Source organism: Phocoena phocoena, chromosome 20 (genome assembly GCF_963924675.1).
Source record: "Phocoena phocoena chromosome 20, mPhoPho1.1, whole genome shotgun sequence".
Lineage (NCBI taxonomy): Eukaryota > Metazoa > Chordata > Mammalia > Artiodactyla > Phocoenidae > Phocoena > Phocoena phocoena.
In genome coordinates, this window is record NC_089238.1 from 58,206,756 (window position 1) to 58,277,317 (window position 70,562).

The window sequence follows — 70,562 nt, forward strand, 5'->3', positions numbered from 1 at the left end:
AGGTGTGGGTGACGGTGAACCTGGAACAGGTACTGACTCGCCCCAGGTGTCGCTGGGAGAGGGCTGCTGGTGAGGATCCCGCTGCCCTGGAAATCCATCCCCTCCCCCCCTCCCCCCACCATCCACAGGCCTGTGTCTTCCTCTGGTTGTTGCCCCTCAGTCCCCTTTGGATCTTCGGGCATGGAGGTCCGTGGCTCCGCGTCCATGGCCTCTGGCTGCCTTGGGCGCGTGCTGCAGAAGGCTGAGCTGTGGGGAGGTTACGGTGCCCCTCTTGCTTGGGACCTGTGAGTCAGGGTGGGGAGGGGTGGCCCCGGGGGAAGCGAGGGAGGAGGTGCCGCGGTGCTGCTGGCCGGGACCCGTCCGTGGCTGGGACTCCAGAGCCAGGCAGTGACCCAGTGGGAGTGGCAGGTCAGTGGGCAGGTCCCTGGGAGGGAAGGATCTGGTCCTCTGACGGCCCGCAGGAGAAAGGGGGGGCAGACATCTGCGCAGAGCCTCCCGCTTTTGTTCCTGCTGGCTGGGTGGGTCCCGTGGTGTGGGTGGGACCCCTGCACGTCCACCAGGGCTGTCAAGGGAGCAGACTCCAAGCCCAGGGGGTGGCGTTTCTCCCAAATCCTAAATCCCAGGTGACTGGGTGCAGGGGGGTAGCCGCGAGGCAGAGCAGGGGAGGGAGGCAGGCATCGGTGAGGGCGCTCAGGTGTGTCCCCTCCCTGCCCCTCCTGACCACATCTCTGAGCCACCTTCCTGAGGACAGATGCATCCTGTCATCGGGACAGACAGCCTCGGAACACGGCTGATGCTCAAAGCCTAGGACGCTGCCCACGGCCCTGAAGCAGGCACAGCCCTGCGCAAACGTGCGCTGGTGCCTTGGTGATGGCCGCCAGGAGAGCCACCTCCCAGGGAGCCCGACCGTGAGCGTCCTCTGCCTGGAGCGTGAACAGAAAGTGGGAACGGCCGAGGGCGCGGGCCGGGCGTGCCGGCAGCTTTTGCCGGGCCTGTGCATCGCGACAGCCCCTCCGCGGCCTCACGCTCCCGGGGGCTCCAGATGGCCGTTATCCCATCCGCCTGCAGCAAGTGAAACAAAACACTTATCACGACCTGATGTTCCTGCAACTGCACCCAGATTCCAGACGTCCAAAGCAATCACGCTCACTTCAGGGAAAATGTCCGGGCTGTTTTTCTCTGCTTGTTATTTTCCCCTTGGCTTGTACCTTTTCTTCTTGTTCCTTTACAGGAAGGAAAGTCTGGTTCCCAGGCGGCCCGTGTCGACGGGCAGGCCCCCATTTAGTGGCTGACTGCTCCGTCCTCTGGCTTTGAGGTCGCGCTCTTTGCTTGAGGCCTCACCCCTTAGTTCATTCATTTCTTCTGGTTTTCAGCTCGGGAGCGTAGAGACCGTTCAGGTGTGGTCCCCTGTGCAGGGCTGGCCGCCGCTCTTGGATCGTAGAATCTGTTTCGTCACTTACTGGATTTGTGGTTTAGGGAGAGTGACTCTACCTGTCTGGGCCGCAGGGTCATCATCTGTAGGATGGGGTAACTCGAGAACCCGCTTCGTGGGTTGTTGGGAGGAGTCATGGAAGGTTCTAGTCCAGGGCTGGCTTCCAGCAGGGCTCAGCCGCTATCATCTTTGTTAATAACAGACTCTGCAGCAGCCTTGACAGAGCACGTGGGAACTGGAGGACAGGCACGGCTCCTCGGCACCAGGGTGGGACGGGCAAGGGGCTCAGATAGCTTCACAGGCTGTGGAAGGTGAGTTCACGGGGACGCAGGTCCAGCGGGACCAGCACAGGCAGAGGGGCAGGGCGTGGGTGCTCCCAGCACCTGGAGAGGGGTGCGCGTTCATGGCGAGGGGGGCTTGTGCAGCAGGTGGAAGGGAGGCCCCCGGTGCAGCAGTTAGCGATGCTTGGTTGGGCAGGGAATGGGGGACGGCAGTGTCAGGATCTAGACAGGCCAGGGGCTGCTGATCGTGTGGATGGATGATGGATGGACGGACAGATGGATGGATCGGCGTGATGACGTGCTGGGGAGGGAATGACCTTCAGAGGGAGAGCTGTGGCTCCTTTTTTTTTTTTTTTTTTAACAGAATTTCTCAGGACATACTCAGTAAAGGACTTTTATGCAGACTCTACTTTCACAAACCTCCTACCAACCGACAAGGAAAAGACAAACAACCCAACAGAAAAATGGGCAAAAGCCTTAAAAAGTCCTTTCTCCACCCACAGCCATCTCCTCCACTCCCGGGGGCTGGAGGGGTGGGGGCACTCATGTATGTTCACAAAGGACGTGCCCTGGCACATTGTCAGAGCACTGTTCATCCTAGCCCGGGCTGGAAACTACCTCCATGCCGATCGGAATGGAGTGGGTAGATAAATTGTACTCACACAGTAGAATTTACACAAAAATGTGGACCAATCTTGCACATGAAAAGATGCTCACCATCACTAATCATTCGGAAAATGCAAATGAAAACCAGGAGATTAGCACCTCACACCCATCGGGATGGCTCCCCTAAAAAACAGAAAATAAGTGTTGGCGAGTATGTGGAGAAATGGGAAGCCTGGGGCTCTGCTGGTAGGAATGCAAAGTGGTGCAGCCACTGTGGAAAGCAGCATGGCAGCTCCTCAAAAAATTAAAAACGTAATTGCCACATGATCCAGCAATTCTATTTCAGGTATATGTACCCAAAAGAATTGAAAGCAGGGTCTCAGAGATATTTGTACACCGGTGTTCACAGCGTCATTATTTACAGCAGCCAAGAGGTGGAAGCAACACAGATGCCCACTGGTGGATGATGGGTAAACAACACGTGAGCCATCCACACAGTGGAATAGTTTCCAGCCTTAAAAAGGAAGGAAACCCTGACACCTGCTACCACGTGGATGAACCTCGAGGACCCTGTGCTCAGTGAAATGAGCCAGTCACAAAGGATAAATACCGTAGGATTGCACTGCTGTGAGCTCCCTGGAGGAGTCACCGTCGTAGAGACAGAAAGTAGGATGGTGGGTGCCAGGGCTGGAGGAGGGGGCTGGGGAGTGAGTATCTGATGGGGACAGTTTCGGTTTTACAAGATGAAAAGCGCTATGGGGACAGATGACGGTGACGGTGGCCCAGCGCTGTGAGTGTGCCTAATACCACTGACCAGTGCACTTAACCACGGTTGGGACAGTAAAACTTATGCCACGTGTATTTTACTGCAATTATAAATAAAAATGTGATGAATCTCATAGCGTCGAATGAAAGAAGCCACACACCGTGACTCAACGAAGTGGCCCAGCTGACCGACCCCCTCGGCCACGGGAGGAAGCCCCATGGCCGGGCTGGGCTGGGCCCCAGGGCCGGGGGGCCACGTTCTGCTTCCCGATGGGGCGCTGGTGTGTGCAGGGTGTGGCAGTGCCGTGAGCTCTATGCCTACGTGTGTCTCCTATACCTGGGCAAAGTTTTAATAAGAAGAAGGGCTGTCTTGGAATAAAGGGCTGCGGCTTCTGGGAGGCTCGCCGTGTTGTCTTTAGTCTTCCCTCGTCTCCTTGGGTCTCGAGAACACCCTCGTGGCCCCGCGTGGTCCACAGACCTGTGCTGGAGAAAGCAGGCCTGAGGGGTCCCACCAGCCCCCTTGCAAAGGGCAGGGCTATTTTACAAACACACACACACACACACACGCGCGCGCTCCAGCCTTCTCCAATTTAAAGATTAAAAGGAACAAACACGCCTTAAACAGTGAGTGGGGGGGGGGTTCTCTGGAAGCCCGTCGTTCCCGCCTCGACATCTGTGGGCTGGAGAGATGAGACCCAGATGTTCCCACGGGCCACGGCGACCTGGAAACTATTAATTAACCCTTGAAGGAGATGGGTGCCTGTGGTGTATTTGGCCTCTGAAGGCAGTTATTTTTCATGTTTGCTGACAGTCCAAACGATTCTAGATAAACCGGATAGTGTAGGGAACCGGCGAGCCCCTGGAGAGGGGAACCCCGCCGGCCCTGCAAGAGCACAGCTGTGACGGGCAGGCCCAGACCACCGAGTGCAGGGTAGGAGAACTCCGCCTTTCAGGGAGCACTTCGGATTCATGAGAGTTAGTTTGGATGGTGGGTGCCGGTGAAGGCGCAGAGGATCACACCCGTCCCCTGGAACACCCATGGAGCCTCATTTCTGCCACAGGCGTTCCCGGTGTGGCTGGTAGCTGGGGCGGGGGGGGGGGGGCACCTCCAAAGCCTCTCACGCTAAGAGCATCTCACGTCCTCACAGTTTCTCTCCGTCTCTGTGACAGTCCTGAGGGAGCACAAGTCTTTATGTTCGTGTCCTAAATGGACCCACTGAGGCACCAAAAGGCAGGGCACGTGGCTGGCTGGGCGCCCTCAGAAGTCAGCCCAGAGGCTGGGACGGAACCCCATTTTTTGTCTCCGAATTCAGTGCAGTTTCTTTTTTTTTTTTTGCGGTACACGGGCCTCTCACTGTTGTGGCCTCTCCCGTCGCGGAGCACAGGCTCCGGACGCACAGGCTCAGCGGCCATGGCTCACGGGCCCAGCCGCTCCGCGGCATGTGGGATCCTCCCGGACCGGGGCACGAACCCGTGTCCCCTGCATCGGCAGGCGGACTCTCAACCACTGCGCCACCAGGGAAGCCCAGTGCAGTTTCTAAAGAGGTGTTTGTTACACGTTTCGATTCCTTCCTTCCCCCAAACCTCCTGGGACTGTGGTTGGGAACAGAAGGGTCCTGGCTGGTGTCCAGGGCCTTGCCACCCTCACCGTCCAGTGGAGAAGAGGACGAATGCGTTAGCAGTCAGAAGGGCAGCTGAGAGGCGGGGAGGGGGACAGTGGGGGGAGGGCCCCCCCGGGGAGGGCCCCCCCCAGACCACGAGCTGCTGGCTGAAAGGGCCACAGGGAGACACCGAGTCCTGGAGGATGAGGGCCAGAGGGGCTGGAGGAAGCAGAAACCGAGACCACGGAGGAGGGTCCGTTCCCGGAGCCCTTGGGAAGGTCCCACCAGGACAGTGGCACCACACCCCCTCCACTCCCCCCGGACAAGGTGCATCGCGGCAGCCTTGGCTGGCCCCGCACAGAGCAGCAAGGGCACATCCATGGGGACGGATAGGACAGGGGAAGCCCCCCCGACCCTGAGCGACACCCTCCTTCCCAGGGGCGCTGCAGTGACCCACGAGAACACACTAGAGTCCGCCGTTGACTTACAGGAATTTCCAACGGGTGTGCGGGGTTGCAAAATAAGGAAGGTGCCAAGGAAATGATGCCGTAAGGACCTCATGCCCACTGACGACAGTTTGTGCCCGTGGACGTGGGCGTGTGACCGTGAGGGCATGGGGAAAGCGTGCACACACACCCGCACTGGGTGGCTGGCAGCACCTGGAGTGGGCACCCGAGGGCGACCGTGAGGACAGCGTGGGAGGGGGCCGTCTGGTGGGTGCCCAGGGGTCTGGACGCGGCGGTTCCTGAGCTGGGTGCCGTCCGGGGCTGCTGCTTGAGTGTCCCGTTTACACACTCGTGTGTCATTCACAGAGTCGGCCGGTGGCCCAGAGAGGAGCCGTGAGGAGGGGCAGCAGCGGGCAGACCAGCCCGTCCCTCGAGCGGAAGTGTCGGCCTGTGCCCGGGTGTCACGAGGTAGGAGAAGCTTCCTCTTCTCTTCAGTTTGGTTCGGTGCCACTTCCTGTCTATCTCACTTATTCTTTATCGTCACCAGTTATGCGGTGCACGGTCAGTGCTGAGCCGGTGTCAGCGTGCAGGCCGGTTGTGTCCGTGCAGGTCGGTTGTGTCCGTGCTGGTAGGTGGTCAGTGCTGAGCCAGTGTCTGTACACGGGTCAGCATGTCACAGATCTTGGTACACGGCCGGCGTTGAGCTGATGTCGGTGCACGGTTTGGGGTGGTTGTGGACAAAGAGATGTGATCCAGGCACTTGGGTGGCTCTCACAGTGGACCAGGGGTAGGAGGCTTGTCTGCAGCTGGTCCGAGGTGTTTGCCGGGAGTGGCTCAGGGCAGTGCTAGCTCCGTCCACAGGAGGGCGGGCGGTTGCGCTGGGTGAGCTCTGTGTGCTGTGCCTCTGGGTCTGCCCTTCACCCTGTGCTCCAGGAGGAAAAGCGGGGGCCATAGCTGGAGCTGGGCTGGGCGCTGTGCTGAGAAGCCCCCCGGGCCACCCCTGGCGGCCATGGAGAGGAGGGCGCAGGTGGAGTATGCTTCCATCAGTGCTGTACCCTGGCCCTTGGGCCCGCCTTCCAGTGCCCCTTGGGAAGGAACGACCTTCTGACGTCCACGCTGCTGAGGCTGCCGCGGGGCCATCTGGAGCCCACGTGGGCGGGGTGTGGGTAAGAGGCACGGAATGTGGCTGGGTGGGCAGAGCCCGCAGCCTGCCCTCCCCGACGTGGCGACGCTCCAGCCGAGGCGCTAGTCTGTGTGCTGGCCTCCGTGACCGCCCGCAGGCCGCGCAGAGTGTGAGCAAGGACCTGACCGTAAATGTGTAAGGTCGCCCTGCCCACGGCGGTTGTCCCTGTTCCGGGAAGCGGCCCATCTCACCCTCCCGGTGGGATGCGTGCAGCTGTTCACTGTCTATAAAACCTGCCCTTGGAAAGCGGCTTCCTGGGCTTGTTCCAGATAAGGTTTGCAGGGAGGGGAGGGGTCCTCCCTGCGAGCACGCCCTCCTGGCAGCCTCGAGCAGGGCTGCTCCCTGAACAGGCAGAACGCAAAGCGTCTTGACATTTAGCTTCAAGGGAATGTCAGGGCCTGTGTGAGTCCGTCAGGAATGTGGCCAACTCATTATGTCATGAAATCTGCCAACTCGTTTTCCCGTTCCTGATGATGAGGACACGGCTACACACATTGGTTATTCCAGCTTTGATGTTTATCGAGCCCAGCGCTGGGTGAGCGGCTGCGGGCATGAGGGGGAGGGGCCGTGAGGGAAACTTCAGGGTGGCGGACCGACCCCGTCTGTCTCGACTGGTGCACTTATGAGGTGTGGCTTGCGCTGCCTGTAAACTCCCCCTAAAAACATAAGCAAAAGTTGAAGGCTAGTTAATGCAGTGCAGGCTGAAGTGTTCAGGGGTGGTGCACACGGATGTCTGCCATTTCCTCGAAATGCCTCAAAAAATAAGCCGGGTTGGCGCGCAGGTGGAAGGATGGGAGGTGAACTGTCCTGTAAAGAGGCGAACAGAGCAAGATGCGAGCGGCTGTGACCTGAGGTTTAAGTCTGGGGACGCTCCCTGCCACGTCTGTCAGCTGTCCATTCCTGTGAACGTTGGAGAAGAATTCTGGGCGGGGCTTATGGGGGCCTGGTGTGTCCATTTTCTAGGCCTTTCTGTATTTGTGAACTACTGTAGGACCCGCTGGGGTTCGTGGGGTCTGTGTGGCTTCTCAAGGTGCCTTTCCTGCTGGTCTGTCTGGGAGCCTCTGCCGCAGGTGCACCCAGCTGTGCTGGTGAGTGGGGCTCTGGGGATTTTGATGGGGGCGGCGGCCTCGGCCTGTGGTCCAGGCACGTGGACTCACCACCTTGAAATGCGCCGTCCCTCCCCCACGAGGTAGCGCTCGGGGCAGGCCCCCTGCCCTGGCTCCCCACAGGAAGGAGTTAGCGCTCCTTGCTGACCAGTAGAGGCTTCATCTTCCGTCTCGTGACCGTCTGCAGCCTACAGGGGCTCTGCCCCGCCGGCCGGCTCTGAGAGGAAGACCGAGGGTTACCCGTACCAGTTCGGGTCCCACACTAGGATGAGGCCTGGTGCGGGCGCCCAGTCTAACGGGCAGCGTCACAGCCCGCTCTGGCTCGAGCAGATGCCCCCTCCTGGCTAAGTTCTGTGACTGTGGCGTCAGGTGGCTGCCGCCTGGGGCCAGAGGCCACACCTGTAGGAATAGTTCTATTTCCTGACCGTTTTTATTTTCTTTTGTTGTCCTTTTCCAAGTTCAGAGAAGTTATTTCCATCAAACCCAGATAACAGTCTCCGTTCACAGACTCTTAGCATCAGGAGAGCTGGTGGCTACACCCGTGGGGCAGTCCAGAGGCTGGGTGGGGCAGAACTGGGCTGGATCCCGACCTTCTGGCGTCAAGGCCAAGTGTCTCAGCCAGGTCACCTTTGGTGACGAGTGACGGAAAGCCCACCTGAGGTGGCTCAGGCAGCAAGGGAGCTTACTGACCCACATGACTGACCCGCCCAGGTTCAGGTACTGCTGGATTCTGAGGCCAAGCAATGCCTTCGGGGTTTGGTTCTTCTCCCTCATCTGCCACTGCCCTTTGCTTGGGCCACGCATCACCACAACCCCAGGGCCAGTGGCGAGGCCAGGCACCTGGCCCTGTACCAGCCTGGTGGCCGGGGCTGGAAGGGCTGCCTGAGCACAGGCCGCTGCCCACTCCTGCATCTGGGTGGGGTCCTTTTCACCCACCAGAGGGACTGAGCGTCTTGTGGCGGCAGCCACAGGAAGGACCATGGCTGCAGGTGTCTGTTGCAAAGGCTCTTAATCCCACAGACACAGAGCTTCCTGCTGCCTCGAAGGGAGGCCCTGTGTCCTGTCCTCACCCTCTGGAAACCCGCAGTGTGGAACACCAGCACTTCATTTCCGTTTCTGACCATCTACACTTGCTAATGTATGGCGGTCCTGGTCAGCCTGCCGTTGGCATTCTTTTCCCGGGAAGCCCAGGATCCTGGGGTGAATGGGCTTCTCCACGTCACAGCCCCCTCTAGCTGCTCCCTGAGCAGCCCTCTCCTTCCCCACAGCCCTGCACAGGGTAAGACTCAGGATTCAGCCGTGCCCCCGACCCTCCCGCCCGGCAGGACTGACGTGCGCCTCGGAGTCCCGCGGCAGCGGCCGTGGGTGCTGACACCTGCCGTCATCGAGGACTCAGTCCCCAGGTGGTGGTCGGGGCTCTCTGAACCTGCCTGTTTGCCGTGGGCTCACTCAGCGCGTCCCCCTCTTCCCTGTCCTCTGTCCGTCACACTTGTCTGTCCGCAAGAGCCCGTGCCCACATGCCATCCTCTGGCTGCTGGGCACGTGGGAGCTGATCTGGACTGCAGACGACAGCTGCCCCCTCCCTGGCCCCTGCCCGCACTCACCTGGCCTGGGCCCCAGCCAGGGCTTTGTCTCCAGCAGCTGTGAGGGATGCAGTGTCAGTGAGAGGCCATCTCTCAGCTGGGCTGGAAGGAAGCACCCGGGGCACAGGTGAACCGCTGAGCTGGGGAGGAATGAAACATGCCTTCCTGCTGCCAGGGTGGCTCAAGACCCGCAGCTCAGGCCTCTTGAGGCCCCGTGGACTGGGCTGTGGCCGCCCCTTCCCGTGAGGGTGTATTTGATGCAGCTGAGTGGACCCGTGCGGAGCCTCGGGGAGCAATGAGCACAGGTGCCCACCGCCCAGCCGAGACTCGGGCGTCCCAGCCCCGTCGCGCTCCTTGGGACTTTTCCACCCTCCCCCCGGGCTGTGTCCCGGAAATAGGCACGTCCTCGTGCCTTTCTCATTTTCTGCCTTTTCTTTGCGAGAAATTTTATTTATTTTAGTTTATATTAATTTTATTAATTTAATTTATAAATTTAAATTTATTTTAGGGACGTAGCATCCCTAAATCCTACAGTTCGTCTTGCTTGTTTTTATTAACATGGTGTTAACCTGGGGTATATTTTATTCTGTGACTTTGCTTTATTCCACTGAACATTCTGTTTCCAAGGTGCATCTGGAGTGATGTCCGTAGCCGGGGGGCTTCTGTTTTCACTGCTGTGTAATACTCCCTCGTGTGAGGGCACCACTGTTTGTTTACCCCGTTCTCCTGTTCACGGACACGGGAGCTTCCAGGGCTTCACCGTCACTAGCAAAGCCACCGCGGACACCCCGAGCCCCCAGCGTGCGAGGGTTTCTCAGTGCAGGCGCGCACGTGGGCGCCGCGTGGGGATGGAGGTTGTCCGCGCCAGCGGAGCCGGGTGCTGCCGAGGGTGGCACCACTGACCACGCCCCCAGAGGGCAGCCCTGCCCCAGGCGTCCCCACGCTGGCTGGTCCTCCTCAGCCGAGCGGTGGCAAGACCGTCCCTCACTTTTCCTTTAGTTCATCCAGTTATCGCAATTATAAATGCGCACGTCTGGAATGTGGAAGAGTTCTGTAAGGCGGGTGCAAGAAACCACACCCCTGCCACGTCCCCCCTCCCTGCAGCCCCGCTGTCCTTGTGTGATGGCGCTCAGTCCGTGGAGCCGACTCAGGACCCTCGTCTCCACGTCACCAGGGATATTCAGGCACCTCTCGCTCTGGATGTCCCGTTTTAGGCACAGGTGTGCCGTGTCCACGCTGTACCTCCTGCCTCGTGATCAGCCCCAGCCACGGTCGGCGCTGACTTCGTGGGGGCCGCCGGCCCTGAAGCGTAGTTGGGTTTGTTGTACATCGTAATAGCCTTTCTTTACTGTACGTTTTGCTGGAAGCGTCTTGGGGGTTTTGTTGGTTGCTTGTGGTTGGCTGGCTTGCTCTTGTGTGGGCTGGTCACCAGTTTGACCCCACGCTCTCTCCCAGGTGTGTGAATCTCCTGTCAGCACTTTCAAACCCGCCCGGTCATCTTTCCACCTCATTTCTTTTTTGGATCCTTCTGCTGCCCCAGTCTGCACTGGACGCTCCCTGTGCCTCGTGCCCAAGCAAGGCTCCAGGAATCCCCTTTCTCTGCCTCCCTGGGGAGTGTCTGCCTCCCTCCTGTGTTGGATCCCTTGCCTCCAAGATCTGTAGCTCACTTTCTTGTTTTACTCCCTTGTTTTCCTGGAGCACATTCCCCCAGCAGCTTCCCGAGAGAGGGTGCCGGGGAGGTACATTTGCTGAGAATTTGAATGTGTTTCAGTGTGTTCGTTCTACTCTGTCACTCAGGCTCCTTGGTGGCAGGACTTGCTTTTTTTTTTTTGGTACGCGGGCCTCTCGCTGTTGTGGCCTCTCCCGTTGCGGAGCACAGGCTCCGGACGCGCAGGCTCAGCGGCCATGGCTCACGGGCCCAGCCGCTCCGCGGCATGCGGGATCCTCCCGGACCGGGGCACGAACCCGTGTCCCCTGCGTCGGCAGGCGGACTCTCAACCACTGCGCCACCAGGGAAGCCCAGGACTTGCTTTTGATTCACCTTTGTTCCCTCCATTTTTCTTGCCTGGAACATTAACCCCTCCCCTTCCACCCATCTACATCGCTCTTTAATGCCAAGTTCAATGGCCACCTCCTCCAGGTGGCCTGACCTCCTCGGTCCTGAGTGATGATTAATCCTTGCTTGTAACCCTGTGATACTTATTCTCTGCATCACACCTTTGGCATCTACACTCATCATATCTGCTCATTAAATCAGCACCTGTTCCTCGAGCACCTCCTGTGTAACATGTTGGAGGATTCACGATGAATATAAAAGAAGCTCTGCCATCCAGGAGCGTCTTGGAATATTGGAACAAGAAGGGACCCCCTGGTACCACCCGTGAAAACCCCTGTCGTGTAGGTGGGGAGACGGAGACCCCCAGGATTACAGGACTTCTCGTCCAGTGAGGACCCAGCCCAGGTCCCCTGACCTCCAGGCCCCTGGTCTGCCTGTGACGACAGCTGTCTACAGAGAGACGACAGATGCTCGTAAAAACCCCACCCCCATGTCACGAGAGATGAGTATTGTTTTACAAGTGAGGAAACTGAGGCAGAGAGAGATGAGTGTCTCGTGAGTGGTGGAGCTAGTGTTCCGGGTAGTTTGAGTCCAAATATAGGTGCCTGCGGGCGAGTGTGTGCCCGGGCCCGCGGTCCCCGTGCCTCGGTCCTGACAGCAGATGTTGGCACACACAGCCAGCAGATGTTCACTGAGGATGCGTGGACCAAACACGGGGCCTTCCAAGGCACATGCCCTGCTGCGTGTTTCGTGTGCAGGGGAGGGGGCCTGTGCGGCTCTGCCTCGCCCGGAAGAGCCCTCCGGGGACGAGAAAACTCATTCTGGTGTTCCCAGGGGTGGACGGTCCTGAGTGTCCAGAGCCTGGGGCTGTGTCAGCGTGCAGGGAGACGGGCTCTGTCTGGGAGCTGCTTGGGAAAACAGCTTGTTCCCAGTCCCAGCCGCGCTGCCCCCCGCAGAGCTGGGGCAGCAGCAGTGGATGCGGGGGCACTGCCTGTGGGGCAGCTCCTCCCAGAGGGACGAGGCCTTGACCGCAGACGGGAGCCGTCACCACGGGCTTATTCACACCAGCAGGAGCCCACATGTGCGCTGAGCCACTGCCCGGGCATCCGCCCGGATCTGAATTTCCTCTGCAGCTGATGGATACTCAGATGAAAGGCGAAATCTCCTGTGTCCTTGATCTCCAGGTCGCACCCCTCTTCCTCTTCAACTGTGCCCGTAGAGGGGAGACAAAGGTGCGTTTTTGGCAGGACAGGGGTGGGCGTCGACAGCCTGCCTCTGCCGTGGTAGGCGATGGCCTTCCTCACAGACCCTCCACGTGTGGCTGTGTTGGGACTTCACTGCGTGAGTGGGTGGCGTTCCCTCAAAGAGCCCGCGGCAGCATCACCCTGGGCTTGTGAGTCACTGCCTTCCCGGGAGATTCCCAAGAACCATAAAAAGAAACAAAACTGAGTTATTTGTAGTGAGATGGATGGACCTAGAGTCTGTCCTACAGAGTGAAGTAAGTCAGAAAGAGAAAAACAAATACCGTATGCTAACACATATGTATGGAATGTAAAAAAAAAAATGTTCATGAAGAACCCAGGGGCCAGACGGGAATAAAGACGCAGACCTACTAGAGGATGGACTTGAGGACATGGGGAGGGGGAAGGGGAAGCTGGGACGAAGTGAGAGAGTGGCATGGACATATATATACACTACCAAATGTAAAATAGCTAGCTAGTGGGAAGCAGCCGCATAGCACAGGGAGATCAGCTCAGTGCTTTGTGACCGCCTGGAGGGGTGGGATAGGGAGGGTGGGAGGGAGGGAGACGCAAGAGGGAGGAGATATGGGAACATATGTATATGTATAGATGATTCACTTTGTTATAAAGCAGAAACTAACACACCATTGTAAAGCAATTATACTCCAATAAAGGTGTTTAACAAAATTTAAAAAAGAATTCTAGGGCTCTGTTCTCTTACATACGCACTTACGTAAGTAAACGTGGGACTCTAAACAGCCCTGGCTCTGAGCAGTGGGACTGTTGGTAGCGGCGCTTCTCCAGCCTCCCCGCGCCGCCAACCAGACTCAGCGGTCACGGAATTGCCTCCAGGTGTGCTGCTGCCCACTCTGCAGCCGTCTCAGGACTCCGGCACCCACAGGGTGTTTGGACGGATGGACGAGTGAACGAATGGAGTCACATGTGGCCAGTGCCCGGCCGATCACGGCCCTGACCAGATGTGACCTAGTGGACGTCGGGCCAGCCTCGTTTTCCGGACTCAGCACTTGCCTGGGACCCCGTCCCGTCCTGCTGTTCCCGGCGTGGGTGTGGGCATGGGTCGGGCACTAAGCTGCTCGGCCGGGTGCCCCTCACCCACCAGCCCCTCTCGCCGCCTGGACCCAGGCGGAGGTGGGCAGAGCCGAGGCCTCCCGTTCAGCGCTCGGCCGGGAGCCCGGCATCCTGGGCTGTCGCTGAGTGGGGACAGCTCTCGGGAGCTTTGCCACCCGGCACGGCCACAGGTCGACCCACAGAAGGGCCTTACCTGGGCCATGAGCTCCGGGGTCAGCTTTCAACGCCACCAATTCTCCGCCCAGCCAGACGCTTCGAGGAAGCCCAGCCCCGTTCGCCGAGCCGCTGCCGCCTGCCGACGTGCTGGTCTCCTCACGTGACCGAGTCTGCTAATCCCACGGCAGCCTTTCGGGGTGGCTCCTGTTTCCTCACTTTAGAGATTAGGAAACTGAGGCTCAGACTGTAACTCGCCTGCGTCTCCAGGACAGAAAGGGAGTCAGGGATGAGCTGTGTCCCACCAGCTACAGCTCCCGCGCCCTCATCCGTGCCCCCTACACCCAGAGCCCGAGCCTGGACGCAGAGGAGGCCTGTGTGGGAAGCTTCCCACCCCGACTGCTCCAAATGGCGGCGAGAACCACAGAAAGGAAGGGAAGACTTTCCATCCCCAGTCCGCCCTGAGTCTGAATCACTGACACAAGCCCGAAACCGCCCTGGTTTCTGTTTCCCTCCCAAGAAGAGCCTCCTTGGCCCTTTCCCCTCTGGGGGCCGCGGGGCTTAGTTACTGTCTGTCTGTCCTGCTTCCTGCCCTGCAGCAGGCGATGGTCTGGGGCTGGGCCTCAGTGGGTGTTGATGTGCCCGTGTTGGGGACATCAAGTCCACATCCTGGGTCAGGGAGGTTTGGGAACCATGGCTTTGGCCTCAGGTCCCAGAAGGAGTTTGGAGAATGTGAACTGGGTCTGGGTACTGGGTCGCAGCCAAGGCGAGGGAGACGCAGTGAGTGTGGGTCGGGCGGGGTGTGGGGCTGAGGTTAGGGTATGAGCCTAGGGGGCGTCCCTGAGGCGGCGGGGGAGCCAGAGGAGGGGAGCTTCAAAAGGCCCCCGGATGAGCCTGCGGTGGGCATGGAGCCGGCGGGTCGGTGTGGTACCGGCGGGGCTTTGCCCAGACAGTCATCCGGGGACCCTCTACTTCCAGCGAGGGAGGGGGGGTCCAGGGCACAGGAGGTCGAGCGCTGAGGCCTGAGCGTGATCCCAGAACTAGTAACTGAGCCTCCCTAGGCCTCAGCTGGCCCGTCCGTGAAAGGGGCTCATGGAGCCCCCCCACCCCGGGCTGCAGTGGGAGACCAGCGGGCTTGTGCGTGTGACGTGCTCAACTGGAGAGCACCGGGCAGAGCGAGACGTGGTGAAGGTCACAGCCGCATCCCGTCACAGTGAAGGCTTGGAAAAGGAAGGAACAGGCTTGCTGGACGGGGGTGGACGTGGGGGTGATGGGGAGATGAGAGCCCTGCCGCGTTCCTTCCCGCTGCCGGCTGGGAAAAGGAAGGAACAGGCTCGCTGGACGGGGGTGGACGTGGGGGTGATGGGGAGATGAGAGCCCTGCCGCGTTCCTTCCCGCTGCCGGCTGGGAAAAGGAAGGAACAGGCTCGCTGGACGGGGGTGGACGTGGGGGTGATGGGGAGATGAGAGCCCTGCCGCGTTCCTTCCCGCTGCCGGCTGGGAAAAGGAAGGAACAGGCTCGCTGGATGGGGGTGGACGTGGGGGTGATGGGGAGATGAGAGCCCTGCCGCGTTCCTTCCCGCTGCCGGCTGGCGGTTGTGTTTGCTGCTCGGGGAAACGTCCAGTGTCTCCAGGCACTGCCTAAGTCATTTTTTCCATATATTAGCTGCTTCCAGCCTGTGTTGTACAATACAATTTTTTTCTAGCTGATGTTGATTTGCATCCAGCCTCCTCTGAACTTTAGTTCCCTGTTCCTGGATCCTTTATCTGACGCTGGTACACTAGACATAGTCTTTCTGAGAGCAGGGCTGACACTTTCAACCCAAACATCCGTGAGGGGAGACCCTGGAGTCTTCCTCACCCTTCACACAGAATGATGGAAGTCGACGGCAGGGACCGGCTAGCAGCCAGAAATACAAACCCACTTCCGTTCTCACGCATCGACTGAGGCCTGTGGGTGGATGGGCAGATGGATGGATTAATTGAGGGATTGGTCAATCGATTGATAAATTAACCGATGGATTGCTGGGTGAACCAATGGGTGGATGAATGGATGGATGGGTGGATAGATGAAAGGGTGGCCGGATAGATGAAATGGTTGGATGGGTGGATAGATGAATGGGTGAATGGTGGATGCATAGATGAATGGGTGGATGAAAGAGTAGACGGGTGGATAAATGGGGTCCCGCCAGCTTGCACCGTGCCTCCCCTGGACGAGACCGAGGGACGGGCCGGGGGCCTGCGTCTTTGCCTCGGCCGGGGACTCGTACCAGCAGGACGCCCTGTGCGCTGTGCAGACTCTCCCACCAGGGGCCTGAGCGCCCTGCCTGGAGCGACCCGCCCCTGGTCTGTGAGGCTGGCACCGCCCAGGGTGGAGTGGAGTGTCACAGCGTATCAGTCCCTCCGCCGGATCTCTCGCAGCCTGGCCCAAGGCTGTGATGGAGAAGATGTGGCTGGGCCGAACGGGCAGGCAGCAGACCTGGGAGGAGCGGGGCGGGTCCCGGATGCCTCGGAGCCTGGCCAGGAGGGCGCAGCTCCAGGAGGTCTGCTTACATCATCTGACCTTGATTGTTTGACCTGGAAAAAGAAATCGGAATTTCTGCGCTCTCCGAGGTCAGATCGCCTCCCCATGGCCTGAGGTCACTGTGATTTCAGCAGGGCCGATTCTACTCCAACAGCTGATGGGTCTCCTGGAGGCACTTCCCCCTCTGTGCAGACATGTGCTGCCTTCAGGGCTGCGTGAAAGGTGTCCGTGCATGGACGCTGGGTTCATGGCTGGGAGACCCAGGTTCGGAGCCAGGCCGGTCGCCTCGGCCCGCCATGTCTCCATCTTCATCCCCGGCCCTTGGAGATGGGGCTGCTGTGCTCCTTTGGCCGATCCAGAAGCTGCAGAGTGAGGGGGTGAAATTTGGCAACCCCGGCTCTGCGCTGGACGGCGCCCTGGGCCCTGCCACCCCCAGTAGGGCAGTGGGAGCTTCCCAGGGCCACGCGCCGGCGCTCCCAGGGAGCATTGGCGCTTGGCCTCCATCAGGCGGAGCGCCGACAGGGAGGACTTGCGTCCCGTGGAAGAGTTAACAGGTGACGCTGCAGCAGCCCTCTGGGGGCCTCTGTGATGACCCCACAAAAGCCTGGAGCTTGCCTCCCACGTGAGAGGCTGGGTGATGCTCGCAGGGGTGGCCTCACTTTTCTAATGATAATCTTTCCGACGGGAGCCTCCCCGCGTGCCTGGCCCCACCGTGTGCGCGGCAGAACGTGGGAGGTGAGAGGAGGGCGATCCCGGGGCAGCTTCTGTAGGGGCCTTTGGGACCAGAGGGCGGGGCGGGGGACAGACATGGCCCACAGACACGGGCGGGTGGTCATTTGTGAACAGGGCCTGCGTGGGGCACGTGGAGAGTTCCGCCACCGGGAGGAGCCTGTTGGGGTGTGGGCTGTGTCGGTGGGGGACCCCTGCAGATGTGCCCAGGGTGAGGCTGACTCAGCCACTGCCCTTCCCGTCGCTCACTGTGTCTCTGCACGTGTTTCTGGCGGGTTGGTGGGAGACGGGTCTCGCCCTCTGCCCCCAGCCCCTCCAGGTCCTGGGCAGGGCTGGGCATCCCAGGCCTGGGGTCAGTGGGGCGGGGGTAACGGTCGGGATGACAGTCTGACGGCGATGCTTCTTCCTCAGTCACCAGCAACTTCCAGGCCCTCGTCCTCACAATAGCACCTTTGACGTGGGTATAATTGTGCCCACTTTAAAGACAAGGAAACTGAGGCTCAGAGAAGCCCCAGGCTCCACCCCAGCAGGGCCGTGCCCGCAGAGAGCAGTGTCTCTGCAGACCCCGGTCGAGAGGGGCCCGGGCTTCCTGGCTGGTGGTCATTGCTTCCGGGAAGTCGCGGACACCGGAGGAGGTAAGAAAAGGTGGGGATGAGGGTTTGGCCACCTGTGTTCTGACCCGCCGTCCTTGCCGCTGCTGGGGCCCCAAGCTCTTATGAAACAGTTACATAGGAGCCAAGATAGTATTAATGGTAAAAATATTTCATCTCTGAGTCCGGCTGATGGCATCTCTCAAGATAAAGGTCGTTCCTTTTTTAAGAGCAAATATGTTTAAATGTGGTGCTCCTTAAAATCTGTTTCAGTGGTTGCTTCCTTTGGCCAAGCCAGCGGGGCCGCCCTGCCTGGTTCCCAGCACTCTGCCTCAGCTTCTTGCTCTGAAAGGAAACTGCGTTCCTACCCCCTCCCTCCCTTCACATGGGTCTGCAGTTGGGGAAGGTGGGCCGGCCGGCCTTCTGGCGGAGGAGACGCTGGGCCAGGGCTGTGCATACAGAGGGCGCTCCATAGATGCTCGCTGGGCGAGGGAGCAGATGTCGGGACGTGAGGAGGAGGGCCCGCATCTCCGCTTCCCCGACGCGGACTGACTACCCGCTGCTCGTCAGTCTCCCCCTCTGTCCACTTTCCAGAGCCTGCGCTACAGGGGCTGGGGCGGCCGGGCGTGCGGGGGCTCCACGACAGGACCCTCTGCCCCCGGCTGCTCCAAGGGGAGGCTTAGCAGCGACCCCAGAACACTGCAGGAAGCACAGGCGGTGCGGGAACGGTCTGGAACCCAGCGCTTCTGTGCCAGCGCTGGCGTGGAAGCCCGGCCTCAAACCCTTGTCCTTGCAGTTAAGCTCAGACCTGAAGGTCAGAAGGCGGATTTCCGTATTCTCTTGATCCCCATCGGTCAAGCCAAACCCTCAGTCCCCCGGGGGCTCTGAGCCCAATTATAAAGCATGAAAGTGTGTCTGTAACAGGCGTCGTTATCAGTAGCCAGAGCTGCCCTCTGGATGGGGCAGCCACTAGCCACGTGTGGGTACTTAACGTTTAAGTGAATTACAGTGAAATAAAGTTTAAAATCTCTATCCTCAGCCACTCCGGCCGCCTTCCAGAGCCTCTTCATGGCAGGTCTGTTGGGCGGTAGGGCCGCAGGCCTGGCGACAGGTGCTTTCCTGCCCTGCACCTCTTCGGGTGCGCCTGCCCCGGTGAGGCCCTCCCCGACCCCAGATCTCTGCCTGCCCCCGGCGCCCCGCTTTCCGGAGCCCTCAGCTCCCACCTCCTCCGAGCCCACCAGCCGCCTGCACCTGCTCCCCTTGCCCCAAGGCACAGGACGCCACTGCCACTACCCGTGCTCTGTGAGGTATCTCAGGAGAAAACCCCAGGACCACGGAGCCGGGAGGGGCCGCCCGCGGGGCATCGGCCCAGCTGCATCTTCCTGGATGATGTCTCCCTGCGGGATCGAGGCCCACTTTGCCTTGTTTCTTTCTCACTTATCTTCCCGGCCAGATGGCCACCTCTCACGGGCAGGCGTGGGGTCCCTGTCGTTTAGAGCTTAGACTCTGGTCACATCCTGAACCTCGCGGGAGACTGTTCCTCGTCTGGAGAAGGAACGAGGACGGTCTCCATCTCACGGGGATGCCGTGCGGGTTAGAGAGGGTGGTGGCCCACACGGGGTGTCGTCCATTCTTGTCAAAGTTGCAGGTAATACCTGGGAGCAGCCCCCGAGCCTTTACAAGGAGCTGCTGGCCACTGGGCAGCTCTGCAGGGTGGACAGGGTAACTGTGGCTCCGGACCTGGTCCACAGCCCGGAGTGAACCCAGTAGAGGCTTGTTGCAGGAGGAGTCTTTGTGGGCTTTTGAGGGCAGGTGGGGATCCTACACAGGACGCTCTCAGAAAGCCCATCCCGATGGTGTAGGGAGAGGCCAGAGAAGGGGTGAGACGACATATCTTTGGCCTGTTTGTCTGGAGGTCGCCGATGCCCGATGCCCAGCGCCATGGAGCAGACCCCACACCAGGGAGTCCCCACACCCGCGCCGCTGCGGGCGAATTTGTACGGCAGCCTGGAACCATCTGAAGGTGGGAAGCTGAGGAGCGCCAACAGAGGAGGCAGGGACCTGGCCTCCGCCCAGAGCTCCCTTTCCAAAAGGGCGGACGAGAGCGGCGGGGAGGGCATTTGACTGACAGTGACAGAGTCACCCCTGGTCACCAGATGCACCTGGGAATCTGCGTGTCTGGTCTGGGCCCAGCGGCTGAGCCCCGAGAGTTTGACGCCACGGGGCATCTAAAGACAGCATCCCACCGCCAGCCCGGTGCCTTCTCTCCCAACGCCTTTGCCTTTGATTCCTGCTCGAGAGCCTCTGCCCCTGCAGGTCACGGCTTGGCAGTGATCCTTTGAGGATCACTTCCTTGCCTCCCCCGGCTAAGGAGGAGATTGGGATACAGGCTGTCCACGAGGGCGGACGCTGGTGCCGTGCCCCGGAGGCCTGCGACTCGCTCCCCCTGCAGGGGTTGGGGGTTGGTTCCCCAGGTGAGTCCTGAATCCTGGACTCTCTAAGTCACACCCATATATTCCATCAAGGATTCCCCTCAACCCCAGCTACCATGCAGGGGCCTCCTCCTGGGTGCCAGGGCAGCACCGGCCACGCTGGGGACAGACCGCGCTCGACACCCACACCGGGGAGCTCAGAGCAGCGAACGTCAAAGGGCGTGATGTCCTGCGAAAACCTCAGAGTCCTTCCGGAGGCCGCTGACGTCCACGCCTGGCAGGGGGCAGGGCAGGCCAAGCCGGGGGAATTCTGCAAGTCCAAGAACCATGAGCACATGTGCTCACACACGGGCACACAGGTGCACACATATACACATGCGCCCTCAGACATGCACTCACACGTGTGTACACGTATACGTAAGCACATATACCCTGATACACACACGCACTCATGCATTCGTGCACGTAGGCACGCACAGTTAACACACGTATTCATAAACGTGCCTGACGAGTGGTGTGACACGTGTGCCCACACACACTCACACCCCAGGCACTCACACACGTGGGTAGGAGTGTCACACCCCTTGACTTGTACGTTGTGCGGCGTGAGCACCTGGAGGTGCTAGAGTCAGACGCGCCTCCGGGGCTTCCTGGGCTTGAGGAGGACGTGCGGGAGCCTCGTGCCCGCGGCGCTGCTTTACCAGCTGCTGGCAGCACCGGGGCTGCTGGGCGCTCCACGGGCACGTGTCCCGGGGCGTCCATACACCCAGGGGGAGGACCCATGTTCTGTCCCCGTCTCTGATGTGGGAGCTGAAGGGCTGCACACTGGGCCAAGTTCCGGCCTCCTGTGGGTACCAGGTGGGTCACACACAGCATCCCGCTTGGTCTCCAGCGCGCCCGGCGAGGCTGGTGTCAGGCCAGGCAGGAGCCCAGCTCTCCTGCCTCCAAGCCAGGCGCAGACCGGGTGGCCCTCGCCCGGACCCCAACCTGGATTTTTGCTCCAGAAACGGGTTTTAAGGGCCTCTGGCTGTATTCCATCTTCTCTCTCTGCTACAGGCAAAGGGCAGGGAGAGGGGAGGAGAGCTGAGGGTTTTTCCCGAACAGCTTTATTTAGATTCAATTCACATGCCATAAAACTCGCCCTTTTAGAGAGTGCGGTTCAGGGGGTTTCACTGGACTCAGAGCTGTGCAACGATCAACACCCTCGAATTCCAGGACGTTTCATCACCCAGAACCCCTCGAATTCCAGGACGTTTCATCACCAGAACCCCTCATACCCTTTAGCCCCTGTTCCCCCCTCAGCCCACACCCCAGCCCGGCAACCTCAAATCCACTTTCTGTTTCCAAGGGTTTCAACACTTCACCTAAAGTGGACGCCCTTTGTGACGGGCTTCGTTCGGTCAGCATTATGCCTTCAAGCCTCCCGGGTCATGGCCTGCATCAGCGCTGCGTTTAGGCCGAGTGACTCTTCACCGCATGGCTGCACCACAGTGCGTTTATCCGTCCCTCCTTCCGTGGAGAGACGTCGGGGTCGTTTCCACTCTTTGGCTGTTGTGAGCAGTGCCGCTGCGAACATTCACGTACAGGTTTTTATGTGGACATAGGTCTTCGTTTTTCTTGGGTAGGTACCTAGGGCCATATGATAACTGTATATTTAACATTTTGAGGGACTGTCCGACTGTTTTCCGAAGGGGCTGCACCATTTCACATTCCCACCAGCTATGTGAGGCTTCCAGTTTGTCCACGTTCACACCAGCACCTGTTGTTTTCTGGTAGTTTGAATCTAGCCATCCTAGTGGTGTGAGGTAGAATCTCATTGTGGTTTTTTTTTTTTTTTGGCAGTAGGCGGACCTCTCACTGTTGTGGCCTCTCCCTCTGTGGAACACAGGCTCCGGACGCGCAAGCTCAGCGGCCACGGCTCACGGGCCCAGCCGCTCCGCGGCATGTGGGATCTTCCCGGACCGGGGCACGAACCCACGTCCCCTGCCTCGGCAGGCGGACTCCCAACCACTGCGCCACCAGGGAAGCCCCTCGTTGTGGTTTTGATTTGCTTTTCCCTGATGATTAATGATGTGGAGCATCTCTTCCTGTACTTACTGGCCATGTGTTCATCTTCTTTGGAGAAATGTCTATTCAGCTAATTTGCACAATTTTCAGTTGTATTTTTTGTCTTTTTATTCTGGGGTTGCAAGCATTCTTTATATATACTAGATCCAACCCCCTCGTCAGATATACAATTTGCAAGAACTTCTTCCCACTTTGGGGTTTGCCTTCTCACTTTCTTGATGATGTCATTCACAGCACAAAAGTTTTGAATTTGGTGAATTCCTGTTTATCTATTTTCTTTTTTGTTTGCACTTCTGGTGGCATAGCAAGAAGTCATTGCCCAACTCAAGGTTACAAAGACTCATTCCTGTTTTATTCTAAGAGCTTTATGGTTTTAACTCTTACATTTAATATAAGTTGTTGGTTCTTTTCGAGTTAATTTTTGCGTATGGTGTGAGGTAGGGATCCGTCTTCAGTCCTTTGCGTGTGGATGTCCAGTTATCCCAGCACCACTTGTTGTGAAGATTATCCTTCCCCCACTGAGTTGTCTTGAGAAGCTTGTCAAATATCGGTTGGCTGTAAATGTGAGGGTTCATATCTGGACTCTCAGTTCTATTCCATTCCATTAATCTGTGTGTCTGTTCTTATTCTAATACTGCACGGTCTTGATTACTTTAGTTTTGAAGTTGGTTTTGAAACTGGGACATGTCAGTCTTCCAAGATTGTTTCTTGTTTTTCAAGATTGTTTTTGGCTGTTCTGGGTCCCGTGCACTTCCGTGTGAATTTTAGGATCAACTCGGCAACGTTGGCAAAAAAAGACAGCTTTGGGATGGTGGAAGGAATTACCTTGACTCAGAAATGGGACTTTGAAAGCATATGATTCTTTGGGTGGTTTGGGGGAGACCTAGAGAACCGTTCTCCAATTATGAGTTCAAATTAAAAGGTCAGTTTTTCCATGTCCCAAAACACACCCCTCATTTAGTCCTTACAACCTCACGGGGTGGGTGCTGCTGTCCCATCTCAGAGCACAGACAACCGAGGCCCCAAAGGGCCAAGTCAGGGGCCCAGGGCCCACAGGTGCAGGTGAAGGGGGACCGTTGGGCACAGTGAGGTGCCCATGGCCACAGACCCAGCAAGCAGTAGCCACTGCCATTCCCATCACCTCGGCCACACGTGTGCCTGGCCCCTGGCTGGACCTTGCAGGGTGGTACTCGCCCCTCGACCAGGGGGAACTGGAAGCTTCCTTTGTTCTTTGCAGACCTGCTCGCCCTTGCCGGCTCACTTTTATCCCCACTGTGACCCAGAGGGTGACGGAGGGACTTTACAGGTGAGGAAGCAGCCACAGAAGGTGGTGGCCTCCCCAGTGCGGGGATGTTCCCACAGCTGCGACCTCCGTGCAGAAACACACAGCTGCGTCTGCCCACGCAGGAGGAGAGAGGGGCAGAAAGACCCTCGCCCCGTGGCTCAGCCCTAGAGACCCCAGGGTTCCAAAGGATGGCCCGGGGAGTCAGATGCAGACCGAGGGGAGAGGCCAGGTCCCAGCGGGGCCCTCGGAGGAGGGGGGATGCGCAGCGGCTGCTGGCCGGTGCTTCTCACCCTCCGCCCCCTGCTGAGCCACCAAGAGACCAGGCCGGGGCCTTCTGAGAGCCAGGGAGCCTCCACATTCCGCCCCAGGCCGCCTGCTCCGTGTTCCAGAGGAAGCCACCAAGGGCACAAGGAGCTGGATGGAGCCGGGCCCCGCCACTGGGGAGCTGTGTCATCCCTGTACACCTGCAGCTCTGCACCGTCAGCCCGTGGAGCCTGTCTGCTGTCCCTGCTCAGCTTCTGGCCGCCAGGCTACCGCAGCCAGGCCGGCCACGCTCCCTAATCCCAGCTGGCCCGGTGGGCGGAGATGGCAGAGACCAGCCGCCCCACACCCACCAGCCCCCAACCTGAAATGCAGATAGCAGCTTCCACAACTCAGTCCCTCCCGCCTGAACCTCCAGGGCAGTTTAGTGTTTACTTTTTGTAACTCCCGGGAAGCTGGGAGTATCTCTAAACCTTGGGCAGAGGTGATGCTGGCTGCCACCTCGTCCTCTGCAGCGTTTGACTCCAGTGGAAGACCTTGGGGACCGGACGGAGCCGCTCCCGCATGGGACAGGACAGGGTTTGCCCCGCCCTCCTCGGAGCGGCCCCTGCATCCTCTGCCCCGTTTCTCCTCATCCAGGAATCTGGGATAGCACCTTGGCGGGGCTGATGTCCGTGAGGGTGACACCAGCAGAGAAACAGAGCGTGTCTGACAGCTGGCCTGGGCCCCCTGCTGCTCAGCCAGTGAGAATAGGACACCTTGTCTCCGTCACGCTCCATGGAAGAGACACACACATGAAATCCCAAGTCGCTCAGGCTTGCGAGCCCCAAACCCAGAGCCCCTGGCCTTGGCCCTTTCCTCTCCAGCCAGGCTGGGATGGGCCATGCTTAACCCAAGTAAGCAGGCCTTGAATGGCAGGGTTTGGGGCAGGGTAACGGGCTGGCGGGACACTTTAGGAGGGTGGCCACATACGACTGTCCCTGGCTCGAGCTATATGAGCAGCCCCCGTCCCACTCCCAGTTTGATAGAATCAAATCAATCACAGGGCTGAAGCCCTGTTACTCACAGGCTGACCTGGTCCCTTCCCAGTCAGGCAGGAGCCATTGGCAGAATTTCACCTCTTCTGGACAGCAGGAGCAGAGAAGCAAGGAGCAGTTCCCCAATTGCTCCTCCAGCCTGATGAACTCCTATTCATATGTCAAAGCCCAAGCCAGGCATCACCTTCCCTGTGCAGCCTTCCTCTTCCCTCTCCCCAAGGTGGAGTACCCACCAGGCTCGTCGTGGTGGCGGCAGCCCCTCTCTCCCGCCCTCTGTGGTCTTTGATTTCTCCCAGCCTGACTTCCAGCCCTGGTTTCTCTCCTACCTGAGGACATCCGTGTGGACGTGCCCCCCACCTCGTTCTCAGTGACCGTCTTCCCGGTCCCCAGGATCCGTGGGAAGCTCTAGGAATCTCCCTCTATCTCCCAAAGCCCCTCTGGCTCCGTTTATAGCTTCACCCTGTGTCCTGCTTTGTGAGCCGCCGAGCCTGGCCCGGCTCCGAGCTCGGCCGTCCCGCTCTGGGGCAGTGAGGAGCCCACAGTCCATGAGCTGCAGTCGGGGGGGTCCCCGCACGTGCAGTGGGGCCCCTGCGGCAGCTGGCAAGTCGGGCTTTGTGGTCCCAGCCCTGTCCCCAGTCTGCGACCCCTCTCGACAAGTCATGGCCTCACATTCCAGCATCAGAGGTGTGTCCCACACGTGGCAGGCGGGGCCTTTATCCCGGGAGTGTGCGCTCCGGCCGCTCGCGTCTGGATGGCCAGGTAGCAGTGACCTCTGTGTCAGCAGGCTCCCTTTTCCTCCAGAGCTGCCGCGCTGAGCCCAGGCTGGGACGGAGGCTGCAGGGACGGAGGCTGCAGGGACGTTCTGTGAAGCGAAAGCTGCTCCGCCTTTGAGGATTTCCCTCCACGGCCACCTCCTCCCGGGACGTCACCGCCAACCCCTCCTCCTGGTGCCCTTCGGCCACCTGGGAGAGCAGGAAGCAGCCTTGCAGGGCAGCTGCCCTCTCACAGGCTCTGGGGCTAGAAATAGCATCACAGAGTTGGGTGATTTTACCACAAGTCCTTTAGAAAGTCGAGAAGCAGTGGCTTCTGCTGGCAGAGGGCGGGGATCCAGGAAGTGGGGCCCCTTGAGCTCTGTTCTCATAAATAAGGACGCTTGGACCCGTCACACGGCCACCTGGACTTGCCTTCCCATCTGTGTAATGGACCTAATGAGAAGTGTTTCAGAGTTTCACTGTTGCTCTGGGATCATGGCCTTCAGAAGAGGAAAGCATCGCGTGCAAGGACGGGACTCCAAAAGGGCAGGGTCACGGGAGACCCACACGGCAAGGGACACCATTGCCACAGTCGTGGGGGGGACAGCCACTCGCTCACGTGCTCATCACCTTGCGAGGCTGCCATGGATCTTCAGTATCCGGCGAGCGGAACCCAGGGATAAGCTTGTTCTTGCAGGGAGCCCGGGTTCACGGAGAACGTGGACATTCCCGTGTAGCGGCCAGAGCCGGCCGTGTGGCCCGGTGTTTTCGGTGGATCTCATGGCGTGAAGCTGCGTTGTTTGTTGCCAGGCTCTGGACGGGGCCTGCGCACATCGGGTGGGGCTGGGGGGAGTCCTGAACTCCAGGGGTCTTCGAGGGGTCTTTGCCACATCCTGCCTAGGGCACTGGAATGCTGGATTGGGGGGTTCAGGCTGCTCGGAGGCACAGGGATCAAGGGTCCGGCCCGTCCAGACAGGGCGAGCATGTGGACCCCCTTCCTCCAGGTTGACAGCCTCTGATCCGTGGGACCAGGTGGTCCTGAACATTCAGGGGCGGGACCTGGGGCAGGCGCCTAGGAACGAGGGGCTCGCCGTCCATCACCCCCATGAGGTGAGCGCGCAGGGCAGATCCGGAGTGCAGTCCACCCAGGAACCCACACAGGGGCCTGTGTCCCCTCAGCCTCGCCTCGGAGAGGCTGTCCTTACAGATGCTGGACCTGGACCCTGGTGTTCTCTAAACAGAGCCCGCAGGCCCCCGTGGAGCTGAAGGCGGCTTCCCTGCACAGCCGGGGGTCCTGTCAGCAGAGCCGCGCGGGAGGGGCGGCCAGTCCCTGTCCACACATGCTGCTCCGGGTGTTGTGTTATCCCCCTGTTCACTTGCCAAGGTCTCCAGCTCAGGCGAGAGGCGGTACAGGCACCCGCCCAAAGACGGCCCTCTGGGCATCTCTCCTTCTCACACACTCCACCTCCTCCCCACTCCAGTATTTCAGTCCCTCCTTATGAAAACGACCTCTTTGGGGTCTTGCAGACTTCAGCACCTCAGTCCGACTGAGAGCTCCCAGAATAACAGCCCCCCAGGATGCCGAGCCTTCCTACGACTACCAACAGGGCTGTGGGGCTGTTCCCACTCTACAGACGGGAACACTGAGGCTCCCAGATCCGGACGTTATCTGCGTGGCAGATCGAGGGTCAGAGATGGAATGCCCTCTGACACCATCCCACGAGGCTTTTGCTTGGTAGACAAGGAGACGCCAAAAATTGTGTAAAGACAGGTGGTGTCATCATTGCTACTCTTTATTGCTAATGGTAGAAGATGTACCAGGCAGTACCGTTTATAGTGTGAAGGACAGGAGCCCCCTCCACGTCCAGTGGTACATTCAGTCTAATTCAATCCAGCAGGGTGACCCAGACAGGCCGTGAGCAGGGAAGGAGGTGGGCTGGTCACGGCAGCCCTGAGGCCAAAGCCAGCCCCGGGGGATGTCACAGGGACCACATCTGTGTCCCTGTAGGTCCCAAATCCATAGGGCAGGCTAAGAACCTCTGGCAGGAGCTGATGCCTGTCTTGAAGCAGAATTTCTTCATCTCAGGGAAACCCCCAATTCTGTTGTAATTCCTTCACCTGATTGGACGAGGCCCACCGCATACAGAGGGCAACTCTTTTCCTTGGGGTAACCGATCGTAGAGACTAACCCTGTCTCCCAAATACCTCCATGGCAATACCCAGACGAGCATCTGATTGGCTCCCCAGGGAGCATGCCTGGTCAAGCCGACACATATCCCTGACCATCACACCCTCTGAGCCAGGGTGCAGGCAACAGGCCTGCAGGTCCTGGCATCACAGGCTGGCAGCTAGAGGAGCCGTAGCCCCCTCTGGCTCTCCCCCACCCTGAGCCTCATCTTCCCAGCTTCCTGTGGCATCTCTAGCGCCCGAGTCTTTGAGTCCCCACCCACTCCACCTGAGAAAACCAAGGCCCAAGGAGTAGCGACTTGCCCAGGTCCCATGGCCAGTTTTGGGCAGGCTCATGTCACACAAGGTGGCATGTGAGGCCGGCCTAGGGAGCCATTGATCGTTCGCTGGCTTTCATGGCGTTTACCAGTCCGCAGTTCTCCCCTCCCACACGTAATTACTCTGGGCACATGTGTCCTGACAGCTTCTTGGCAGGAGCTGCCGGCAGCTGCCCTCATCGATGGGGAATGCCAATTTCAGTTTTCTCAAAATCAACAGTGGTCCCTCGTGGCTCCGGCCCCAGATAGCAGGAGCAGTTGTGCCGGCGAGGGCCGTGCAGTCGGCCGGGGGCCGTCATCCCCGGAGGGGCTCTGGGGCCCGTGGGGACCCAGCCCCCACCCCCCGGAACAGTCTCCGTCGCTCCCCACCCCTCAGGACAGTGTGTGTGACACGTACCACAGGGGTGCGCGCTGGCCCAGGACGGGAGGCCAGGCTCAAACCTGCCCCAGAGCCAAGTCATCCTGTGTGTGTACAGCAGTCTGGAGCCTGGGGGACCTGCTGGGGAAAGGGGTGAGTCACTGCTCAGGGCCAGTGTCCTCTGAGGACCAGGGAACCGGATGGGCAGGGAGCGCTTAGCAGGCACCCCTGGCCACGGCTACGGCCACGCCAGGGCCGGTCTCCCTCATCTGCACAGTGGGGACCGTGACGGCTCAGAGCTGCCTCGCCCGGGCTCCCACCCTGAGCAAGCAGGCGCCCGGCGACAGGGCCACGTCTTTTATTCCACGCGGCCTGCCCCAGGTTCTCTGTCCTTATAAACTGTAAAGTGCCAAGTCCCCCGAGTCCCAAGTCCCCGAGGTTCCTCATAAACTCTGCAGCGCCAAGGCACTGAGGGGCTGAGGCCACCTCCTCCTCCTTTGTTGCCGCGGCCGTGCTATCTTCCCACACCCGCCTGCCATCCACACTAGTGGGTCCCGCGCCCCAGCCCCTGACCCCCTCCAGGCCGCTCAGTGGGTCAGTAGGGCTCTATCACGATAGGCCCACGTCTTGCTGCCGTACATGGTGGCTGCTTGACATGAGCTTCAAGTGTCACGACCATGTCCGTCCTCACCCCAGGACCGACTGGGGGCTGCTTGGGGTGCAGGGGCAGGTGGAAGGCAGGGGCCACGGAGGCGTTGTCAGCTTGTACCCCGGCCCGCACGGCACCTGCTGGCCACCGGAAGCAGAGCCCCTCTGCCCAGTAGGGCCCGGGCCCCCCACTGCCGGCTGGTGTTTGCCCATGGTGATCACCTGGGACGTGGGCTCCTGGGCCCAGGTGTCAGCTCCTGGTTCCCCTCGAGTCAGTTGTCACCATTAAACATTAGCGGAAGGCGTTGAGCCACGGCCTCCCAGCCCCACCAGCTCCACTCCAGCCGCCCCAGAGAACAGCCCCTCCCGGGTCCCAGCAGCGCTGGCCGAGCGGACGTGCACTGCCCGGCTCCCACCCACCTCTGTGCCCTTGTGGTCTGTCCAGGACACTGGCTGCTGGCCAAGCCGGAGGACAGCCCTATCTCAAACAGAGTTCAAGAAACTTTGTTTCTCAGACACGGAGTTTCAGATGATGGATGACTCTCCCAAAGCCGCTTTCTGTCTGTTTGTTTAAGTTATTTATTTATGTATAAATTTATTTATTTTTGGCTGCGTTGGGTCTTCGTTGCTGCACGCGGGCTTCAGTAGTTGTGGCTCGCGGGCTCAGTAGTTGTGGCTCGCGGGCTCTAGAGCGCAGGCTCAGTAGTTGTGGCGCACGGGCTTAGTTGCTCCGTGGCATGTGGGATCCTCCAGGACCAGGGCTCGAACCCGTGTCCCCTGCATTGGCAGGCGGATTCTTAGCCAGGGCGCCCCCAGGGAAGCCCGAGCTGCTTTCTGCTGACAAACAACAGCATTCAGCTTCAGTCTCTGCCTGCGGTCTCCCCGCCCCCACCTCGGCCGTCCAGCACATCACCACTGCCCACATGCGGCCCCTAAACGTAAATTCGCTAAAGCGTGGTGAACTGGAAGCTTTAGGGCCTTGGTTGCCCCCCCCCCCCACCACGTTCCAACTACCCCCGTGGCTGGTGGCGTCCACTGGCCAGAGCGGACCTGGAACCTTCCATCACCACGGGAGGAGCTGCAGCTTCCGGCTCCGTCCCCTCCCACCCCTTCCTGTCACATCTGTGACCTCAGTCCTCACATATTCTAAGGTGGGGAGACAGGCCCAGAGAGGCCCGGGGCCACCCAGTTCTCACCTCTAGGAGGCAGGGGCTCCGGGGCTCCAACCCAGGACGTTCCCGCCAGGCCTCGTGGCCGGTGCCACGTGGAGGTGGCTGTGGAGCTGCAGAGGGAGATGCGCAGCTTTCTAGGAACACGTCTTTATTCTCCCTTTAGGCCCGAATGGCAGGGATGCACTTCCCGCAGAGGACCAGGAGAAGGTGTGGCCCCGCCGTCGGCCACCAGGGGGCACTACAGGGGTGGCGCCCCACGGCCTGGGCCTGGAGGGACCTGGGGCCCTGGCACTAGAGCTGGAAGGGCCTCCGAGGGCTGCTGGTTCCCACGCCACTGCCGTCAGTGCCTCCCTGGGGCCTCCCCGCAGACCCACAGCGGAGCCAGGATGGCCCTTCCCGTGAAGTGATGGGTCAGCACCCTGCCTCCCTGCCCCCTTCAACACACATTGGGCTCCGCCCCCTTGGACTCGGAGGTCCCCACCTCACCCCTGGGGCTCGGTTACCCCGGCTGCACGTGGTTCCCAGCAATCGTGATTGTGACGTGAACGCGGTTATGACAACTCGAGCCCTCGTCTCAGTGGCTGTTGCTCCTGCCATCACGTCCCCCTCCCTTTCCCTCTCCCCCTCCCCCAGGCATCGGGGCCGCAGAGCGTCTTGGGTCATGGGATTCGGATGCGTGGCCGGTGTCTGCGGCGCGTGTGCTGAGAGCGATGGGGCAGCGGGGCAGCTGCAGGTGCGCCTGTCCGCTGGGCACCCACTCCCGCGCCGGTCTCCCCAGGGCCAGTCAGTGCCCGAGGACGGCGGCTAGAGCTGCCAGCTTCTGACTCCCCCCTCTGCGTGTAGAAACCCTGGTCCACTAGGCATGCCAGGGCCTGTTGGCATCCTAGCCCTGGCCCAGGGGCTGGTGGGGGGCCACCACAGGGTGTGGTCTTGAGCCTCCACCGTCTGTAACTGCACCTTAGAGGCGGGGATCCCAGCCGCTCACACAGGGTGCCACGCCTGGACCCGCGAGGTCCTGATCACTCACAGGCTGGCCCATCAGATTCTGTGGGGGGGGTAGGGAGTGTTGGGGAGAGGTCAGAAATTGCCTGGAGCCGCTGGGCGCGGCCCTTCAACCGCCATCTGGCCTCCAGCCCCCGCGTCCCCGGAGGGCCAGAACCTGATCAAGTCCCCAAGCTCTGGTTTGCTGGGGGAATGGCAGCGGGAGGGTGGGAGGACCCTTATGGAGGAAGGAGGGACCCCGAGTCCCTCATCCTCCCCCTTGTCTCCTGCAGAAGGACGGGCCTTCCCAGCCCCCAGCCAAGGACAGGCCGGGGCGCTTCGAGTCTAGGCCCCAAGGGCGGGCCTCTGGGTTCACTGAGCCTCGGAATTGCCCAGAGAGGAGAGCAAGGGCAAGTGTGGATGGGGCATCTGTGGCATGCGGACCCCACTTACAGCCATCGGGGTTGGGGGCGGAGAAGGGCTGCGACTCCAGAGCCCTGGCCTTCCCTGCATCCTGCTACACTGACTGTCCGGTGGGTCCCGAGCCTCCGTCGGGAGCCCAGCTGGGGCGGGCAGGTGGGAGCACAGCAGCACCGGAATGGCAGGAGTCCTGGAGGGTGTTTGCGTCCACCTCACTGCCGCAGGGACTCCATCCGGGCCGGGCGGGGCACCCAGGCCTCCCCCAGCCAGGCAGGCTGCTCTCTGGAGCCCGGCCCTGATGCCCAGCACTTCCTGACTCACCCCTTCATCACCCAAAGGATGCCCGCTGATGCCCCCTTGTCTCTCTGTCGGTCTCTGTGTCTCCGTCTCTCCATCTCTGACGTGACGCTGTCAGCTCGTGTCAAGGCCCCGTAAGAACAGTCACGTTTGGCGTGAGGCTGATGTCCAGGATGTCCTTCCATCCTCTGTCCCCAGCATCCTCCCTGTGGGGTCTCCGGGGAGGCGATGCTCCGCACCCGGGGAGTGGGATCCATCGTGCTTACTGGTGTGAGGGGCCCCAGGTCCTGGCTGGGGTGTGAGCCATGTGTCTGGGGGACAGCAGGCAGCCCCATCAGAGGAATGGCCCCCAGTGGCGGTGGGCTCGGCCCAAGCACTCCGCTGAGTGGAGGTCTGCCTCCTGGACATCCACTAGGAGAGAGCAGGGTGGGGGTGGGGAGCGTCAGGGACGGAGCTGGAGACCCCGGGCCTGTTATCTGGCCCTGCCGTGTCCCTCCCTCCTTCCATGGACGATCCAGGCCGTTTCACCCCCTCCAACTCCCTGAGGGCAGGCCGAGACCTGGCTGGGTCAGGCACCTCCGTGCCCCTCGGCCTGGGACGGCCCATCTGTGATGAGGAGGTGAGGACGGTCGTGGCTGTTTGTTGCTTGTGTGGAATTTGCGGGGCATGAGGCAGGGCTGGGCCTTTGTGGGAGCCAAGTGTCCACACGGATGTTCACAGGGCCAGCTGGGGCCACGCGCTGTGCTGTCACCCAAACAGGACAGCCGCGTGGGAGGGCCGTCCTGACATATGGCCCGTGGTCGTCTGGGGCAGAAGGAGATACAGTCTCCGTGACTCAGCGGGGGCAGAGCAGTCGCACCATGCCTGCCCTTCATGCCTCCTGCCTGCTCTTGTGCCCGCCCCGCCACTTCCTTGCACATGTTCTGAAGCCCAAAAGGGAGGGTCCGGCTGTGTGGTCAGGATGGGGGTCACGGTTCTCCGCCTGGAAACAGCTGGAGCTCGCCGCTTGGCAGTGGACTGGCCGTGTTGGAAGGCGGGTTGTACCCACCACGCTCAGCGTCAGACGCCCGTGACAGTTCTTCGTGGCCCAAGCCCGCCTGCTCGCAGGCCGCAGAATGCGAGGCCACTGTGGGGACAGCGGGGCGTTGGCGACAGCCTGTGAGGGCACACACGGTCAGCCTCTCCGACGTGGTGGAGCCCGCACACAGTGTGACTCCAGGTCCTGGAGCTGAGAAGAGGGAGGGAGGTCCTGGTGCGGGGAACGCACTGTGGGGAGGGCGGCCGGGCTGGGTGCCTTCTACGGCTCGCCCAGAGTCCTCACTGAAGGGGTGCCACTTTCACCATCTTCTTTTTAAAGATCGTGTAAAATGGTTTTTAAAAGAACAACATTCTCACCCTGCCATCGATCATTTGATGTTGGCTAAGCCACGGAAATGCTTCAAACCTCCACTTCCTTACCTGTGAAATGGGATTAATAATAGTGCCTTCTGGGGCTTCCCTGGTGGCGCAGTGGTTGGGAGTCCGCCTGCCGACGCAGGGGACGCGGGTTCGTGCCCCGGTCCGGGAGGATCCCACATGCCGCGGAGCGGCTGGGCCCGTGAGCCATGGCCGCTGAGCCTGCGCGTCCGGAGCCTGTGCTCCGCAACGGGAGAGGCCACAACAGTGAGAGGCCCGCGTACCGCAAAAAAATAAATAAAAAATAATAGTGCCTTCTTCACAGCCCCTAAGAAAATGTCCTTGGAGCCCTCGGCCCAGGGTCTGGCCGTGTCAGCTAATGAAACGTTTCTGCTGCTGAAATAAGCATCGCCACAGCCCCACAAGGATCGGCAGTTGACTTGCTCTGCAGAGCAGTCTGAGCAGAGGCAGCCTAGGGCCGATACGGTATCTGCAGCATCCGGGAGCCTGGTCCTTCTCCCTGGTACTGTATTTCTTCAGCGGCCTAAGATAACTGCCTCAGCTCCTGCCATCGCACCTGCGCTCCACCCCCCAAAAGTTGGGATGCAGGCGGGGGAGGGCTCCCCCTGGTGTCGCACACCTCTCTTCCGCACACTAGGGCAGAACAAGGCACGTGTCACTCCGGGTTGCTAGGAAAATGGGGAGATAGTTCAGAAAGAGCGTGGGCAGTGGTCACACCACACCCCGTCAGGGACACTGCAGTTACCCCCAGGGCAACCCCCACGTGGCGGGCACCGGGCGAGGGGAGTGAATCAAGGCGGATGTAAGTCTTGGGAGGTGGGGTGGTGGGGGAGCTGGGTGCCGGCGAGGGGACAAGCCTGTGAGTGACAGGGCGGCCAGTCCGGGGAGACGGGACTCGTGCATTTCGGCTGGGACATAGACACGTGCAGGGGAGTCAGGTTCAAAGGAAACTCGGAGAACACCCGACACAAATTTCCCGTGGTTTTTATTAAAATGCACGTTCCTGGGCCCTGCCTTTGACCCACTGATCCAGCCCTGGCGAAGGGGTCCAGGGGTCTGCCTGTTAACTGTTACTGTCAGTAATAGGGAGCCACTGAGGATCCATGAGCTGGGGAGTAGCACAGTCACCACTGGTGAAGGGACTCCAGAGGGCTGGACTTTCCCCTGTGCTGTGCTTCATCATCTTTTGAGAACTCGTAGAAATACCTCCAGAGGGAGAGGCCTGGATCAGAGACGGTCCGACCTGGAAAAAGTTGGCAGATAAGAAGGGGGGACAGATGTGATATGGTCTAATTCCTGACACCGATCACCCGTCACGACCTGGGGTGGGGGGAGGCTTTCTTGAGCAACCTCGGCTGGCAGAGCTGGAGCAGGGGAGGGGGGGCTGGGGTGTCGGGACCGGGCCAGCCCAGAGGATCCGGCGGGGAGTTCAGAAGTTCGGAGGGGCGGGACGCCGGAGGCCTGACCCCACGCTCCTCAGAGGGTCTCAGCAGCTCCAGGTCACGCGTCCCAGGATGGGGTCCCCACCTGAACCCTGGGAACCCCTTGGTCCCAGACAGTCCGGGAAGGTTGGTCACTCTGGCTGGGACTGGCTTTTGTTGACAGTATTGGTCTCTTGACTGTCCCGGGGCGGGGAGTCAAGGAAAAACTTCTTGAACAATGTTTGGGCTTAAAATTTCATGGGGTCCAAAGGGGGAGCACAGCCGAGGCCAAGAAGTGGAAGAGGTCACCCAGGATGCTCTCAGAGCCGATCGCTAGCCAGAAAGCGGAAACAGCCCAGATGCTCGTCAGGTGATGGTAACAAAGGGCGGCCCGCTGGCCCGACGGAACACGACTCGGCCATAAAAAGGAACGAACGCGCCCCAGCATGGCTGACCCTCAGAAACGTCAGGCTAAGTGACACAGGCCAGACACAGACCACATATTGGATGACTCCATTGATGTGAAATGTCCAGAACAGGCAAACCCAGAGACAGAAAGCAGATGGGTGGTTGCCATGGGCTGGGGGAGGGGGCGGGGCGAGGCTGCTAATGGGAACAGGGTTTCTTTCCGGATGATGGAAAAGTTCTGGAATTCGGTAGTGGTGATGGTTGCACAACACCGTTGACATACTGAAAGCCACCAAAGCGTTCACTTCGAAAGGGAGAACCTGACGGTGTGTGAATTCTATCTCAATTAAAAACAGACACCAAAGTTTACAAGTTAAAGCCACGTGACTACTCAGCCCTTGCAGATCCGGGGCTGCTTTCTCAGCAAGCCCTTTCCTGGGATCCCGCTGGGGTGCCAGTGGGGTGGAGGGCCAGGGGCCACCAGGCACAGCCCCCGACTCGGCCGTGGGGACCCAGGCCAGCACTTTCCTTCCTGAATTGTTCTCATGAGCATGGATTTCTTCTGCGATTGGCGTGCATTCATGGTTTGGAAAATTATACGGACTAAAATAATAATAAGCCCTAAACCGTTGGCAGCGGTCCCATTTGGTGGGAGAGAAACATCCTTTTCTGTATGTTTGACTCTTCCTCGCACTAAGTATCGCTTTGATGGTCTTCAAATTACAAAAGAAAGTGTGGAAGCCCAAGCAGAGGGCTGTGCGCCGAGCTCTGGTTTCTGTCGGGGCGGGATTTGACAGGCGCCGCATGCGTGCCCGCACGCACACACAGAGGTGAGCTACTGGCTGAGGTGACAGTGGAGGTCGAGCCCTCCCTTCGACTCTGTTTTGGCAGAAGAACTAAGAATCCTGCTGGAAGGCGGGAATTCGAAGAGTTTAGGCGTTTCCAACCCAGATCAGCCTCTCTCTTTTCCTGGGTAGTTGGCTGCCATCAGAGGCCAATCCGCACACAGGATTGGGGCCATCAGAGGGTCAGCTCTGTGGTCCCAGAGGCACGGGCCGAGGCTGCTCTGTCCCTCTGACCCCCTACATGCCCTGGGGGTCCAGCAACCAGGCCTCCGAAGGGTCAGAGCCCACACGGAAGGCCGTTTGGACGTTGCCCCCGTAACCGGGGCCTGGCAGCCCCAACCAGGGGCAAGGGAAGGAGACTGAAGACGCTTGCTGCCGGGAAGGTTCCCTGGGGGCTGCAGAGGGCACTCGGCCCCGGAGACCGTGGGGCAGGGTTTGCCACATTCCTTGCAGGCCGCTCGTGGGTTCTGTGTTTTCCCGTCTTTTCTCTTTCTCCCCTCCCAGCCGTGCGCCTTCAGCCCCTGCACCAGACCCAGCACTTCGCGGGCTGGCCGGGGGCACAGGCCAGGCTGCTCAGCACGTTCCAGGCCGAGCCAGGCCTCTCCCCCGAGGCCCCACAAGCTCCATCCCGACAGTGGTTTCCCCAGGGCAGGTGGCCGGCTGGGGGCAGGGGTGCCTTCCCGTGCCCACGTGGCTGCGGCTGCCCTCCCCTCACCCGGCGCGGCCGCCCCTCTGGACAGGCTCCTTCCACAGCTCGGGACGGCCTGCCCGACCCAGATCCGCCTCCACAAAGGATGACATCTCAGAGAGGAATCCTGGCTTTCAACCGCATCCCAGGAGGGGCTTACTGAGGATTAAGGGGGTCATTTTCTTTTTAAAGGGACCGCGGCTGGCTTGGTTATGGACTGACCAGGAAATTCCATGACCCAGGAGATGGGCCTGGAAACACATGTGCAAGGTCAGCGTGAGGCCGGGACCCGACGAGTTGGTGGGCCTCTCGGTATTGCCGAGATCTCTGGGATGTCCCCTGGCCGCAGGCGCAGCCACAGCTGCAGGGTGGGGATGGGGACAGATGCTGGCGCTCGTCCCGACCCAGGGCTGGCAGCTGGTGGAGGGCACTCAAGAGCAGAGCTCGCTGGACCTTCTGAGACCCCGGCACCAACAGGGTGTCCAGTGAGGCCTCCGCATCGTCCAGCAAAACTGCATGATCCAGCCGACGTGTCCGCCCTGGGGTTCCGCAGGGAAGATCAAAGGGGTGACTCGTGGGACCAGGCGGCGGCTCAGCGGCCACCTACCCGCGCTGCAGACGCTCCTGGTTCTGCGCCTGATGTCGCCTCCCAGCTCTGTGCCCACCCCCCCGACTGGCACCTTCTGCCCTCCCACCGGCCCGGTGGCTCCTGGCTCACGCTGACCTGCCTGGTTTGGGGGTTCTGTGTCCGTCTCTCAGGGGCCAGAGCATGTCTATCGGGGTCACCGCCCCCTCCCCATGATTCTCCGCCGTCACCTCCTGGAGGGCAGCCCAGGGGCTCCACAGACCCCAGCGCCCTCCTCGCCTAGGACCCCCGGTGGCCAGGCCAACCACAAGGCTGGGATGAGCCCTTGTGGTTTGATCCCATCCCTTCAGACAACAGAGCCTCGGGGGGGTGTGGTGAGACGCCCCAAAAGTAACGCAAAGCTGGACCACAGCCAGGGGTGACCGGCCACATTAAACACTAAAAAAATCCCACATCCCGGAAACCCTCTCATCACGGGCAAACCGAGCAGACGTTCCGGCTACAGCCCGATTTCCAGATGCCCCGGTGACCTGCCCGAAGGTGGACCCCACCAGCAAGGCCTCCCACTCCCTCCCCCGACGCCCAGGCCAGCGTCCTGCCATCACACCCTTCGAGACCGCTGTGAAGGCCCTGCTGGCCTGTCTGCAGGGTGCAGAACCCCTGCCTCCTGGCAGCCCCACCTCTGGTTCTCTCTGAACCCTCTTCCTGAGCCCCGACCCTCCACTGAGTGAGCGGCGGTTGGGTGGGGAGAGGGGCTGACCTTCCTGCTTAGGAATCTCACTGCAGGCTTCAGGGAGGGAGTGCAGAACAAGGCCCAGCCCAGGGGAAGGTCCTCGGGCCGGTGCCTTTATTCGTGGCCATTCTCCATCTTTTTCAAACATAATTTCTTCCCTCAACCCCCTAGTTAAAAGCAGTTGGCAGGGCTTCCCTGGTGGCGCAGTGGTTGAGAGTCCACCTGCCGATGCAGGGGACACGGGTTCGTGCCCCGGTCCGGGAGGATCCCGCATGCCGCGGAGCGGCTGGGCCCCTGAGCCATGGCCGCTGAGCCTGCGCGTCCGGAGCCCGTGCTCCGCGACGGGAGAGGCCACGATAGTGAGAGGCCCGCGCACCGTAAAAATAAATAAATAAATAAGTAGTTGGCAAAGCCAGGGAGTGGTAGTAGCATGTATAGACCTGGTGCTCACCCTTCATACCCTCTTGGGCTCCAGCCCTCACAGCTCTCCCAGGAAGGAGGGGCTTGTCACACCCCGGCTCACAGAGAGGTAAACCGAGGCTGAGGGCAAGCAGTTTGACCAAGACCTTGGCCGTAAGCCCTGGGCTTGCTCCTGTCTGCCCAGCTGTTCACTTAGGCCCTACTAAATCCAGCTCGTGCCCCCAGCACCCACTCACCCCACACTCCTCACTCACCTGCCCCTGCCAGACACGATGCTCAGGGCCAGGGATGCATAGACACAGGTAAGACTCAGCTCCTGCCCAAACAAGCCCCAGCCCCTCCCCTTCTGCAGAGAGAATGCTGTTAACACTGATACGTAACCTCCCAGAACTTTCCACGCCTTCATGGGTTTATAGTGTCTTTACTAACAGGGTCTGAAAGCATGTCCTTCGCTTGTGACGCCAGGGGACACCTTCCCAGGATGCTTTGAGCCAGCCTGTTGATGGCCATTCAGCTTGCTGCCGTCTCTTGCTCTTCCCAGCTGTCCGCTGCCAGCATCCTCTGTTCCTGTAAGCGTGGACGCTTTTGCCGACATTTCTGTAGGATCAGTACCTAGATGTGGGACTGTAAAATATTCATGCCTATTGCCAGGCCTTCCAAAAAGCTGGACCAGTTAGGCTGCCACCCCAGAGCCCAGAGGGCTGCATCACCACCCCTACGTTAGCCCTGCACGTTACCAGTGTTCCCATGTTGGGACAAAAATCAAAAACCAAGAGGGCGTCTCCTAGTTTCACTCTGCCTTTTTCAGTTCCCCTGGACCTCCACTTGGTGGGACACAGGGCTGAGGAAGAACCCCCCCATCTGGCTCACTGCCTCCAGAGGTGGGGAAAGCAGGTTTCATGCCCCTGGGAAAGGGGCCAGCTCCTCCTCCGGCCCTCCCCTGACCTCCACTGCTGAAGCTGCCCGCACGAACGCTGCTGCTGAGAGGCAGCCAGACTCGGTACACCCTCACACCGCCTTGCTGCCTGTGACCTCGGGCTTACCTTTCCACTCATTGGAGCGTCATCCACAGAAAGGGAGCACACAGACGGAGCAAGAGAGCATGGCTGAGAAAACACGTGGCATGCAGTAGGTGCTCACTAAACACTGGGCAGCTGTATCATCACCTTCATCACCACCATCACCACCATCACCATCACCACCATCACCATCACCATCATCACCACCATCACCATCACCACCATCATCATCACCACCATCACCACCACCACCATCACCACCATCACCAGCATCATCATCACCATCACCACCATCACCATCATCACCATCACCACCATCATCATCACCATCACCACCATCACCATCATCACCACCATCACCACCATCACCACCATCACCATCACCACCATCACCATCACCACCATCACCATCACCACCACCATCACCATCACCACCATCACCACCATCACCATCATCACCACCATCACCATCACCACCACCATCACCATCATCTCCACCATCACCATCACCACCATCACCACCATCACCATCACCACCACCATCACCACCACCACCACCACCACCATCACCACCATCACCACCATCATCACCACCATCACCACCATCACCACCATCACCATCACCACCATCACCATCACCACCATCACCATCATCACCACCACCATCATCACCATCACCATCATCACCACCATCACCACCATCACCACCATCATCACCATCACCATCACCATCATCACCATCACCATCACCATCACCACCACCACCATCACCACCATCACCACCATCATCATCACCACCATCACCATCATCACCATCACCACCACCACCACCACCACCACCACCACCACCACCATCACCACCATCACCACCATCATCATCACCATCACCACCATCACCATCATCACCATCACCACCATCACCATCACCACCATCACCACCACCACATCACCACCATCACCACCATCACCACCATCACCATCACCACCATCACCATCATCACCACCATCACCACCATCACCATCACCATCACCATCACCACCACCATCACCACCATCACCACCATCATCATCACCACCATCACCATCATCACCATCACCACCATCACCACCATCACCATCATCACCACCATCACCACCATCACCACCATCATCACCATCACCACCATCACCATCACCACCACCACCATCACCACCATCACCATCACCATCACCATCATCACCATCACCACCATCACCATCATCATCATCACCACCATCACCATCATCACCACCATCACCATCACCACCATCACCATCATCACCACCATCACCACCATCACCATCACCACCATCACCATCACCATCACCACCATCACCACCATCACCACCAACACCACCAACACCATCATCACCATCATCTCCACCATCACCATCATCTCCACCGTCACCTCCACCATCACCATCACCACCATCATCACCATCACCACCATCACCATCACCACCACCACCATCACCACCATCACCATCACCATCACCATCATCACCATCACCACCATCACCACCATCACCATCACCATCACCACCATCACCATCACCACCATCACCATCACCATCATCACCACCATCACCACCATCACCACCATCTCCATCATCTCCACCATCACTGCCCTTGGCAGCAGCAGTGCTCATATTCCCCTCCGGGGATACCCGCCTGTGTCCTGAAACCTTAGGATGCAGGCTTTGGGGACAGTCCCCTCTTTGTTTTGAGAGCAGAGCTGGGTCTGGCCCCAGCCCCTCTGTCTAGGGCGCTCTCCCTGCAGGCGGGCCTTTGGGTCTCCAGAGCCTCCTTCCGCAGATGGCTGTCCTCACAGCATTGAGAAGAGGCGCAGCGAGGCAGGGGCTCTTGCTGCCCTTCCTTTGTGTTGTCATCAGTAAGACCACTGAGAGCATCTCTCAGAAATAAACAAACTTGCATTTTTGACAGATGGAGGATGGAAAATGACTCATAGGAAGCATATTCCAAGTGCGCCTTCCCATTAGGTATTAAGAGGGTCAGGTTTCGGTGCGGTGGCCAAGAATGCTGTGGCTTACTGCAGGGAATGATGCTGTCCGTGTGGGGAGCTGGCGGCAGTGCCTGCCGCCTGGAAACACCCATGGGAACCCTCGACACAGGCATCAGCACACACTCTGCACCCGTCCCCACCAGCCTTCACGGGGGCGCGAGCACCTCCATGCCAGGGCACAGCCTCAGAGCCGGGGGTCCTCGTGGGCAGGGCCGGGGCTGGCACGGACATGGTCCCAAATCCAAGTCATGGACGGGGGGCTGTTTAGTAGAAGAAACCCTTTCTGTGCAGTCAGCAGGCACATCCTGCACCACTTGAGCGAATGAAGCAAGGCTGACCCCGTAACATGTAAGCTAAGGAGCGCCAGTTGGAGGGAAGGATGCCCGGGAACATGGTGGGGGCCCCTCTGGTACCCACTGCCCAGAACCATCGCTTCACAGTTTGCAGAGGTCATCTTCGTGTGGAGGATCTATGCAAACAGTGTCTGCCCCGTTCCACAGATGAGGAGACTAAGGCACCCCAGGTGCCCCTTCAGTTCAAGCACCTGAGACCCAGGGGTCCTGCCTCAAGCCTGCAGCCTTCCCATCCCCTCAGAGCCACGGAGCTGAGCCTCCAGGGAGTGAGGTCCCACCCCGTGAGCCGTCGGCATGTCTGCGCTGCTGCCTCTCTCTGCCTTGGTCCTGAGCCTCAGGGGAAGCAGCCATCCTCACATCACACCCCCAGCCATGCTCTGGCCTCCGCGGCACACCCAGGCGTCCTTGTGGCTCCGCACCAACCCGGACAGAAACCAGGTCCTGGGGTTCAGCTGAGAGAGGGCTCTGGGTTGGCTGGGCATGGAAGAGGGGTCCAAGGTGACTCACAGTGACGGTTACAAGCTGGGGGCATTTCCTTCCAGCCTGATGGAGACGGAGACAGGGAGAGAGAGCCACGGAGAGAGATGTCGGGAAAATCGGTTTGGTTCCGCACAATTGCTCACGACGGCTTCACCTTCCTTCCAAGAGGGAGGAGCTTCTGTTCTTCTGACGGATTCGGGCCAGGGGTTCTGGTCTGCTCATAAGATCTGAGGAGGACAAGAACAAACGGCAGCTGGGCTTGGAGAGAATGTGGTGTTGGAGGGGTCAGTTCAGTGAAGGGGGCAGGAGGGAAGTTGAAGAAGTCTTTCTCTGTCTTTTTTTTTGTTAGTATTTGTTTGTCTGCACTGGGTTTTAGTTGCAGCACGTGGGAGCTTCGTTACCACGTGCAGGCTTAGTTGTGGCATGCATGTGGGATCTAGCTCCCTGACCAGGGATCAAACCCGGGCCCCCGGCATCGCGAGTGTGGAGCCTCAGCCACTGGACTGCCAGGGAAGTCCCAAGGCATCAAATGTCGCCCCCTTTTCCTAAGAAACTGAAGACTTAAGAGACATCAGTTATTTTTCGGACACTGGACTGCGCTTCCGTTGACGCATGTGTGTGGGTCACGTACACACGGTACAGATGAGATCATGCTGCCTTACGTGCTGCGGCCCATCCCGTCACTCCTCTGGGTCGTGAAAAGGCCTCCTGAACGCGATTCGCTGGCTGCCAGTACGTCACTGACGGGGCTGTTCTGTCACTTCCCTCAACACTGCCCAGGTGTTGAACCTCAGTTGCTTCAGAATCCGCCCCCGTAAAGCACACTGCAGGGAACATCTCTGTGCTTTAATTTGTGTGCGCCTTGATTGTTCCCTCGGTTTTCACTCCTTCAGTGGGATTCCTGTATCCAGCGTTTGAAAGCCCATAGGTCTGTGGATGCCGTTCCCGGTGGATTCTACCCACTGAAACTCGACCACCACCAGCATCTTTGGTGATGCCCTGGAAGGTCAGAACCCCGCAGCCCCGGGAGACAGGACACAGGCCGTAAGGCAGCAGCCAGATTGGGCACGTGGGGTTCGACGGCATCGCTCACGTGGAGCCTGCTCCCCGGGAGTAGGGGAGAAGAGCCGGCTCAGTTCCTCATGCCCCCACCTCGGACCCCTCGTCGCTGGGCCTGGCAGCCATTCTGGGGACATCAGGGTAAATAACACAGCCGAAGGGAGTGACAGCCTGCTGCTGGGGACACCTTCTCAGGAAGCCACCAGCAACGCAGGGTGAGAATCTAGGGCCCCTTGAACCCGTGAGCCTTGAGGGCTCAACCGGCCAGGAGGGGGCAGGGGTTGAGATGTGGCCCCCGGTATAGGTCCACCTGGAACCTCAGAATGGAACCTTACACGGAATAGGGGTCTTTACAGGTGTAGTTAAGGTAAAGAGATGAGATGAGAGCGTTCATCCTGGATCACGATGGGCCTAAATCCAGGTGCCCTTAGAAGAGAAAAGCAGAGGGAGATTTGAGACACAGACACAGAGGGGAGGCCATGTGAGGACAGAGGCAGAGCCCAAAGGGCTGCAGCCACAAGCCAAGGACGCCTGGAGCCCCCGGGAGCTGGAGGGGGCAGGAAGGACCCTCCCCCAGAGCCTCCAGAGGGAGCCCAGCCCTGTGACCCCTGGACTTCGGATTTCTCGTCTCCAGAACCGTGAGGGGATAAATTTCTATCGTTCAAGCTGCTAAGTTTGTGCTAGTTTAGTGGCAGCTGCAGGTCACTCCTAGGTGGGTCGGCTCCCTCAGCAGGGGGAAGTGGCTGGGTCAGGTCCCCGGGATCTCCTCTGTTCACTCACCCCAAAGGAGTCCTCGGACCAGGGAAACCAGCAGAACTTGCCACGGGGCAACCAAGCCCAGAGCCCATAGCACGTGGAGCGCGCCTCTTAAAAGCCCTCGATCTCAGCCTGAACGCTCTGACATGAGACGCGTCGCCAGGTTTTGCGGGGTCGCGTCCTTTTGGGTGTTTCTCCAACATTAATTGACTCATCACCGAGTCTGCAGCCTCTCTGTTTACTTAAACTCTTCCTCCCTCCCTTTAATCAGGGTCCCTGTGCCCTGTTGTCATTCTGTGTCAGGGTGCCCCGTCCCCTCCTCAGGCCCTGCTCGGGAGGGCGCCGTGCGTTTCTCGGTCCCGTTGGCCCCAGTTTGATGAGTCTCCCTCTTCTGCCGGCCGGCGGCTCTGCGTTCTGAGCGCAGTGATAAGGAGTCTGGGTTTTGGAGCCGGGCTGGGGCGGCCGATAGCCGGTGATCAGGCCCGGAGCTGTCCCAGGAGGGTGCGGTGCGCCGAGGGGCTGCAACAGATCAGCTGGGGACCAGCACGGCCCCAGACCCCGACTTCACCCGGCACCGGGCTCCTCCACCAGGAGGACGCTGGGTGGCGTTTCCCTCCTCAGCGAGATGGGGTGGCCCTGCCACTCCCTGCCGGGGGGTCTCTGAGCCCCCAGCCCTCCCCCAGTTGTCCTTGTCTCGTAGGATGGATATTACACACGTTTTATTCTCTCACAGTCTGGAGGCTGGAAGTCTGAGATCGAGGGGTCCCAGGGCTGCTCTCCCCTCCAGGGGCTCCGGGGGAGGTCCTTCCCGCCCGCTGCTGCCCAGACTAGGCGGCTTCTTTCACCGCTAAGAGACTGGAAAGAGCGAGTTATCCCACCCCAATCGTGTCTAAGGATGTATTGTTTTATCTGCACATCTCCCTGCATGCTGTCCTTTAAAGCAAGATGCTCATTTAAATCTGTCTAGACGGGTCAAAAAAAGGGATAGCTTAGCCCTTGTTTTTCAGTTTCTGCCACCTGTTAAAGCATGAAAGTTGTTCGTTGCCTGTGTACCTCACACCCTACTAGAAAAGAACCTTGCACAAGCTAGTAGGAAAAAATACAGGGCGTTACACCAAGCTTATCTAGGCCTATTTTAATCCAACTATTAAGAGAAGAATGTTAAAATTCTAAATTCTGGGTCAAATGTCAAATTGGATGGGGTGCTGGGACAACAGACGTAAACTGCGACTGTCCCTGCCAAACCCAGACATGTGTTACCTTAGCTATAAGACAAAATAAGAGTGGACATCTTCTTTTTAAAAGGAAATAAAATGTATAAATGCTGTCTCTCCATTGTGGGTTCTTGTGAATGGATTTATGTAAATAACCAGCTTGAAAGGAGTAGTCCGTTGCCTGCAGGTCTTTGAGCCCCTGGGCCTGAGGCCAGCCCCACCCTGTCTCCTCACGGCCTGTCCTCTGTGCCTGTCTTCTTGTGAGGACACCAGTCCTGCTGGGCGAGGGCGCACCCTGTCCCGTGTGAGCTCATCCTAACTCAGTCACATCTGCAGAGACCCTTGGCGAGTAGTGTCACCCTCACGGGCTCCAGGTGGACGCGAGTTCCAGGGCAGCACTACGGGCGCACAGAGGGACTGTAGCATAAGCCACCCGGAAGCTGAAGCTGAAGGTCTCTGGGCAAATCTGGCGACACTAGACAGATGGGGCCAGAAGCAGGCCCCAGCCTTGGCGGGGAACTCGGCTCTGGAGGCTCCCACCTCGCCAGGCGGCCACACTCGGGCCAACCTGGCGAAGGCACCAGGCCAGGCCCTGCCGCCTCTGCTGACGACGGCACCTGATGTGAGCCGGTCGTTTTCCTTTCCTGCCCGCTCAGTCCGCAGCCCCTCCTGCGTCCCCTCCTCACCCAGGCAAACCCCCACCCCCGGCCACAGCGCACAAGGAGCACAGCCCCCACGTGGGGCCCCCTGTGGCCGGGGGTGGGGGTGTGGACACAGCTGCATCTTCTCAGGGAAACCCAAAGGACCAAATGCCTGGCAGAGCCGTAGAACCGACCACACGATACCCCGGGGACCGACATGGGCCCAGCGGCTCACAGGACCCGGGTCAGGGGCTGCTGCCTTAGGGTGAGTGCTCTGGGCCCCGAGAGATGCAGCAGGCGTCTTCCCACCTGAGCCGCGGGTCAGCAGCCCCATCAGCGTGCCACGGGACATGGCTTTGGTTCCAGGGTGAGGGCGGGGACGGGGCAGGTGACATCGACCCCATGGGGCGCGTGCCCTGTCCACGGGCAGCGCAGGGGGAGCTCTCTGCTGCTACGTGATGACCCCCCAAAACTTAGCACTCGGGACAGCCCGGGTCACTGCATCCCCTGCTCCCCAGAGTCAGGGACATGGGCAGGACCTCCAGGCAGCTCCTCAGTGCCCTGTGGTGTCAACAGGCGTTCCTCCGTGGTGGTCGGCGGGCAGACAGGCTGCCGCAGTAGGTCCGAGACGGCGGCCCTCCCACGGTGGGCACCTCGGCGGGGACAGCTGGGAGGCCAGCCAGCTGTGACCGTGGGCTGGACTCCAGCAGCCGTCAGACTTCTTCCATGGCAGCTCCAGGCTGATAGGAGCAGCCCAAGGGGCCTCCTGATGGCCTGGACCTTCACCCGCCTTTCCCAGCACCTCCCTTCTGCTGCGTCCCGTTGGTCAAGCACGTGGGCATGGGGGAGGGGCTTAGTGGGAGGAGGAGCAGAGGATGACTTCATCTGTGGCCACCCTGGGGGTCTGGGTCACCCAGGGGTGGCTCGGAGCCACTGCCCCTACTCTCACCTGGTTGAGGATGGCTCACTGGACAGGACTTCTTGGTTCATCAAAGCAGAGATGGGCTGATGGGGGAATGTGACCAGCAACCTGATCCCAAGTCCCCCAGACGAGAAGCCCCGTGGGGGCCAGATCCAACCCACTCATCTCTGCCTCACGCAGAACCAACTTAACAGCTTTCCAGAGCTAGCAGCAATGGACGGATGGATGGATGGGTGGATGGTTGGAAGGATGGATGGGTGGACAGATGGATGGATGGACAGATGGGTGGATGGATGGATGGGAGGATGGATGGATGGATGAACAGATGGAAGGATGGATGGGTGGATGGATGGATGGGTGGGTGGGTGGACAGATGGAAGGATGGATGGATGGATGGGTGGATGGATGGATGGATGGGTGGATGGATGGATGGATGGGAGGATGGATGGACGGATAGATGGATGGATGGGTGGGTGGGTGGGTGGAAGGTTGGATGGGTGGACAGATGGAAGGATGGGTGGATGGATGGATGGATGGACAGGTGGATGCATGGATGAAACTTTAAAAATAGAGATACATTCACACACCACAAAATTCTTCCTTTTAAAGTGTACAATTCAGTGGCTTTTAGTGTCCTCACCAAGTTATGCTACCACTGCCACCATCTAATTCCAAAACATTTTCATCATCCCCAAACTCTGAACCCAAGGGGATCACATTTCCCCTCCCCCAGCCCCTGGCAACCGCAAGGCTACTTTCTATCTGTGGATTTTCCCTTCTGGACATTTGCTGTTGGTGGATTCATATCCTATTGTCCCTTTGTGTCTGGCTTCTGTCACTTAGTATAATGTTGCTAAGGTTTGTACACATTGTAGCATGTGTTAGTCCTTCATTCCTTTTTACGGTTGAATAGCATCCCATTGTGTGGATAGAACATATTGTATTTACCCATTGATCACTTACGAGCGTTTGGTTTGCTACGAACATTCGGGTATGAGTTTCTGCGTGGACCTATGTTCTCATTTCTCTTGGGTGCATACCTGCGTGTGGAATTGCCGAGTCCTGGGGTCACTCTGTTCATTTACCATTTCAAGGATCTGCTGGACTGTTTTCCGAGGCGGCTGCACCGTTTTGCATTCCCGCCAGCTGAGTAGGAGGGCCCTGATTCCTCGACACCCTCGCCAACACTTGTTATTATCCACGCTTCTGATCGTAGCCCGCCCCAGGGGGCATGAAGTGGCCTCTCACTGTGGTTTGCATTTGTTTCCGCCGTGGCTGATGATGTGGAGTATCTTTTCCTGTGCTTCTCAGCCATTCGGGCATCTTCCCTGGAGAAATGTCTGTTCAGATCTGTTGGGCTTTAAGAGTTCTATAGATTTTCTATAGCTACTCGACTCTTATCAGATATACTATTTGTAACTATTTTCTCCCATTCTGTGGGTGGTCTTTTCACTTCGTTGATGGTGTGCTTTGAAGCACAAACATTTTCAACTTCAGTGAATCCAACTTATCTGCTTTTCTGTTTTGCCTGCGTTTTGGCTGACACATCTCAGAACAATGACGTAACATAATCAGTGGTTGTAGCTGTGAGCTCTCCCTGTGCCCCAGGACGTTCCACGGGCCGCGTGCAAACTGCCTGGCTGCCCCTTCCCAGCTCTGAGTAGCCCTTGCAGTCCCTCTGATTACCTGGGGGGACCCTCTGCCTCCAGGAAGGAGGCCTCCCAAGTGGTGCTGGCTACTGCCCGTAGGGAAGGTGGTCTGTGATTTCTTAGTAACGTCTGTCCTGGCAGGAAACGAGGCCTGGCAACCCAAGTGCCACTGATCTGTTAGTGTCTCTGGTGACACGTTGGCCAGTTGCTAGAGAAGGGCCACCTCCTGGATACACCGGGGCCCCATCCCCCCAGGACACTTTTGTCCCCTTCAGAGGTACTGGACCATCTTCTCTCCTGTGGCTGTCACCATGTAAGACCCACCCGGTCCCAGACAAGCAGATAGATCAGAGCTGGGATAGGCGTGGCCTGTGTGCCGGGTGGACAGAGTCCCTCCAAATCCACACCCACCGGCACCCGTGAGGGTGATCTTATTTGGAAATGGGGTCTTGGCAGATGTAATTAGTTAAGAGGTGGTCACACTGGTGCCCTTATGCGGGGGCTGGGGGGGGGGTGGGCACAGACACACAGAGGAGGCCGTGTGATGGCGGCGGCAGAGCGGGGGGGGGCACCGTGGGGGCACTGACACCAGCCTGTGAGCAGAGTCTCCTCCTGGGCTCTCCCCCAGGGGTGGGCTGTGGCCTGCAGCGTCACCCTCCAGTCAGGGGATGCTGATCTGTCGGGAACACTCACAACGGCTGGAAGACGGGGACCCTGTTCTTACCTCTGCTCCCACAAGTGTGAAGAGGTGCTTCCCTGGGGCTCCCACCCCCCACCCCCCTTGCGCCGATGCCTCCGGGCGCGTCGGAGGCTCCCATGTGCCCCTTTCTCTTCCGCCGGCTCTCTTCCTATTATTCTGCAGTATACTGGTGATATCGCAAGGTGTCGAGAACAAGCTCACGTACCCTCCCGGCGCCTCTCACTCAGGAAATACAACAGGGCAGACGGATGACGCCCCCGCCTGCCCCCCGTCACTCAGCTCCCTGCCCCCCGGGGGCCTCCACCCCGACCCCCCACGTGTCCCCGTAACTAGTAACCGTCCTGTGTGCTTGTCGTCCTTCTGGAAGGCCTCGTTTTGTTCCAAGGCACCCAGTGTCGATCGAGCACCCACACTGACACTCTGACCCGCACCGCAGTTCCCCTGGCAGGGCTGCAGGCCACGGTGGGGCACAGTCACAGAGCCCAAGGGCGGGCGAGAGAGAGGACGGCGATTACAGGGAAGCAGCTGAGCCATCAGCCCTGGACCCAGGGGCCCTGACGCGAGTGGGCGGCCAGTGCAGGGGAACAAGAGGGCGGCCTTGTTACAAACATCGCGAGTTTGCATTCTGTTCTGCGGGAAGAAGGGCCCCAGAATGGAGGCTCAGGAAGACAGCCCACACTGTAAAGCGGGGTCAGCGAGTACCCAGCACTCCTTGTCACCACCTCCCCAGCTCCAGCAGACATCGCTGATCCAACAGTGCCGGTCATGCCCACTCGGCCAGCTGGTGGGCGTGGCCTGAGGATGGGGTCACTGTGGTTCAGGCCAGAGCACCTCACAGGTGGGAGTGAGCTGGAGGTCAGGGCCAGGGGCCACAGGCCAGGCACCAGAGCCAGGTGTCAGACCCTGAAGTCAGGTGTGGTCCTCAGCTTTGGGGGGTTAGGGAATGCGGGCATTGGGAGCTGGAAGGACCCCCCCCCCCCAGGGAGGGTGAGTCTAGCCAACACACGAAGCACATGAAGAAACTTAGGCCCAGGAGGAGGCACAACAGGCATGGACCCACAGCGCCAAGGAGGCAGTGGTCGTGCAGGGTGGGCCTCCTGGAACAGAATCTGCAGACCTCGGTCAGCCAGGGGGGTAGGATGAAGAGCTTGTCCACAGGACACACATTGCTGGCAGACCAGCCCTTAGGGGCCATGGAGAGGGCGGGGGGGGTGGGCCTCACAGAGGGACCGGGGGCCTGGGTGGAGGAGGTAGACCCTCCAGAGATGCCAGGGATCTGGGTGGGGGAGGTGGACCCTCCAGAGACTCCAGAGATCTGGGTGGGGGAGGTGCGCCCTCCAGACTCTCCAGGGATCTGAGTTGGGGAGGTGGACCCTCCAGACCCCAGGGATCTGAGTGGGGGATGTGGACCTACCAGAGACTCCAGAGATCTGGGTTGGGTGGTGCGCCCCCCGAGTCTCCAGGGATGTGGGTGGGGGAGGTGGGCCTTCCAGAGTCTCCAGGGATCTGGGTGGGTAAGTGGACCCTCCAGAAATGCCAGGGATCTGTGTATGGGAGGTGGGCCCTCCAGAGTCTCCAGGGATCTGGGTGGGGGAGGTGCGCCCTCCAGAGTCTCCAGGGATCTGGGTGAGGGAGGTGGACCCTGCAGAGATGCCAGGGATCTGGGTGGGGGAGGTGGGCCCTCCAGAGACTCCAGTGATCTGGATGGGGGAGGTGGGCCCTCCAGAGTCTCCAGGGGTCTGGGTGAGGGAGGTGGACCCTCCAGAGTCTCCAGGGATCTGGGTGGGGGAGGTGGGCCCTCCAAAGTCTCCAGGGATCTGGGTGCGGGCGTGGATCCTCCAGAGATGCCAGGGATGTGGGTGGGTGGGGGAGGTGGGCCCTCTAGACTCCAGAGATCTGGGTGGGGGAAGTGGGCCCTCCAGAGTCTCCAGGGATCTGGGTGGGGGATGTGGACCCTCGAGAGACTCCAGGGATCTGGGTGGGGGAGGTGGGCCCTCCAAGTCTCCAGGGATCTGGGTGGGGGAGGTGGGCCCTCCAGAGTCTCCAGGGATCTGGGTGGGGGACGTGGACCCTCCAGAGATGCCAGGGATCTGGGTGGGGGAGGTGGGCCCTCCAGAGTCTCCAGGGATCTGGGTGCGGGAGATGGGCCCTCCAGAGATGCCAGAGATCTGGGTGGGGGAGGTGCGCCCTCCAGACTCTCCAGGGATCTGACTTGGGTGGTGCGCCTTCCACAGTCTCCAGGGATCTGGGTGGGGGACGTGGACCCTCCAGAGATGCCAGGGATCTGGGTGGGGGAGGTGGGCCCTCCAGAGTCTCCAGGGATCTGCGTGGGGACGTGGACCGTCTAGAGACGCCAGGTGTCTGGGCAGGTGCGGGGCTGGTGTCCAAGCAGTGGAGCATGTCTGTAGGCTCCTGGCCACCCCAGGAGGCCCCCTCCCTTGGGGCCTGTGTGCTAGGTCCTTTTCTCCATCCCAGAGGTTGCAGACATTTCCTGTGAAGGGCTAATGGTAATTCTTTCAGGCTCAGCAGGCCACATATGGTGTCTGTCACTTTTTTTTATGAACCTTTAAAAACATAAGGCCATTCTTCTTTCACAGGCAGTGTTAACCCCTGTTTATGAAGTGCTTACTATCTGCTGGTGCCTATGGGGGCCCACACCCCTAATCTCCAACCCTCCTCCCCCGGGCAGCACGCCCATTGGCAGGGGAAGTGACCCCCCGACCTGCCGGCCTGTGAGAGGAAGACAGTGGACTGAACCCTGCCCCTCCCTGGGGCAGCCGAGTGTAGAAGCACATGTGTTTGTGGGACATGGGGACCCTTGTTTTTTTTCTGTGCTCTGAGTGACCCACAGAGCTGAAGCATCCCCACTTGGGGCATCACCACCTGGGCATGTGTCTAACCCCTGGGCAGCATGGGCCCCCACCCTTGCTCCTGGCCCCCAGCTTCAAGCCCCCCCAGCAGGGACCCTACCTGGGCCACCTCTGACCCAGGGCCTGGTGGCAAGAGGCTAAGTCACCGAGGGGTAGACTGAGCCGCCCCAGGTGGTGACAGAGCACATGAGATGATCAGGTCCTGAGGTGAGCAGACAGTCTGGCGTGGCTGCCCTGGCCCCACGCAGTTGCCACGGCCCGAGGGAGGGAGCGCGTGAGGTCACACCCCTGGGGAGTCAGCCCTGCTGCGCAGCCGTCGTGGGTGCGCCGTCTGCCCAGCTGCCATCAGAGGCCCCTGGTTCACTCGCAGAGCAAGCTGGTGGCGGAGGCAGAGGTGGCGGCGTGCCGTCTCCCAGGCGGTCAGGATGGCTAGCCGGAACCCATCCCCGGGGAACTGTCCACCAGCACTCTCGGGCCGCTGGGGATGTGCTGTGTGTGCGCTGTCGCCTGTGACAGCCGCCAGCCACACGTGGCCTGGGAGCACCTGGAAGGTGGCAAGTATGAGTGAAGACCTGAATCTGTCGTTCTGTCTGATTTAAGTCTTTACGTTTAAGTAGCCACAGGCAGCTGGCGGCTGTCGCATTGGATGGTGCAGATGTAATGGCTGAACACGTGCATCTGGGGGATGTAGACGCGGGTTCAGACGCGGCTCCACCGCTTTCTGCTGTGTGGCCTTGAGCAGGTCACTTTACCGATCTGAGCCTAAGTTTCCTTGTCTCAAAATGGGGCAAATTGCCCTACCGACCATCCTCGTAAGAGCCTGGTACTCAGAAAGCATGCTGTAGATTTCATCCCCCCTCCCTGCTGTCCCTGTGTCTTTACCAGGTTTCAAGCTTTATCCACCAGCTACGGCTGTGTAACAATAACCACAGCGTTTCGGAGCAGTGCGCACTTCCTTCTCACTCACTGGGTCCGTTGGGACACGGCTGGTCCGGTCTGTGCTCAGCTGTACCCGCTCCAGACTGTGGGTTCACTCAGGTCTGCCCCACATTCTTCTTGGTCCAGTGGGGCACCCAGGGCTTGCTCCTCTTAGCCCGAGGGCGAGTCCTGGGCTCGGAACTCACACTTCATCTCGCCCACCCACACTTTACTGGGCAAGGCCAGCATCTCTGGGGCAGAACTCTGACGCTACCACAAATCTGGGGAGGAAAGAGTGAACCTTTGCTGAAAAAGCTACCCTCCCGGTCAAGCTTCTGTGGCTAAATGTCATGGGTGCCGGTGCTGGTTCAGGATGACCAGGCGTGAGGAGAGCTGGGTGAGGCCCCGCGGTGGTCACTCACCATGTGACTTGGGCACCCAGCTCCCCGCCCAGACTCAGGCTCCCCCTTGTAAAATGACAGCGCCCCCAGGACCCCTCCAGGCCGACGTTTCAGAATGCAGGTTCGGTCCTGGGCAGGCTGGACCTGCCCTTCCTCGCCCACATGGGGATCCTCTGGGGCCTTTTCACACCTTCACAGGGGACCTCGTGGGTTGCGGTGCAGTTGACGGTCCCTTTCCAAGAGGCTGCCCTGGAACGTTGGCGTGGGTTCCCTGCTCGCTGGTGAAACCCCCGAGGCCTGGAAAGAGGCAGATTTTGTGAGAGAGCTTTCTCGTGGAGATGCTGGGCCAGCGCACCCACCCGGGCCGGTATCGGTTTCACGCATGGCCGCCCCTGCCGGCCCGGGGGCGACCTGCGGGGCTGGTCCTGACTGTGCCTTTGTGTGCCCAGCCTGCTTGTCTTCACGGAGAGCGGTCTTGCTCTGCTCCCCGTCTGGTATCTCTGTGCTGAGCTGGCAGCGCAGAGCCCCGGAGGGACCGGGAAAGGCGCCCCTCTTCCCGAGATTCTTGGACGAGGCCGAGCTTTGGAACGGGATTCGGTGTGAGCGCTGCGCTCGGATTTCTGGCTAAAGGGCTGAACTTAGCAGCCGAGAGCATTAAAAAAGAGTTTTTATTCTGTTTCTGCTCCCTCTTGGTTGGTGCCCGGCTGACATCTCTGGGGACCGGAATTCTTGGCGCCGTCCCACGCGTGTTTCTCCAGATGCCTCTCTCCACCCCTGGCCCAGCCGCCCCCGGGCGCAGGACGGGCAGCCGGGGGAGCTGAGCGGGGAGGAGCTGGCCTTCGCTTAGGGGGGAGCCCGTGTGGGGGGAGGGGTCGGCGTCCCCGCCCGGCCCGTCTCTGCAGCCGAGGCTTTCGGCCCCGGCCAGGCCCTCCAGGAGACTCTGATCAGCCTGCCCCATGCTGCCCTGCCTGAGCCTGGCCAGGGCCCCTCACGGTGTCACCTCGAAGCCACAGGACGAGCCGTCAGGCAGCCAGAGTCCAGGAAATGATGGCCGTGTCGCCCCAGCCCACTGTCAACTCGGGCTCCACCCACGCTACTCCACCCCAGCCCACTGTCACCTCGGGCTCTGACCGTGCTACTCCATCGTCTCCTAAACGTCCCGTCTCCACCCGAGGGTCCTCTCCAGCCCCCAGACCTCCAGGACCAGAGGGTCAGTTCGGGTCCCAGAAGAGACAGGTTGAGGGGAGGAGGGGAGGGGAAGACCCCAGCCGTGCAGGGAAGGAGGGAGCGAAGGGGCAGGGGCAGAGCCCCTCAGAGCCCCGTGGACGTCCCGGAGAGACCCCAATCCCCGGGGGCCCCGTGGACCTGCCCCGCGATGTCGAGGCCCGAGGAAGCCTGGCCTAGGGGAACGGGGCCGTGATGAGGTGCGCAGATCCGCTCCCCCAGGACGGCCCACCCTGCCCCGCCCAGCTGCACGGGAGTCCTGGGGCCTGTAACGAGCATCACAGATGGGGGGGAAGAAGAGGAACTTAGCCCCTCCCAGGTCTGGAGGCCAGAGTCTGAAGTCAGCGTGTCGCACAGCTGCGCTCCCTCTGGAGGCCTAGGGGAGGGTCCTTCCTGCCCCCTCCAGCTCCTGGGAGCTGCACATGTCCTTGGCTGGCGGCCGCGTCCCTCCAGCCCCTGACCGGCATCACGTGGGCTCCACCTGTGTGTCTGTCTTCTCCTCTTGTTATAAGGACAGCCGTCATGTTGGATTCGGGCCCACCGTAGCGACCTCATCTTAACCAGATTATATGTGCAGAGCCCCCATCTCCAGATCCCCACACGGAAGTCAGCAGCCAGCCTCTCCGCAGCAACCCCATGTTCAGGTCACCCCTCCCGTTGCCCCACCTTAGGGGCCGATGCTATAAACACAGAGCTGCTTTTAGTTACGGAAGGGAAAATACTTTCCATGTTTAAAGAGGAGACAGCCAGCAACGGCCCCTCTAAATCCGATCCCTCAGATACTGATGCCGAGGGCGGCCTCCCACCAGCTCCCTTCTCCTCTGCCACCCCTCTCCTCGGCCCGTGAGCCTCTGGAGGTACCAGGTGGGCTCGGCCCCCAATCCCAAACCCCGGACCGTGGCCTCCCACCTTGGCCAGGAGCGCTCTGGGGAGGGCAGGGCAGTCCACCATCACTCCAGCTGTGACTGGATGGCTGGCCTGGCCGCCTAGAGCCTCAGTTTCCCCCGTGAGAGGCCACCTGGGAGGCCGGCAGCCTGGGTTCAAGCCCAGGCTCCCCTGGTCGGTGGAATAAAGACCCCAGGGACATCCAAACCCTAATTCTGGAGCCTGGGAGTGTGTGACCACACGGCAGGGGGACCTTGGGATGGAAGACAGTTATCTGGGGTCCTGGTGTCATCTCAGGGTCCTTACGAGGGGGAGGCAGGAGGTCAGAGAAGAGAGGTGACAATGGGAGCAGAGGCCGGGCTGAGGGGAGGCCGCCAGCCGAGGACCACGGCCCCTCCAGGTGCTGGAGAAGGCGAAGGAACGGACCCCCTGGGGGCCTCCAGAGGGAACCAGCCTGTGACGGCCTGACGGTCATCCATCCGTGACACTGATTTGGGCTCCGACTCCCAGAACTATCAGAGAATAAACACGTGTTATTTTTAACCACAGACGTGGTGATTTGTCACAGCTCATAGGAACTCACACACCCCGCCCCCCGCATGGCTTTGTGACCTCGGATACGTGTCGTGACCTTGCCGGGCCCAGGTTTCCTTGTCATCAGTGGGGAGCAGTGGTCCGTCCCTCATGAGGGTGGGGACTCAGCGAGGCCAGCACTCTGGGCGCGCAGGGAAGAGGGTGACAAACGCTTGTCCACGGAGCCCCTCCCGGGCCTCACGCGCCCCGGCCATCCCGAGGGGCCCCGACAACACAGCACAACCGCAAACGGGAGCCACGGCCTGGACCGCCGTCCCTCCCCGCTGCTGGCCCCGGGCGCCCGTTAGCACTTCACCTGCGGCCTGGGCCTCAGTCACCCCGTCCACAAGATGCGGGGGACAGAGGTGGTGATTTTCCCAGGCCTCTCTCCGCCCCTGGGCTCACTTGGCCTCCTCCCCAGGCTTCGGGGTTTGTTGTTAAGAGAACTTAAATCAAAGGACAAGGCCTCAGGAAGGCCCTGAAGCAGATGGTGACCGTGATGGTCTGCTTCCTCCCCGCACCACCCCAAGAAAGGTCCGGGACTCACCGTTCACAGGGCCCAGCAGCTGTCTTTGTGCTGGAGACAGGCCTGGGGGCGGCACTGGCTGGAGGGGGGCTGTCAGGGTGCTTCCTCTGGGGAGCTGGGGAGCTGCCCAGCCTAGGGGTCCAGGCCATGCTCTTGCTTGTCTGTGAGGGTGAAACGATTTTCGCTCTAATGTGCTATTTTGACATCCACAAGTGGGTTTAAACCCAGGTTGTACAGGGGATGATGGATAAAAGAAAATGTGGTCCGTCCATATAATGGAATGTTTATTGGGCCATTAAAAAGAGCGAAGCTCTGACACAGGCTGCGACATGGATGGGCCTCAAAAACCTTCTGCAAAGTGTAAGAATAGAGTCACCACAGGCCACATGCCGTGTGATTGCATTTATACGAAACATCGTAGACACAGAGAGTAGATGGGCGGCTGCCGGGATCGCTGTGAACGGGTTCAGGATTTACTTTGTGGTGATAAAAACAGTTCTGGAACCAGGTGGAGGAGATGATTACACAACACCGTGAACGTACCCAGTGCAGCTGAACTGTGTGCTTTAAAATGGTTGCAATAGGGGATTTTATGTGCGCGAATTTTACGACGATAAAGCCCATGCAAACATAGAGAAATGACAGCGTTGCATAGCTCTAGCTCCCAAACTAAAAACACTATTTTTAATTGAAAGAAAACGGAGTCGTCACCCTTGGGGGTTACGGCTGAAGCAGAGACGTTTTCTCAGCCCCTGCTGAGCACCAGGTGCAGTGGCCCTGGATACAGATGCGCGTGGCGGGGCCGTGCGTGTGCCGGGCTGTGGCGTGCAGCCTGCGTCCTCACGTGGACCTTCGGGATGACTGTGGGCTCATGTCACAGTGTCACTGTGGGGGTTGGGCGATCGGCATGTTGGTCACGAGCTGCCTTGAGTAGCCCAGCGTGGGAGCGTGCCCGTCACCTCCCCAGGGCGGCCGCAGCCGCATCCTGAGGGTCTTGGCCCCTCTCTTCCACCCTCCCTGGGCAGCTCTGTGTCTCAGGAAGACGTCCGTATCCGGCCACCCCTGGCCTCCCAGCTCTGACGGCGCCCCCGGCCCCTCAGCGTGGACCTGACCCGTGGGCACACACATTTGGCCCCCCCAGCCTGCCAAGTGTGTGTCGGCTCCTCTGGGCTCTTGCCCGAGGCGGGTCCCCATGGGGGTGAGGGGCCTGGGCACCGGTGGGCGAGCGCCGGCCCAGCCTGGGAAGTTGGACCCGATGCTAGTTCTCTGGGGCTGCCAAGGGAGAAAGCAGGCTTCGGGCCAGGCAACCTTGGGCAGCACAGAGCGGGAGGGAGTCTGCGGAGGCGCTGGGAGCCCAGGAGCTTCAGGTGGGGGTTGGAGAGTGCGGGAAATGTCAGGCCCCCTAAGGACCAGTCAGGCAGACAGTGACACTCTCCAGGCCCCGTTCTCATGGCAGAGCGAGCTTTCTGGGGCCCCTGGCCCCCAAGGTCACACACTCCCGAGAGCTCCACTGGCAGCCAGTCAGCGGGCTTCTCCTCTGGTCAGAAACCGTGGGCGGCTTCTCTCCCCACACTCACAACACAGGCCATTCCTCCCGTGACCACGGAGTCAGCCCCTCCGGCCTCCATCACGTTGCTCGGAGCCGTGGGTTCCTGCCTCGGGGCCTTTGCACGGCTGGCGCATCCACAAGCTCACACTCTCCCCTCTCTCGGGCCTCCTCCCAGAGGCCCCCCACCCACCTGTCTGTTTTAGACAGCGCCTCCCCACCAGTCACTCTAGCCCCTTCCCTCCTTCATCTTTGTTTGTAGTGGGATGAACAGTATCCTCCGAAAATTCACATCCACCCAGAATCTGTGAACATGACCTTATTTGGAAATAGAGTTTTTGCAGAGGTCATTAGTCAAGGATCGAACTGAGATCATACTGGAGTTGGGTGGGCCCTAAAACCAATGACTGATGTCCTTACAAGTAGAGGAGAGACATAGAGACACCCAGGGAAGACGGCCCTGGAGGGACGCAGCCACGAGCCCAGGACACCTGAGCCCCCAGAAGCTGGAAGAGGCAGGAGGGACCCTCCCGCAGGGCCTCCAGAGGGAGGGGGCCCTGCCCACACCTTGACTCTGGACTTGGAACTTCTGGAACTATGAGAAGACTCGTTTCTGTTGTTATAAGCCATGCGGTTTGTGGTAATTTGTTCCAGCCGCCCCTTTGATAATGCCCCCCCCCCCGAGCTATGTGGTGTCTCCTTGCTTACGACCCATCCCCCCACCACCCCCAGAGTATAAGGACACAAGATCAGGGATGTAGTCCATTGGGCTGTGGCTGTATTCTCATCTTTGTTTGTTTTTCATCTTTGTTAGGGTTTGACTGACAGATAATCGTCGTATATATTTAAGGCGTATAACGGTGTTCTGTTTGTTTGCTTGGCCACATAGCGCAGCTTGTGGGGTCTTAGTTCCCCGACCAGGGATCGAACCAGTGCCCCATGCATTGGAAGCGTGGAGTCTTAACCACTGGACAGCCAGAGAAGTCCCTGCCCATTTTTAAATCAGGTTATTTGTTTTTTTGCTGTTGAGTTATGTAAGTTCCTAGTATATTTTGGGTATTAACCCCTTATGAGATACAGGGTTTGTAAATACTTTGTCCCCTTCTGTAGGTTGTCTTTTCATTTTATTAATTCTTTCCTTTGCTGTGCAGAAGCTTTTTAGTTTGATGCAGTCTCACTTGTTTATTTTTGCTTTTGCTGCCTGTGCTTTTGATGTCATATCCAAAAAGTCATTGCCAAGACCAATATAGAGGAGCTTTTCCCCTATGTCTTCTTCTAGGACTTTTATGATTTCATGTCTTACATCCAAACCTTTCATCCATTTTGAGTTGATTTTAGTGAGATAAGAGTCCAATTTCATTCTTTTGCAAGTGGCTGTCCAGTTTTCCCAACACCATTTATCGAAGAAACCGTCCTTTCTCCATTGTACATTCTTGGCACCTTTGTCAAAGATTAGTTGACCATACATGCCTGGGTTTGTCTCTGGGCTTTCTGTTCTGTTCTAAACAGATATATGCATCTGTTTGTATGCCAGCACTGTACTGTTTGATTACTATAGCTTTGAGATATAGTTTGAATCAGGAAGTGTGATGCCTCCAGATTTGTTCTTCTTTCTCAAGTCTGCTTTGGATTTGGGGTCTTTTGTGGTTCCATAAGAATTTTAGGATTGTTTTTTCTATTTCTGTAAAAAAATGCCATAGGAATTTTGCTAGGGATTGCATTGAATCTGTAGATGGCTTTGGGTAGTATAGACATTTTAACCATATTAATTCTTCCAGTCCATGTACACAGGATATCTTTCCAATTAATTGTGTCTTCTTCACTTTCTTTCATCAGTGTTTTCTAGTTTTCGGTGTGTAGATCTTTCATATCCATGGTTAAATTTACTCCATTCTTTTTGATGCTGTTGTAAATGAGATGTCTTTCGTAATTTCCTTTTCAGATAGTTTGTTGTCAGTGTATAGAAACGCAACTTATATTTGTATGTTAACTTTGTCTCCTGCAACTTTACAGAATGCATTAGTTCAACAGTGTTCCGGTTGAGTCTTTAGGATTTTCTATGTATAAGATCAGGTCGTGTATACAGAGACAAGTTTACTTCTTCACTTCCAATTTTTAATGACTTTTATTTCTTTTTCTTTCCCAATTATTCTGAACTAAGATTTCCTGTGCTGTGTTGAATAGTAGTGGTGAGAGTGGACACCCTTGTCTTGTTCTTGATGTTGGAGAGAACGTTTTCAGCTTTTCATCACGGAGTATGCTTTTAGCTGTGGGCTTGTCATACATGGGGTTTATTACACAGAGGTACAATCTTTCTATACCTAATTGAGTATTTTTATCATGAAAGGACATTGAATTTTGTCAGATGCTTTTCCTGCACCTACTGAGATGATCATATGATTTTTATACTTCATTTTATGCATGTGGTGTATGTATCACGTTTGTTTATTTATTTGGGCGTATTGAACCATCCTTGCATCCCAGGGATGAATTCCCCTTGATCACGGTGTAGAACCCTTTTAAAGTGCTGTTGAATGTGGTTTGCTAGTACAGTTGGCTCTTCGCGTACATGGGTTTTGCATTAGTGGATTCAACTAACCGAGGGTGGAAAATTTGAGCCGCGGTTGGCTGAATTCGAGGATGCGGAACCCACGGATACAGAGAGCCAGCTGTTTATTTGTTGAAAAAACCCACATACAAGCAGACTCACACAGTTCAGACCCTGTTGTTCAAAGGTCAGCTGTACTTGGCTGAGAACATCGCATCTACGTCCATCGGAGGTATCGGTCTGTAGTCTTTTTGTGGTGTCTTTGTCTGGCTTTGGTATGAGGGTAATGCTGGCTTTGTGAATTGAATGTGGAAGTGTTCCCTCCTCTTCAGTTTTTTGGAAGAGTTGAGAAGAACTGGTGTTAAATTCTTTCTTTTAATGTTTGGTAGAATTCACCAGTGAAGCCATCTGGCTTCTCTGTGTTGGGCAGTTTTTGATTACTCTTTAATCTCCTTACTCATTACTGGCCTGTTCAGATTTTCTGTTTCTTTATGATTCGGTCTTGGTAGTTTGTACGTTTCTAGGAATTTATCTGGTTCTTCTAGGTGATCCAATGTGTAGGTGTATAACTTGTTCATAGTGGTCTCTTAGGAGCCTTTGTATTTCTGTGGTTTCAGCCACAATGTCTCCTCTTTCATTTCTGATTTTATATGTGTGTCTTCTCTTTTTTTCTAAGTCTAGCTAAAGGTTTGTCAATTTTGTCTACCTCTTCAAAAAACCAGCTCTTGGGCTTCCCTGGTGGCACAGTGGTTGAGAGTCCGCCCGCTGATGCAGGGGACACGGGTTCGTGCCCCGGTCCGGGAAGATCCCACATGCCGCGGAACGGTTGGGCCCGTGAGCCATGGCTGCTGAGCCTGCGCGTCCGGAGCCTGTGCTCCGCAACGGGAGAGGCCACAGCAGTGAGAGGCCCGTGTACCGCAAAAAAAAAAAAAACAGCTCTTGTTCTGTGCATCTTTTCTGTTGTCGATCTAGGCTGTATTTCCTTCATTTCTGCTCTGACCTCTGTTGTTTCCCTCCTTCTGAGCACTTGCAGAACAGGGCTTACTTAGCACATGGTAATCACTCAATAAATACGAGCGGATTCAACTGTCGAATGAATAAATCAAAAACTAAGACAGCTCCCTGCGATGCCCCCACCCTCGACCCCAAGAGTTATCTTCCGTGGGAAGAAAGTCAGCCCTCGGGGAGCGCAGGGTGGAAACCTGCTACCGTGGACCGGGACAGCAGGACCTGCCCGCCTGTGGATCCACGGCCACAGCTGTCCTAAGAGGGCAGGGAGGGATGAGGGGCAGCCTGCTGATGGCCCGGCTTCCTGCAGCTCTGAGGTCCCCGGAGCCCAGGATGCAGGGTCTGAAGTGGAGAGGCTGGTGAGAACACAGACGGGGGCGCTGGCGGTCTGCACAGTGGTTACCTGCGAGCCGCGCCTCCGCCTCCGGAATGAGAAGGAAGCCGGATCAAGTCCCTGTTTTGCCCACTTACAAGCCGTGTAACCTCAGGCAAGCCACACAAGCCGTGCACACCTTGGTTTCCCCCATCAAGTCGGGAGATTGAAACCTGCTTGAGAGCGACGTTTTTTTTTCAGGATTAAGAGGGTGTCTGTGAGAGGGCTTTGCTCTGGGCCTGGCTCCCCGACACAAATGAAATAGCAGCTGTTACTATCATGCACTAATTTATCTAAACCCTCCTTGAGTTTAATTTCTGTTTTCAGCCTAAACGGCCTCCCGAGGGGACCAGGTCCCCCAAGCCTCCACACAGCCTCTTAAACAGCGCTTCCTTTTCTGTGTCCTAGCACCACCTCTGCCGGCTTCAAAGGGGCCTCTTAGTTCTAATGTTCCACAGCTGATGGGCCGCTGAGATCGGGGTGTTGCCAGGGGAGGGCCGGAGATGCGTCAGGTCTGGGGGGTCCCGAGCAGAGGGCGTCTGGGCTGGAAAGACTCTCCGTCGGTGGTTCCAGCCCCACTTATCTGCTCTGGGCTCGCATCTCCCCGCTGATATGCAGGGAATGTGGACGCACAGCCCTGTTCCCACACATCTCAGGTGTGCCGAGGGGGCTGGGGCACGGGACACTGGACAGAACAGGGTGCTGGGTCCACCTGGGCCCGTCCGGTGACCTGCTGGCCGCTCGGCCCCACCGAGCCTCAGTGTCTCGGCTCTGAAATGGGACCATCCTGCCTCCTTCTCGGAATCCACGGTGCAAAGGATTGGGTACCACGGCCTGTGGCTCTGGAGATCTGGGCTGTCTGGTTTCTCCGTGACCCTGAGTAACCCCTAACCTTCCTGGGCCTCGGTTTCCCTGCTGCAAAACCTGAACCTGAAACATGGACTCCGCACTTTGGCCTCCCCGTGTCCAGCCATTCCCGCAGACAAGGCCGCTCTGCCTTTATCTCCCCGACGGCCTGTACGCGGCCGGTGACGGGGCTGAGGAACATGAGAGAACTCGAGGGACCCGGGATCCCACGCCCAGCCCGCCAGCAGGGTCTGCCGCAAACCCCGCAGCACTGGCAGGGGCCTCAGCCCAGGCCCCAGCAAGAGGCGTCCCCAGGCCAGCCCACCGCGTGCAAGTGGGCAGCGAGTCCAGAGCCCGCGGCCAGCTGAGCAAGACCCAGACTGGCCCGGGTCCCTGGCTGCCGGCCTCGGGGCAGGCCGGTCGTCTGATGCCATGTGGGTCCTGCAGAGGCAGCGGAGGCGGGACTCAGGCAAAGCGCTGGTCTTGCGGGGTCTCTGGCGGGCCGCCAGGTGGACAGCGCCCTGCAGCTGGCACTGCTGGCCTTCGTCGTCTCCATCCAACATCAGCGCGGAGGGTCGCCACGCCCCACGCTGCTCCATGTATATCTTCCTCCGTTTTCACGAAAATCAGATCCCCAGGCTTCATTCCCCCCGACCCGGCTCATGGCTGGTTCCCCAACTGGGGCCTTTCCCTGGGGCTCAGGGGGCATCCAAGGCCCCGTGTCCTCCCCTGCCAGCCTGCGGGTCCAATGTGGGAGCCATAGGTTAGAGGTCGGAGAGGATTGGTGGGGTCGGAGGCTCTGGGGTCAGATCCACCGGCTCCCTATGACCTTGTGAGCTTATGTTCTCTGAGCCTCGGGGGGCCTGCAGGGGGTGGGAGTAAACACAGCCCCGCTTGTAGGGGTGTCAGGATCCCATGAATTGAGCCACAGGAAGAGCTGATTCTGACTGTGTGTATGTGCGTACCTGTGTGTGTGTACCTGCGTATGTACCGGTGTGTGTGTACCTGTGGGGGGAGCGTCTGTGCACGTGTGAGGTGTGCACGGGGCACAGTCTTTGGGAGGGTACTTGCGTGTGTCTACCTGTGTGGATGTGTGTGTGCACACCGTTATTTTTGTCATCATCATCGTTTTCCTACGAGCTGCTAGTGGATCTGGATCAGAATTTTCCAGAGGGCCAAGTCAGGGAGTGGGGGGTGAATGAAGGAGGCAAGACGGCGGAAGGGAGCCGCCAGCCTCCTGGTGGCCCTGCGACGGGCAGCAAGCGGAGCCCGGGACAGCCGGGCGGACTCCCGTCTGCAGGAGCCACATCCAGCTCGGTGGAGACGGGTGAGAAGCACCAGGCCAGGGCTTGGCGATCTGTGCTGAATCTCTACCCCTCTTGCCAGCGGTGCAGCCTTGAGCAAGCACCAGAGAACCTTCCGGAAGCTTGGTTCCCTCCGCTGTGAAATGGAAGTGGGGTTAGGGTTGCTGTCAGCACCGCGCCCCCGGCACGTGGCGGGCGCCCGGCCGGCTCCCCGCAGAGCCCCCAGCAGCCGGGCTGGGCTGCTTCTGCGTGGACAGAGTTCCCAGGCTGCCCTCTCCTGGGAGGTGGGGGTGGGGGGGGGGCTGGGGAAGGCTGGGGTATGTCCCCAGGTCAGTGTGAGGGGCATCCGGGACAGCTTTGTGCTACCTGGGGGACAAAAAGTGAGCCTGGAGTGACAGCATGAAACTGAAAGGTGGGTTTACATGCTGCTCCCCACTTGCTACCCCCTTAGGCGGCCCCGTGGCCTCCGTATTCTCACCTGGAAAGTGGGCACGGTGACCCCACCTCAGGGGCTGTGAGGAGCTGCCCAGACCCCCAGAGGAGGACCTGCTGCCGTCGCCGGGGGCCCTGGAGCCCCTTCCTGCCTGGGGCCTCGGGGCTGACCCCGCGCGGCAGCGGAGCCGGTGAGGAAGCCGCACGTTTGGTTCGGGTGAGCCACAGCTCGGCTTAAGCTACACCAACTCTGTTTCCAGCCCATGCGAGTTACTTACTTCCCATCCGCATTTGTGGGCGATCGCGAGTCAACGCACCCTTTTGTTGCTCATGTGATGGAAAAAACGTGCTTTAAACGTTTCCCACGCTGTGTTAGTTATTAAGTGAGTGGCTCAGGCGGGAGGTGTTTACAGGGAGACTGGCGGAGCGGGTGGTGAGGACCCAGCGTGGGTGGGAGCAGATGGGCGGAAACAAGAAGCTGCTCCCCTCCCCGCCGCCTTCCTCACCCCCTCGGGCTGCTCGGGGCGCAGACTCTGCCCCAAACGTTCATTTTTAGCCCAGGAGGAAACTGCAGGGTGGGGGGTTGGGAGGGAGGCATCACGTGTACGCCCGGGGTCTGGGCAGGCTGAGGCCCCGCCCTCCAGCCTCCTGCCGTGTGGGACCATCACGCAGGCTGCGCTGCGCAAGGGGCCACCTCCTCCGAGCGCCCCCAGCCCTGTCCGGGTCGCAGTGGCTGACATCAGTCCAGGAGGAATGGAAGGGGGCATTGGGAGGAGGCACAGCTAAGCAAACAGAACAGGCCAGGTCTCCCCAGTGCCCAGGGCCTCAGAACCCTGACCCCCGGACCCCACCAGCTGGAAGGCCCACGCACCAGGGCAGGGCTGGTCTTCCCACCTGGCCTCCGGGGAGCCGCATCCAGCAAAACCCCACTAAGTGAGCACTCTGTAGGCTGGTGCGTGTTTCCTGCAGGGCATTGTAAGATCACTTGTATACAGAAGGCTACGCAACTGGAACATAGAGAGAGTGAAACCACCCACCCATGTAACGGCCACTGAGATCCAGACATTCCAGTACCCAGAATCCTTCCCAGCCAGGACTCCAAAGGCACCCACTAGTACCCACCATCTGCCCTCCATCACCAGAGGGCAGGCCCACGATGGTGAATTTTACGTACGTGACGTCATTCAGAACGTACTCTTTTGTGTCTGGCCTTTTTTTTTTAGCCAACTTGTGTCTGAGATTCACCCACATGTTGGGGTGTGTCACGTTCCGTTGTGTTAGGGTACCGCGTTTTAGTAGCGATTCTGCTGTTGGTGGAAATTTGCGTTGTTTCCAGCACAGGGCGATTACAGCTTGCACTGTGATGCACGTTCTTGAATATGCCTGTGTGCACGTGGGTGCAGCCATTTCCGTCGGGACTGTCCCCAGAAGTAGAACCGCTGGGTCATTGAACGGGCATATGCTCGGCCACCAAACACATGTTCAGAGTGTCCGTAGCAAGTTACACTCCACCAGCCACACGTGAGCATTCCGGGGGCTCTGTCTCCCGGCCAACGCTGGGTATGGTCTGTTCTTATGGTTCGTTTTCTTGTTTGCTTTTCTTTTTTTCCAGTTCAGTCATTGTGGTTTGTGTGTGCAAAGGAACATCTTGTGTTTCATTTCAGTGTTGACTAAGGACCTTGTGAACTTCTCCAAAACTTGTCGTCCATTGAGATATCCTCTTTTATGAAGTACCTGCCCAAATTTTTGCCCACTTACCTAAGATGCTGTTGTCTTTTTCTTATTGATTTTAGAAGTATTTTCAAATATTTTCTAGATACCAGCTCCAGAAATAAAGTGCTGCAAATATATTCTAAGACTCTGTTTTGCATTTTCTTTGTTTTTCTCCAACATTTGATTATGAAAATGTTCAACCATAAAGCTTGAAAGAAGGCTACAGTGACCACCCACATACCCACCACCCGGATCCTACAGTTAACTCTGAATATAATTGTTTTAGCATATCTCTGTGCATCTATTGACCCATCCATGCATCTTTTTTTTTTTTTTTGATGCATTTCAAAATAAGTTGCAGACATTAGTACGCATTGCCAAAAATACTCGAACACGTGCATCGATAACTAAGGGTCAATATTTGTGTATGGTCTGGGTTTTCTTTTCAGGTAAATTTACATGTAGTGAAATGCACAGATCTTAAGGATGCCATTCAAAAGTCCCAGCAAACGGAAGCCAAAATGTGTCAAGATACTGAACCCCAGAAATGCCCTCGTGCCCCTTGCCAGGCAACCCATGGCCCCAGCAGCACCCCCAGAGGGAGAACTCACTACATGATTCCGTTTATATAAAGAGCTAGAACATCAAAGTAAGAGACAATAAGTGTACATGGTTGAGTAAAAAATTTTAGAGTTTCAAAAACAAAAGAGCTAGAACAAGCAAAACTGATCCGTGATGGGAAAAATCCAGCAAATGAATCAGAGTGAGTTTGCATTTACCTGTTGGCTGATAATGTTGGCACCTTTTCATATGCTTATTGACTATTTGTATATCTTCCTTTGTGAAGGTTTCAATGTTCAAATTGCCCGTTTAAAAAATTTTTGTTCTGGTTCTTTATATATGCTGGATGCTAATCCTTTGTCAGGTATATGCTTTGCATATGTTTCCTCCCAGTCTGTGGCTTGCCTATTCATTTTCTGCATGATGGATTTTTTTTTTTTTTTTTTTTTTTTTTTGCGGTACACGGGCCTCTCACTGATGTGGCCTCTCCCGTCGCGGAGCACAGGCTCCGGACATGCAGGCTCAGCATCCATGGCTCACGGGCCCAGCCGCTCCGCGGCATGTGGGATCTTCCCGGACCGGGGCACCAACCCACGTCCCCTGCATCGGTAGGCGGACCCTCAACCACTGCGCCACCAGGGAAGCCCTGCATGATGGCTTTTGACGAGCACTAGTTTTTCATTTTGTTGAAATCTAATTTATAAATATTTTTAGTATATGGTACTGCTTTTTATGTCCTGAGAAACTTTTGCCAATCCCCAAGCTGTGAAGATATTCGTCTAAATTTTATTTTAAAGCATTATAGTTTTCATCTTTACTCTCAGATCTGTGGTCCATCTTGAATGAATTTGGATGTGTAGACACCCAGCTGTGCCAGCACCACTTGCTGAGAAGCCTCTCCTTGGATCGCCTTGGCACTTTTGTTGAAAGTCAGATGACTAAGTGTGGGTCTATCTCTGAACCGTTGGTTCTGTTGTGTTGATCTATTTCTTGACTGTTGTGTCAGTACCCTACTGGCTAGTTCCCGTAGCTTTAGAATAAGTCTTGAATTCAACTAGTATTAGCTGTTCAACTTCGTTCTTATTTTTCCAACGTTGCTTTGGCTATTCTTGGTCCTTTACGTTCTCATGTCAACTTTAGAATCAGCCTGTCCGTTTCTCACAAAAACCCTGGTAAGATGATCCTTGGGGTCGTGGAAGCTTAAGGATCACTTGAAGACCCCTGGCTTCTGCACACGGTGCAGGAATCCGGAAGGAGCTTTGCTGCCTCTTCCTCACAACAGTCCCCCCACCTGCTTACCATTTCAGCGGCTCTTCTTTCCTTCCAGAAGATCCGAACTTCTGTCCGGTATCATTTCCCTTCAACCTTAAGAACTTAGTATTTCTCGTAATATGGCTTCTGACGAATCCTCCTAGCGAAAATATCTTCATTTCACCTTCATTCTTGAAGGATATTTTTGCTGGAGACAAAAGTCTGGCTTGACAGTTTTTAATTTTAACTTTAGAACTTAAGATGCTCTACTGGCTTCTGGCCCCTGTTGACTTTAGTGAGGATTCAGTGGTAATTTGGGTCATTATTCCCCTGGCTTTTTGGTGCCACTTATCTTTGGTTACTGTCAAGATTCTCTTTTTATCCTTGGTTTGCAGATGTTTGTGACAAACCTAAGTGTAGTTTTCATTGTATTTCTCTTGCTTGGGATCCGATGAGTTTCCTAAATCTGTAAATCTATGTCTTTCACCAAATTGGGGACATTTTCAGCTGTTGTTTATCCAAATAATATTTTTGCCCCATTCTTACCTTCCTCTCCTCTGCAACTTCCAGTACACGTACAGTGGACCTTTTGATATTGTTCTGTATGTCTCGAGTCTCGGTGAATTTTAATTTCAATCTTTCTCTCTCTGCTTTCAAATTAAATAATTTCTATTCACCTGTGTTCAAGATCACTGATGTTTTTCCTCTGTCATCTGCATTCTGCCATCTAGCCCATCTAGTGACTTTTTTTTGATTTCACACATTGTATTTTTTTAGTTCTAGAGTTTCTGTTTGTTTCCTTTTTATAGTTTCTATTTTTTCTGTTGAGGTTTCCTGTCTTTTCACTTATTACAAACATAATTTCCTTTACATCCTTGAGCCTAATGAAATAGATGCTTTAAAATCCTTGTCTACTGAGTCTAACATCTGGGTCACATCAGGGTTGGCCTCTGTTGGTTGCCTTGAGAAAGAGTCACATTTTCTTGTTTCTTTTGGATTGTATCCCAGACGCTGTGAGTGACATGTTTTAGAAACTCTAGACTCCATTATATTTGTTCCTTTACGTTTCCCCATCAATTTTAGGATTCGCCTATTGACTCCAAAAAAGCTACTGGGACTTTGATTGGAATTGCATTGAATCCATAGATCAGTTTGGGATGAACTGGCATCTTTAACCCATTGAGTCTCCCAGTCCGTGGATGTGGTGTATCCCTGCATTTATTCGGTTCTCAAATAAACTTCCCTCAGTGATGTGATGCAGTTTTTCTGCTCGAAGGTTTGGCATATCTTTCATGAGTTTATTCCTAGGTAGTTGCTGTTTTGTGATGTTTCAGATGGTATTGAGTTCTAAATTTCATTTTCCAGTTGTATGTGGAGACACTCAAATGGCACTGTTGGGAATCTCTGAGCAGAGTCCCAGCCCTGCTGAGTATTTGCCACGTAATCTCAGGCAGATCCAGACTCCACTTCTTTTACCTGCAGAGTGGAAGCTAGGCCGAGGTGCTGTATTTGCTGAGTTTTTAACCCTCAACATTGTCTCCCTCCTTCTCTGGTTTATGTCACTCTCCCTACCTGCTGGGCTTCAGGCCGGTGTTGTCTCCATCCACAGCTCTAGGGATCAGAGCATCCGTCCCCCGGCCACTGTGGCCCTCCAGAGGCTGTGACCACGTACTCTGGGCTGTCAGGAGGGACCATTTGCTGCTGGACCAGGATGGCTTGAGGCTGCCCCATGGGAGAAAGCAGCCAGCAGGGGGCCAGGGCTGCCACTGGTCTTTCCCGTTACGTGAGCCAAACACTCCCTTTCTAGCTTTGGTCCATGTGGGCCAGGTTTTCTGTCACTTGCCACCAGAGGGTCCTGGCCGTGAGAAGTCAACTCCCTGGGACTGGATTGGCCTGGGGGCTGAGCTCGGTCATGAATGTCCTCCACCATCCTTGGCAAACAGGAACTGCGATGGGGGCAAGTGAGGGGGACCGAGGGTCCCATTTGACTTATCAGAGTAGAGGGGGTGCCATCTCACAAGTCATCAGAAGGAGAGCATTCAGGTTCCTGGTCCAAATCCCATCTCCCCCCTATTCTGCCTGCATCTGGTCACCACGGGCGCTGACTTTACGTCGCTACTCCCAGGCTGCCGTATCTCTGGGGTGGGGACAGATCCGACTATCTGGGCACTCTTGTGGGGATTCAGGTGCTACCGTGTATAAAGCACAACAGCTGGGCACATGGTTTACACTCAAGATGACCTAATTCATTGTCATCACTACCGCCTCACTCAGTGCACACGTGTCCTGTGGCTGCCACAACAAGTGACCACAAAATGAGTGGCTTCAAGCCCCACGCGTTTCTTACCTTACTGTTTTGGAGGTCAGAAATTTCACTGGGCTGAAATCAAGGTGTCGGCAGAACGACACGCCCTCGAGGCTCCAGGAGTGTCTGTCTCCTGCCTGTTCCAGCTTCTGGAGGAACCTGCGTTTCTTAGCTCTTGGCCCCTTCCCCTACCTTCCAAACCAGCCCTGCAGAGTCTTCAGACCTCTCACGGACTCAGACCGTCCTGTCTCGCTCTTACCTGGACCCTCGTGGTGACAGGGGTCGTCTCCCATCTCAGGGTCGTTAACTTGTCCACCTCTGCACAGGG

The 70,562-nt window shown here is 58.2% G+C and overlaps 1 protein-coding gene across 1 annotated transcript; it reads left to right on the plus strand.

Moving 5' to 3' along the window:
* Window positions 1-30,762: 30,762 nt before the first annotated feature.
* On the plus strand, window positions 30,763-51,935 carry LOC136140347 (uncharacterized). The gene is given in 12 exon segments (XM_065898417.1): window positions 30,763-30,822; window positions 31,175-31,457; window positions 32,150-32,217; window positions 32,691-32,850; window positions 36,193-36,336; window positions 36,930-37,078; window positions 37,503-37,611; window positions 39,270-40,078; window positions 40,081-40,828; window positions 45,729-45,923; window positions 46,198-46,324; window positions 51,893-51,935. Coding segments are annotated over 12 exon segments (2,895 nt in total).
* The last annotated feature ends 18,627 nt before the right edge of the window (window positions 51,936-70,562 follow it).